We start from the raw sequence: 61,392 nt of genomic DNA on the forward strand, positions 1-61,392 counted from the left end.
CAGCCAAGAATGGACTTTAGGAACAAAAAGTATTAAGTGGTTTTCCTGGGAGATAAATGCAAATGTCCTATGTGTTTATAAAGCACAAAGGCCCATAAGATTTATCTAGACATCTGTCACAGAATATACCCATGTTCATGCTCTACACACTACTATAATAATGTTTGTACAAGGTCTGCCTTCTGAGGTACCCTTTTAACACTCAAATTGCTGATCAATAGTATTACTCTTGGGGGAATTCTGTGCTATTGCATGTGCATAATTAATGAGCCATGCACATTTTTATTTTATTTTTTGTGCAGAAAAAGCTTCTCCTGAAATATTGCTGCAGTTCCACCTTTTGCCCACCAGAGGGTACTGTAGCAATAGAACACAGCAGCAGCTCCTAGCCAGCTAGGGAAGAGAAAGAGCCTGCCTTTTTTGCAGTGCCTGTCAGGCCAACTCAGGTGACAGGGGTTATGGGGAGATAGACATCATGGCATGCTGGAGGGGTCAGATGGTACTCATAAGGGCTAGTGGGGGAGGACAGACTGGGTCAGTGGCTGAATGGGAGTGGAGGCACAGGGCTACATGGTGATGGGGCAGGGAGTGCAGAGCTACATAGGGAGAGGGGAGTGGCTGGGTGAGGGCACAGAGACACATGGGGATGGAAGGAGTAGATGTTTGAGTGGGGATAGAGGGACACGTGGACAGGGGGTGCAAGGGCACATGGGGATTGGGGCAGATGTGCCTGATTGAACGGGAGAGACTATGGGTCAGCCAGGGGGGAAGCTCCCTAACAATCCCTCCCTGCCTCCCCAAAAAACCTGTTCTATACTTTTCCCACCCATACCCAACCCCCCTCCCAGTTCACACGCTGGCTTTTCCCCAGCAATTTACTTCTCTCTATCTCAGCTCCTCCATTACCCCTGACTCCCCCCAGCCTTTGCACTCCTTCTGAAGGGTGCAGGAAATATGGTTCTGTATTGTAGTTTAAATGAATTTTTACTCAGAGTTCTGTATTAATATGCCTAGGAAGGAATCTATTTGTCAAAAAACATTTCCTGAATCTTTTTGGTTGGCTGTATTATTACAGACATACTTGCTGACAGGTATTTTGAAATAAATGACCAAAAATAATTGAAACTGGTTATTATATGGTGTTATTTTGATAAATAAAATATGCATAATTTTGCATTATTTGAAAATATTGTGTGCAGAATTTAATTTTTTGGTGCAGAATTCCCCAAGTAATAATATCATGGCAAAATGCATGTGGCAGCATTATACATGAAGTTATAAAACATAAGCTGACATGACTAAAAGTATATTTTCCAGACAAGTCTGGGGAGTGGGCAGACCACTTCCTCAGCCACAAAGGGCAAGCTGATGCCTCAGTCAGGTGTAAACAAGGCTGATGGACCATTACCTGCTAAGTGGCCATTCTCTGGCAAGAAAACAGGCAGGGTCTTAAAATCTACATTTTAGCAAAGAAACACCATGGAGTTTCCTTCCACATAGGCTCCTTGTCTCTCCGATGGAAGTGCTTTTCAAGAGGGGAACTGAAGTTACAAAAAAGTGACAGACCAACCCCCAGGAACCCTGTCTCCCTCCCTGCCCATTACCTTCTCTGGAAGCAGCTATTCAAATCTGGGGTAGAGGTCCTGACCTGAAAGAGTTTGGTCAGTAATCTTGCTGGAAGTATATGGTGAGAAGTTTTGCTTCAATATATTAGAGTTTGTTAGGCACTAGTAAGAGATTTCTTTATTTTTCTTGTAACCATTTCTGAATTCTCATTACTTGTACTCACTTAAAATCTCTTTGTAGTTAATCAACTTGTTTTACTGTTTTATCTAATCCAGTGTGTTTACGATTAAATGTCTAGGTAACCCCCTTTGGGGTAACAAGTTGTGAGCATATGATTCCTTGAAAGGAATAACAGACTTGATATATTTATACTGTCCAAGAGAGGGCAGGCTGTATAAGACAAATTTCTAGAGGAAAATTTTGGGACTGGGAGTGTGTTGGGAGTCACCCTGTAGTAATCTTTAAGGCTACTAGTCGCAAGGTGTGGCTTGCTGACTGCACCACACACAGTTATAGCTGGGCATGATTTTCATGCTGATAGCTATAGTAGCAAGACATTGTAAAGGAAACCCCAGGTTGCAGGGCAGGGGTGAGACAGCTACACATTGATCTGAATTGTGCCCTGGTATGTCACAACATTTAAGGCACATTTTGAAGATATTAAAGATTGATTTAATGACCAACTGTTGCTAATTATGCCATGGGTGATCAGGCCTAGTGGTGAAGGCAAGAATTTAGCCTACCAGTTAGAGTTGCATCCAGGGTGGGCAGAGTCCAGAAAACAAACTGAGGGTCAGTACTGGAAGGGCAGAAGCCAGAGCCAAAGAGGGTAAATCAGTGTTGTAAGCCAAAGACAGACAGGGATCAGTATGAGGACAGACCAGCCAAATACCAGAACTGGAGGGTCAAGTGGAGTCTTAATCCAGAGGTAGAGCAAGGGGCTGAAGCTAGAAGTCTGAAGCAAGAGGAGAGGAGACTGGAACAAGGGCTGTACCAAGATCAAGTACAGCTGTAGGCATGGTACACCTTGAGTAGCCACTGAATTGCTCTGGGGGCCAGGCTTGTGAGCAGTGCTGCTAACCCAGCAGTGGGTCAGGGGCTGTGGCCACTCAGAGTTCTAAGGCAGTGCAACTGGGTCAGTCAGGGAACAGGCCAGCTGCTGTGCTTTTCCTAACTGGGCTGGTCCTTGACACCAACCTGTGAGGTCTTTAAACAAAAAAATAATTTATTAATTTTTCCAAATACAATAAATATGCCAAAATACAAGATTCACCACAACACAAAGTAAATAAAGAGGATTAGGATAGAGAGGGGAGGGGAAGCAACATATTTATCTTATCTTAATCATAGACCTCTAAAAAGTCAGCACAAATTGCTTTGAATTTGTCAGGCATTCCCATTCTGTGGAGGGACAGTCACTTGTTAGCTGTAAGATTAGCCATATCACCAAGCCAGGCATCAATATTTGGTGGGGATCAACTTTTCCATTTTTGCAGGATTAATTTTTTTAAGCTACCACAGCTGTATGTTGGAGCCATGCTGCCTTGTTACCACATAATCTTCACCTATCAAGGACATATCTAATAATTAAATTTAAGGGGGAAGGCTCCAGCTTAGTAACCAATATCAAATTGGTCCTCTGACCCACCTCATACCTGAAATTCTTGATATGGGGGCACTCCCAAAAACATATGAGCTAATGTAGGAATAGACCAAGGGAATTCCATTCCCAGGAGCAATCAGCATTTATAAGGCCCATTACTATTAGCATCTGTAGGAACCAGTATATATTAAAATATGTTTTGGTGAATAAGCTGTAGTATCAGGTCTATAGTAGTTTTTTTTACCTTAGATACAATTGTATTCCATTGGGTCAGAGGTAGTTGCTGAAATATGCTTACACAACTGGGAAGCAATTTGAGTGGGAATTGCCTATATTCTCAGATGAATATGGCGTTTCCATACAAAGGGAGATGCAAACGAAGAAAGCCCCCCACCCTCTCCTACACTGCAGCATCACCAGAAAATCCTGTCCCATGCCTGCCTAACAGTGAAATGGAGAAGGAAAGACATCACAACTTTATTTTGTCAGGTTTCAGATGAGCACCGCAGAGCCCATACCTTTTGACAGCAAAAGGACACCTCACTGTGTTTCTTCAAATGCATCCTTCTCCCACTCACATTTCCCCTAGCTTGGGCAGCTTGGCTCAGTGTGGGGAGAGGCCAGATACCAGGAACACAGACAGTAAAAATTTCCATAATCTTCCAAGGAAGAAAGGACTGCTGTGACTAACTTTTCCTCAGCCAATGAATTCCCTCCTGCTTTCAGGATGTAACCCCAGGGCCGCCCAGAGGATTCAGAGGGCCCCTGCTGCTGAATTGCTGCCGAAGACCCGGCACTTCGGCAGTGAGTCCTGGGGCGGAAGGACCCCCCGCCGCGGGTCTTCAGGGCACTTCAGCAGCAGGTCCCGGAGCGGAAGGACCCCCCACCGCCGAACTGCTGCCGAAGACCTGGAGCAGAAGAAGCTCCAGGGGCCCAGGCCCTGCAAGAGCTTTCCGGGGGCCCCGGAGCAAGTAAAGGACCCCACTCCAGGGGCCCCAAAAAACTCTCATGGGGGCCCCTGCAGGGCTGGGGGCCTGGGGCAAATTGAGGTGTAACCCCCATCCACCTCAACCCCACCCCCTTTCTATTCAGCTCCAATTTGTATTGGGACAGTAACATGCTGCTGGGAACACCCAGAGCTCTAAGCCACTGTTACCTCTGTCTCAGTATGACTTAGCTTTGTTGGAGATTAGACTGTGTAGCTTCCTGCTACATGAGACTGTATTCCTTAGCAGCAAACTCCTCAAGGCTCTCCTGGCTCAAACCTGGCCTATCAGCTAACAATTAGTGAACATCAGCCATTTCTCTGCAATGCATAGCCTCTATCACTGGGCAGTCACAGAAGATATTCATTTTGCTAGCTGCTCTTTTAAATAATCAGTATATTATAGCTTATTAGTCAGGTAAACACATCCTTCCCTTCAAACACAGCACTGAGTTGGTTTATAATAAAAATAAAACCTGTTTAATAACAAGAGGACATAGGTTAATTGATACAAAATAGAAGGAATAAAGATAGAAATAGTTACAAATTAAAAATATTGTTTCTAATGCTAAGACCTAACTTTAAAAGCTACAGATTTTATTTGAAGTTGTTTCCTCACCAATCTACCTTTCCCAGCAATAGCTGGCTTACATAGCCAGGCTCCACAGAGTCCAAGGTGCTGGTTTTCCTTGTCTCCTTAGATGAAGGATAATCCAAAGTCTTTCTGTGTGTCATATCTCAAAATCTGCCTGTGTTTCAAGGGTCATGTAATGCACTGAGACTCACCACTGCAGCACCTCCTGTCAGTCATCTTGGGAATTAGCTCTTTTGATCCAGAGGCCCTCTGCAAGCCAGTGTCCCACTTGTTGCTGGCCCCCATGTCTCTCCTGAACCCAGTGCCCCTTGTCCTCAGGTGCTGCCCCCTGGCGGTACACCCACTCTCAGGGCCTCCCCACCCAGGGGAACCCCCACCTTGCCTCAGTCTTGGGGTACTGCCAATCACCATCTAGACCCCACTCACTGGGGCAGACTGCAGTGTAAAAGCCACTCACCATAGGCAAAGGGGGGTTTGGACCAGTTGCCTCTGCCTACCCTGGTCTGCACCCTTGCACCTTTCTGGCATTTGACAAGGTCACAGGCTGGGGCTTTTCCAGACAGGAGCTTCCTTGCCCTATTCCCCAGCCCTACTCCCCTCAGGTATTTTGTTCAGCTTCCCAACAGCCTCACCCTTCTCCCTCAAGAGAGAGACTGAGTGTTTCTGGCCCACTGTCCTCTTATGAGGGCCAGCTGATTCCTGATTGGGGCATGGCCACAGCTGAGCCTGCTTCCCCAATCAGCCTGGGAACTACTTGCTTCCCGCCACAGCCCTCTCCTGGGCTGTTTTAGGCCCTTTAAGACCGGAGCAGGTGACCACCCTGCTGGACCCCAATATGTACAGTCACATTAAGCCTTTGGGGTTCAGTCTCTGTCTTCTCGGGGGGCAGCAACTCCATCTTGAATAAGGTGTCCCCTGCTGTGTTCCAATGTGATGCTTCCTGCTCCAATTTACAATGTAAATGTTATCTTTGTGCAACTTCAGCTACAAATTAATAGCCCATTGAATTGGGCCACACCTCGTTTGGCCTCTTTGCTTTGTCTTTAGAAAACCTCAAAAAGAACAGGAGTACTTGTGGCACCTTAAAGACTAACAAATTTATTAGAGCATAAGCTTTCGTGGGCTACAGCCCACTTCTTCGGATGCATAGAATGGAACATATATTGAGGAGATATATATACACATACAGAGCGCATGAACAGGTGGGAGTTGTCTTACCAACTCTGAGAGGCCAATTAAGTAAGAGAAAAAAACTGTTATTAACTCCCTGCTGTGTCTAGTTTAAACACCTTTCAGTCACAGCCTGTAAAGCATAATATCACTGAGTATCCATGATTCCACACACAGCATTCTTCCATACATTTCACAATGATATTATTGATGAGTGAGTTATTAGTTTTCAGATGATACCTCACAAGGCACATTGTGTACAAATATCATTGCAGTAGTATTTAGGTCTGAACACAGGGTGCCTAGGGTTACAGATGATAAAATTGGGATGGAGTGGGGTGGTAGAAGCACTGAGGCTATGTGTACACTACACAGCTTTTAGCGACACTGCCATACAAGCCATGACAAAACATGGTTTTAAACTCTTAGGTCTTCCATATCAGCATTTAAATGTCCTGAAAAATAAACCTGTTGGAAGTTTCTAAGGTGCACCATAGGGCAGGGGAGAGCAAACTATGGCCCGTGGGCCAAATCCAGACCATCAGGACTTTCAGTCCAGCCCGCGGGATTGCCAGCCCCATGGCTCAGCAGAGTAAGGCAGGCTCCCTGCCTGCCCTGGCCCCGCGTCACTCCTGGAAGTGGCCGGCACCACTCCCTACTGCCCCTGGGTGTGGGAAAGGTTTCCGTGCACTGCCCTCGCCTGCAGGCACCGCTCCCTGCAGCTCCCATTGGCCGGGAACAGGGAACCGCGGCCAATGGACGCTTCGGGGGTGGTACTCGCAGGCAAGGGCAGCGTGCAGTGTTTTACAACAGGCTACATAAAAAGCACTAGAAAAGTCAATACAAACTAAAATTTCATACAGACAATGATTAGTTTATATTGCTCTGTATATTTACACTGAAATGTAAGTTCAATATTAATATTCCAATTGATTTGTTTTATAATTATATGGTAAAAATGAGAAAGTAAGTTTTTCAGTAATAATGTGTTATGATACTTTTGTATTTTTATGTCTGATTTTGTAAGCAAGTAGTTTTTAAGTGAGGTGAAACTTGGGGGTATGCAAGACAAATCAGATTCCTGAGTTGGGTACAGTAGTCTGGAAAGATTGAGAGCCACTGATTTAGAGGTTTAAGGGGAATTGCAATCTTGATTTCCTGTTGTCTCAGGTAGAGTATGACTATAACCATTGCAAATATGCTCAGAGCTCATTTTTGTATTTCTTCTGGATCCTCTTCCTGTTTCGCCAACCCACAATATTTTGTTCTCTAACTCCAGCCACTTTTCTCTTATGTGTATTTTTACAATTATTTTTTATGTTATTAATTATTGTACATTCTTTGCCAGGTCACCATAAGTCCCCACACTTACCCCTCTGTCTTGCCTCTCTGGTTACCAGCCCCTCACTGTGCTGATCTGATACTGCTCCTCACACTGACAAAAAAGAGGCATTCCTTCCACAGATGCTAGTTTAGCACACTGAAAACTAGTAGCCCAGAAAATGCAGTAATTAATATCCAATTTCCTAGAACTGGAAGGGACCTTGAAAGGTCATCAAGTCCAGCCCCCTGCCTTTACTAGCAGGACCAAGTACTGATTTTGCCCCAAATCCCTAAGTGGCCCCTTCAAGAATTGAACTCTTAACCCTGAGTTTAGTAGGCCAATGCTCAAACCAGTGAGCTATCCCTCCCTTAGTAAGGGAACTCTGTGAGTGTAAACAGCTATAATCGCATACCCCATGGCACAGCTAGTTTTCAGCTGAAATATTTGGACTTCTTATTATGATGCTTCATAAGCACATTTAGATGCTCCATAACTGAGGAGCATGGTAGGGAGTGTTGCTTGTAAACATGGCTTGATCTCTTGAACTGTAACAACTATATTGGGGCCATGCTCTGCAGTCTTTATTTGGACTGAGTAGTTACTCACACAAGATAGATGACTTCAACAAGACTACTTAAGGATTAGATTGAGTAAGTATAGTAGGATGAATAAAGAATTTAAATTTATAGAACTATGCTTAACAATGTAAAGATCGTTCTAAATCATCAAATGTATTCAGTAGCTAAAATGCAATATAAATAAAGTTCTAAGTATAACTTTGCCTCTCTTTGAACCTTAATGAGATAATTTATTTATTTCAACTCTATATTTTTCTAGAGTACTTTGTGGACTGTTGCTTGATTCTAGTTACTCTGCCAGAACATAAAGCAGTTTGTGCCACTTGTGAATGTGGAATGATTCATGATTCATTGGGATGAAGCCAAAATATGCCCTCAGGGAAAAATTCTAGTGACACTGTGCCTTTTAAATGGATTTTGCTCCATTTCCAATTAAAAAAAAAATATTAGTAAACTCTTTTTAAGAGTAAAATTTTGCTTTTGTAAGATCCATGCCTTTTTAGCCTCTTAATGAGACCAGCAGTATCTTACATTGTTCATAGACTCATAGACTTTAAGGTCAGAAGGGACCATTATGATCATCTGGTCTGACCCCCTGCATGCTGCAGGCCACATGACCCTTCCCTGGACTCTGCCATTGAAGTCCCCAATCCTGTATTTTAGTGACCTCAATCAGCAGAGACCCTCCTGCTAGTGATCCCTGCCCCATGCTGCGGAGGAAGGCGAAAAACCTCCAGAGGCTCAGCCAATCTACCCTGGAGGAAAATTCCTTCCCGACCCCAAATATGGCGATCAGTACTACCCCGAGCATGTAGGCAAGAGTCTCTAGCCTGGCCCTTGTTGGCCATTATGCTATTTACGTACCATTGCTTGGTTTTCCTTGGCTACTATGTTTTACCATTAAACCATTCCCTCCATAAACTTATCTAACCTAATCTTAAAACCAGACAGGTCCGTCGCCCCCGCCGTTTCCCTCGGAAGGCCGTTCCAATATTTCACCCCTCTGACGGTCAGAAACCTTCGTCTAATTTTAAGCCTGAACTTCCCCACGGCCAGTTTATATCCATTCGTTCTCGTGTCCACATTAGTACTAAGCTGGAATAATTCCTCTCCCTCCCTTGTATTTATCCCTCTGATATATTTAAAGATAGCAATCATATCCCCCCACCTTCATTTTGTCAGACTAAACAACCCAAGCTCCTCTAATCTCTTTTCATACGACAGGTTTTCCATTATGGTGCTTTTCATCCAAAAGCAAATGCTTGTCTTCCGTCAAAAGCCCAATTCAAGTAGCTTTTTGCAAGAAATCTCCATATAAGTCAAACCTTAGCACATACCCCCTCCCGTAGGCTAAGACATCTGTATAATTTGTATGGAACATATTGTCCAGCAGTTGCATATACTCATAACCCCGCTCATGTTTCTGTTCTTCCTCTATCCCAAATGATCCTGTGTGCTGGTGCAGCAACAACTGCTGTGAAGTGTGTGTCCACTTTGTGTGGAGTGGAGTCCCACTGCACAACTGCAGCTTGATCTGCCCGTCTGCACGGTAGCCCTGCAGCATTTAGTACCTTGAATGCTCATGAAGCACATTTCTCTCAAATATTCCTCATCTCAGTACCAAAGTTCCACACAGATGTGGTGCCTCATCACTTTTGCATTGAAATAATGTACATCATTAGTAAAGAATAGTTACACTGAGGTTCTGTAATGAGTCATGTAAATAACAAGGAAAGTCATGTAGCCTTTGGAGTTTCCTTTAGCTGGGATCTTTGTACAGGAGTCTTGGGGGGGGGGGGAGCAGGTGGATAGGGAAGAGGCATAGATTCATAGATTCATAGATTCTAGGACTGGAAGGGACCTCGAGAGGTCATTGAGTCCAGTCCCCTGCCCGCATGGCAGGACCAAATACTGCCTAGACCATCCCTAATAGACATTTATCTAACCTAGCATCATAAAGGTGTAATAAATTCAGCACAGCCAGGGAGAATCCTGCGGGGTCCCCGTGAGAGAGAAATGGGCCGGATTCGCTTCGCTTGGCACCACTAGCCAGCCTCTGCCCGAAAACAAGATGGCGGTAGTGTCGGCCTTTGAGCCATATGCCCCGAAGCAAGATGGCGGCGACGTGCCTCATCCAGAGCAAGTGCCGACGCCCTCTTACCGCGACCTCCACGGCAGGAGCCCGCCCGGAGGTCGCCTCTTGGCGCGTGCGCAGTAGCGACGTCTTCCTTGCTATGGCGCTGGAGACGCTTGCGGAGCACGTGCGGGGGGGACGGGGACGCACGTTTTAATTTAACGTCAGCAGTAGGCGCCGTGGCTCTTTTCCGCTCCGTCCTGGGAGGCATGCGCAGTGGGGAGCCGCGGCAGCGTATGTGTGTGGGCTAGATGGGTTTGAAATGGCTCCAGTGAGGCCCAGCCTGGCCTGGCTCAGGTACGGGGGGTGCTCGCGGGGTTCGGAGGAGAGACTCCGAAGGGAACGATGGGGTGGGGGGCCCCGCCCCTGGAGCAGGCCGGTCTAGGCAAGACGGGATTCCTTGGGGGTAGGCCCGGCTCCCGCGTTCAGGCCCCGCATTGTTGGCGGGGAGGAGCTGCACGAAGCCACTTGCTTCGCCTGGGCCGTTACTGAGCAGATTCCACCACTCAGAGGCCTTTGGCCTCGCTCGGTGTAGCGGGAGGTTCCTCACGGCCACCTGCCCTCAGTTTCCCGCACCGAGACTCCATCACTCGGACCTGCCCCCGCCGCCTCACAAGGGCGCGCAGAGCAGCCCCTGCCGTGCTCGCGGCCGTGTCAGTTCAGGTTGCAGGCCCCGGCTTCGGTATTTAGGGGTTCGAGCATTGTGGTTACTGTGAGTTGCGGGTAGTGCCCCTTTCTTCCTTAGTTATTAGCGGGACTCTGGGGGGTGGCTCTCGGGGCAGCGACTGTCTTGCCTGTGTTTGTACAGGGCCCACCGCAGTAGGGTTCTGCTCTATGCCTGGGGTCCCATGGTGCTACTGTAATGCAAATCGCAATGAATAGTAATGTTTGGTAGACCAATTTACGTCCCAACCCTGTACATATGTCTGTGAGTCATTCCTGAGAGATCAGTGGGACTGTCTGTACGTAATTAAATACATAGTTAAATGAAAGTATTAAAGCTGTAGTCATTTTGCAAATGACTGTTCAAGTTAACAAATAGTCTGAATTGAAAAAGTCCAGGTAGTACAGGTGGGGAGCTACAGATAACTCCTGTAATGACTCTAGCTGATGGGGGGAGGGCTTTTAAGCTTTCTGTCTAAGCCACAAGAACTGTTTGTATGTTGACTGGATTTACCACTTTTTCCTTACTTTGGGTGTCTACGCTGCAAAAAAAAAAAGTGTGTTCTTAACTCTGGTTAAAATAGCAGTGAAGGCAACTCAAGTTAGCAGCATGAGTTCAACCTGGCTTTAACTTAAACTCCTAACTCTAGTTAAAAGCAGAATTGCTGTGTCTTCACTGCTATCTTAACCTTCCTATTTAAAGGTGTAAATATCTGAGTGTAATGTTCCAATTGTACTGCAAAGCAAAAGTGAGTCATGCCCAAAATTTATATATTGCATGTTCCTACTAACCATGTTTGGGGAGTGAGTGACTCTGAGCACAAAAAAGATTTGTTGCTTATTTAAAATGTTTTATTCTTCTGTGAAATCCCCCCCAGACCTCATTAGAAACCTTAGTTTAATTCAGTTTTCAGCCTTTCCTGTACATCTAAATAGTTTTAGTTTTGTTGTCAAGATGGGGGGAGGGATAGCTCAGTGGTTTGAGTATTAGCCTGCTAAACCCCAGGTTGTGAGCTCAATCCTTCAGGGGGCCATTTAGGGGTCTGGGACAAAAATCTGTCTGGGGATTGGTCCTGCCCTGCCCTGAGCAGGGGTTGGACTAGATGACCTCCTGAGGTCCCTTCCAACCCTGATATTCTATGATTCTATGAAGGGCTCTTCAGTGTCTCAATAAGACTAAGATCTCATTCCATCATTTGTTAGATTGCACATTAATTTGACAGAGCTCAAAAGCCTTGCATGTTGAACACCAGACTCATGTATAAAAAGAAATCTTTGACCTAGGAATGGAATAGTTAAAAGTTTGTGGAACATGTTTTAAAATACTGTTAATATTAGCGGAAATATTTATAACAGTAGCTGCTTATTCATTTTAATAGATCACAGTTATAGGAGATAAAACACTGAGGATTTTTCCTTCCATCATGGCTCAGTTTGGAGGACAAAAGAATCCCCCGTGGGCTACTCAGTTTACAGCCACTGCAGTATCTCAACCAGGTCAGTTTGTACATCATTTAATGTTTGAACCCTGACATCTAATTGAATTGCAGATTCTACTGTTACGCAGAGTTAAGAATGATATAGTGCTAACAGAATATTTACCAAACAAGTCAGTTAACATTTAAAGGTTGACTGTCTTAGATTTGAATGAAATAATAATGGTAATCAATTAGGTATCTTAGTGAACAACGTATCAAGTCACTTATATCCAAAGTTGTGTAAAATGCATTTTGACAATGGTAATTTGTCACTCAAGATAAAATGTAAAAGGATTAGTAAAGGCTGATGGAATAACTGCTTGGAAATCCTAAGAGTTTTACCTTAAGGAAACTTCAACCAGTATCACATATCTATACAATGGGTGTTTGCTTTTTGCTTATTACTGAATGTACTTGTATATTGTAAGTACTTCTTCTTTGAGAATCGGTTGTATAGATTCCTATTTGTGGGATGTGCGTGCACTCTCTGTGCAAACTGGAACCCTCTATCAAAGTTCCCTGCACCACAAGTCCTGTCTTGATGTTCAAAAGAGTATTTTTCAGTCCTCATGGCCAGTTATCTTAATGTGATGTACAATTCACAATCAAATTGCAGGCTAACCTGTTTGAAGCTATGTCAACTGGTTGTATTTTAGGTGGAATCTCTTCTAGACATAAAGGAGTATAAAGGTTCCCAAGCAGCAACGTGAATCTGAAGATTGGTATATAGTAGTCAAAGAAATCAAGTGTTTTGGTACTTCTGTTACTGTGGGCTTGCTAGGACCCAAGAGAAGAGAAAGGCACTCCAGAACTAAACATTGTGGGTTATTTCAGTATTAAGGTTGCAAAGTGAAGCCCTTGGAAGTTAAAAAAAATGCCGGAATTAAGGTTACTTGTGCAACCTTAATTTGGTCCCCTTGTGCATATGTATTATGATACAGGCTTTAATTACACAATCACATACTGTAAGAAGCAACAGAGGGTCCTGTGGCACCTTTAAGACTAACAGAAGTATTGGGAGCATAAGCTTTCGTGGGTAAGAACCTCACTTCTTCAGATGCAAGTGAAGAAGTGAGGTTCTTACCCACGAAAGCTTATGCTTTTTTCAGATTCAGAGTAACATGGCTACCCCCTCTGATACAATCACATACTATTTCATTCCACAGAGCCCCTGCCTCATTTAATGTGCAGGATGGATGATGCTCAGTTAATGAGCAAATAAGCAATATTTTGTTTTCCCATTATTCAGTGTGTGGCTTTAGTTTAGGCCTTTTTTACAGCACACTATTCAACCTCTGCTCTAAAGACAGAATTATTAATTTTCCCATGGGCTTTTCTGTGAAACTCATCAGTATAATATCCGAGTGTTTCATAAACACAAATTAATTTGTCTCCCAAATGCTCTGTGAAATGAGAGTATTTTCATCCCCATTTTACAGATGGGAAACTGAGGCATCGAGTAAGATCAAAAGTATGCACTAATTTTATGTTTTCAATTTGAGATGCTTAGGACTTGATTTTATAAGGTACTTAGCATTATAGGTGACTGTATATTCAAGCACAGCTCCCATTGACTTCAGCTGCAGCTGAGAGTGCTCAGCACTTTTATAAAAATGAGATTCCAGGGTCTCACGCTGGGCATCCAGAAACGATAAGAAACAGTTAGTGACCATCTCTGAAAAGTTGGGTTTAAGAGACTTGCTTAGCATCACACGGAACTTGGTGGCAGAGGCAGGGATAGAATTCAGTTCTCCAAGGCAGCATTTAACTATCTTGATCATGAAACCTTTCTCTTTCGGCCATCACCTGTCATATGTTACTCATCTTCCAACTTCTGTAACAAATGAGGCAGGAATTCTGCAGACAAGTCTCCTTCACTAAACAGTCCTAATTCATCCTCTGAGCAGGTCCATCCTGTGCACTGGATGAGGCAGGGGTTCTGTGAAAAAATATAGTATGTGATCATGTAAGTGAAGACTCATTCCTAATGCATATTCACTAGGGGGCCAAATTAAGGTTACACAAACAATCTTAATTGGAGCATTTCCTAACTTTTGAGTGCTTGACTTTGCAACCTTAATAATGTTCTTAGTATCTTTTTTGTATGTAATTTCCTGGCTTATTAAAAAAGCAAACTGAAAACACAGATTCCATCACATGGCAGTATATTGACACCCACGTGGATCATCACATTTGGAACCTTTAATTCCATCATGCAGACCAATGCCATTTGAGCTAATGGAGTAACTGATAGAAGATAACATAATATTTCTATATGGAGCAACAGTAGAGGGGGATGGTATAACTGTGAAACCCATTGGCAAAGTATTTGCTGACAGCAGGAGGAATGTTGAGAATCAGGAATCTTTGGTTCCATCCCAAGCTCTATAGGGGAATGTGTTCTGGGGAGCACAGACTTTTCTGCTTGTTCCCCACTCTTGAAGTTTAACCCCCTTTGCCCTGTCCCCTCCAACTTGTCCTGGTACTTTCTCTTCCCCATACCAGGTTCCTTGTTCCAATCCCATTCTCTTTGCCTACCACATCCCAATCACCAGTCTTTAGGCTTTTCATCCCCATCATTGCCTAGCCAGTTGCAGTTCCACATCCCATCTCTTTGTCCAAGCTCTCTCCCGCTCCATTCAGACTCTCCCAGCTCTGCTCCCTGTCTCCTTGTCTTTGTCTCATGCCAAACCAGTGGCAGTTCCTATTTATTCCTTTCCCTTTTGCTGTCTCTTGTCCCCCTTCCATTTGAATCAGATGGATTCTGACTGCCAGCAGCGGGAGCCATTGGGAGCACAGGAGAGAGACTTTCTGCCTTGTTATAGTGCTTGGCCCTGCCCTGGTTCAGAGCCTCCATTGCAGGGAAGTGGCCTGGCACATGTTCAGTTGCTCTATGGGGTAGGTGCATGCACAGAGCTGAAGGAGCTGTGAGGTGAGGGACCATGCTCAGTCACTCTGGAGTTGGTGCATGAACAAACTGGTCAACACAAGGAGAGGTGAGAGACTTGAACATGCTCAGTGAGAATGGACTCTCCAGGGTTTAGCTGTTAAATTCTAGTAAGCCTTTACTGAAAATTTTTTCAAAGGCTTATAACCTGGCCAAATATGGGTGGATTTTCATGGGGAGGGCAAAAGGCACATTCTAAACTCAAAAGCCTCCACCTCTCAAATTTCAAGCGCCTGCTCCAAAGCATGGAAGTGCTAGTATTTTGAAGAGAAGGTCCCAAGGACTTTGTAATGTGGTCAAAATAAGGTGTTTCCCCCATCTTCATTCTCTGAAAGAGGAGACACCTGTCACAGAAATTTTCAACTGAAACTATTAAAGTTTGGCAAAGTTATAAGCAACTTTTCTCCAGCAGCCTTCTCTCTCAAGATTGCAGCTTGCAACACAGTAAAGATCCTTGGTTTCATGGCTTCCTGCATCTGTTGTTTGCAAGACTTGGACTAAAGCCTTTCTGCGTTGGTTAAGGGTAGATATTATGGTGATGAGCACTACAGAAAATCTTGAATGAGTCTCATAGATGCAAGCATATTTGCAGATCCTGGTAATAGTGCTGGACATTTCCCGTAAATGCCTGCAAGGGTTTCCTCCTGTTCATCTGCAGTGATTGTGACACCCTTTAGGTTTTGGCTGCAGCCCTTAGTAGGGACCATCTTCAGAATCAAGATTTGTAGATAACCAGTGAAGCCAGATTTTTTTTATAAACTTCTTTGAACCTGGAACAATCTGATTTTGACTTGAAAGTTTTTCTTTTTCTAATTAATCTTAACACTATGGCTTTGTGCTAGATCATTGGTTTTCAAACTTTTTGTATTGGTGACCCCTTTCACACAGCAAGCCTCTGAGCGTGGACACCCCCCCTTATAAATTAAAAATGAGGGGTAATTTAAAGGGGGCAGCCCCTGTGTATCCACCTTGTGAACCTCTCTGCTATATTAATTGACAATGGGAAAATGAATCTTGGGGTGCTTGGACAACCCAGCTTTGCCAGTGATGCACTCTACCTCATCTTGAACCTTGGGCTTTTATACCAACTGGGAATAGTTTTTTGCAAGCACTTTGGAGGACAGGATTAGAATGCAAAATGACAGTGACTAATTAGAGAATTGGTCTGAAATCAACAAGATGAAATTCAATGAAGACAAATGCAAAGTACTTCACTTAGTAAGGAAAAATCAAATGCACAACTACAAAATGATGAATAACTGCTGAAAAGGATCTGGGGTTGATAGTGGATCACACACTGAACGACCCTTTTCTGCAACTACATCACATTGTTGACTAATATTCTGGGGTATATTAATAGGAGTGTTGCATGTAAGACACAGGAGATAATTGTCCCACTCCACTGGGCACTGGTGAGGCCTCATTTGGAGTATTGTATCCATTTCTGGGCTCCACACTTTAGGAAAGATGGAGACAAAGTGGAGAGCATCCAGAGAAGAACAAGAAAAGTAAAAGGTTTAAAAAACCTGACCGATGAGGAAAGATTAAAAAAATTGGACATGTTTAGTCTCGAGAAAAGAAGATAGGGGAGTGGGGGAAGACACCTGATAAGTCTTCACATATGCCAAGAACTGTTATAAAGAGGACACCAATCAGTTCTCTGTGCCCTCTGGAGGTAGGGACAAGAAGTAATGGGCTTAATCTGTGGCAAGAGAGATTTGTTAGCTGTAAGGAAAAACTTGATAACTATACCGGTAGTTCTGTTCTGGAATAGGCTTCCAAGAGAGGTTCTATTAGAGGTTTTTGAAAAGAAGGTTGGGCAAACGTTTGTCAGGACTGGTCTAGGTTTACTAGTTCCTGCCTCAGTGCAGCGGAATGGACTTGAATGACTTCTCAAATCCCTTGCAGCCCTACATTGTTATGATTTTATGATCTTCTGGGGAGGAGAACTAGCACGGTGGACAGCCTCATTCCAAATTATACGCTGCTCAGCATAATTGATCTCTCAGGTCTTCAGTGTTAGCCTGCATATTTCAAAAGTGGTGAACATTTCCATTAGATCGCTTTCCCTCTAAAGAGAATTCATATTCCTTTCTGTTTTGATCAAGAGGACATAGAGGTTTAGATTCTTTGAAAGATGCTTTTGCATGTATTCTAGAGTCAGGAGCACCTGTATGACTCTCCTGCAGTTCCTTTCATTCTAAGTTAAATCCAGAAATCTTAAAAGAACAGAACTTGAGTAACTTTTGTAATTTGCCAATTCCATTGCTGATTTGGTTAAGATTGGCTTCCTCGCTTGGGGAAGAATATGTGTAGGGGGGGGTAAATGGCAAGTCTTCTCTGCTTAAGTTTCAATCAGTGTCGCTCCCTGGAGGGTTTTGGGAGTAGTTCATCCATCAACTTGTGCTCAAGACCCATGTCCTTTGTGGCTGTTGACCGCCTATGGATGAGAACTGAGTACATTGTTGGTAGTGATTGTCGGCACATCTGAGGGTGCTCTTGATGATGGACTGTCACTCTTCCTCTCGAGTAGCACTCTCCTTCTCTGGTGGTGCTCTTGTGTGGTTCTATGGGGTCCCATCTTGTCATCTCCTTTTGCTTAACGTGCATGTGATGTTGGGAGGAGACATGAGTTGCAATGTCTGCAATATGGTGATGAGACACAGATTTATGACTCCATCCCCACTGAGAATGTGGTTGATTGCATAACTCAGTATCTGGGTGAAATTGGAACATGTAATGAGCATCTAGGACCCCCTACTAATAGAAATTGCTAAGACTTTATTTGAAGAAGGCAGTCTTATCACTTTCATTAAAGCATTCAGTAGTCTAAATACTTGAGAAGCTATTGTTTTGCAGTACAGATTACTTTACTGGGAAAAATCATAAGATGACTGAGTCAGATACCAGCTATATGTGGATATTTCTCTTATAGCTAATACAAACACCATCATTCACTTATCTCAAGGCCTGCATGGCCAAGATCAATACCTGGATAAAGAGTAGTTGGATGAAGTTAAACCTTGGCATGACTCAGATCACTTTGGAATGGACAGGCAAAATCTTGGAAGAATATGCTGCCACACTAACACGAATCTCTGGAGGACATCTGCCCCCAGATCGTCAAATTCAAGTGCAGTGTTCTACACCTGGTTGATGCCTTATACAATCCGTAATCTCATATAGTGACAGCTATAAAAAAGCTACTTTTGCTGTGCCCTATCCTATCTGATGCAGTCCAGGCCTTAACCTTCCATGTATTTGTGACTTTGAGGTTTGATTTATTGTAATGCAAGGTAACTTGGTAAGAAAGCGCCAACATTTCGGGGGGAGACTTCTGGTGCAGAAATCAGTGACCCATCTCCTTACTAAGAGGTTAATGAGAGTACATTATTGCTGTACTTTGTTCACTTCTCTAGCTACCTTTTTGAATATAAAATAAAAATTATGGTGGTGATCCAATAAACCTTATTTGAAGACTTGTGCCCTGAAGTGGGAAACTTTTTTCATTGTGGACTCCGCTGGGGTAGTACTTAGTTAATGTCCACAATTCAACTTATTTTATGTTTTTCTTCAATCAGCATACTCAGACAGTCAGAAAGGTTAACCTAGAAGCCCTATCTCTGATTCAGTATCTTTCATGTTTTCACATGCTATTGAAAAGATTTGTTTTAAGGGTCTCCTTATTGTCATTAGGATGTTTTTATAAAGTTAAACTTTCTGATACTTTTATTTATTACAGTATTAACTGTAATAAATAAAAACTGTTGGAAGTTGGGGTCTCTCCCATATTTTGTGGTTTTGTACACACATTTTCTTTAAACTTTTTTTCTCTCTCCTGGTGTCCTGTGAGAAAGAACCACATAAACAAGAATAACTTGGACTTCTCAGGGGAAACTGTAAAAAGCAACAGAGTCCTGTATCACCTTATAGACTAACATATTGGAGCAGAAGCTTTCATGGGTGAATACCCACGTCGTTGCGTCTGACGAAGTGGGTGTTCACCCATGAAAGCTTCTGCTCCAATACGTCTGTTAGTCTATAAAGTGCCACAGGACTCTTTGTTGCTTTTTACAGATCCAGACTAACACGGCTACCCCTCTGATACTCAGGGGAAACTGAAACTGACTGTACAAAAAAAGTACTGTCAAATGCACAGTCAAATGAAATAGAGATTCTTCTTTAGCTTTAGTTACCTTAGAAGTTTCTTGCAACAATACTAAGGCGTCTACCTTCCTGATCTTTAGATGTGATGGTCACAGTCTTTATGGGATCACTATTTAAGCCATTTGAAGTTTCTCTTGATATAGCTAGAAGGAATGATTTGTTATTGACAGGGAGAATGGGTGAAATCCAAGGTCTTTATATGGTGGTCCATATAAACAAGAACGTCTTGTGTCACCATCCTGAATTTCTGACTTAAAAAAATCTGGTCTTTTTTTGTTTTGTTTTTAAACCTAAATCAAACCTTGTTTTCCCCCTCAAATCCTCAAGAATTACCTGTGGTGGTAGATGGTTATGCAGCCTACATTTTAAATATATTCTTAGTTACCTTTAGGTAGACCTCACACACTATTTGTAGCATATGGAGAGAATTCCACAGAATACAGTCTTTATTTACTCGGATGTTGTCTAACTGAAGAACACTTTACATACAGACCTACTATAAGGGTACAGATGTCTCAGTATCTAAACTGAAACTCCAGTAAATCTAAGGCAGTAGCCTTTATGCATGAGAAATTTCTTTGTCTTTGAGATTTATAAATCTCAACAGAAACCCTTGAAAGAGAGTAGTAGTATTTTCACTTCAGAGGGGTAGGGTGTGGGGGATGTTTAGACACAAATTAAATTACTTGGCCAAGTCACAAAGGAAGTTTTTGACAGAGTTAGAAATTGAATCTGGGTCTCTTGACTACCAATCCAGTGCCTTAACCACAAGACCATCGTTATTCCATGGGCTTTTATGGTTACGTAATGTCCAATAAGTGGGACTCTGTATGTGAGATTTTTGAAGGAGAAAGAGAAGCTACTTAATAGTAAATGTAGTTAGTTGACATGATTTCTTATCTAGATGTGCACTTTTCCTCTTCTTTTCGAGTCTTAGGCTCTTCGTGAAAAGGAACTCGGCTGTGCTGGGGCTCCTTAAGTAATCCTAGGATCACATTTTTGGTCCCACGAGGAGGGCATGCGTGCATAGCCCTAACACACTGCTGTTTTTAGAGACTTCTACCTTGACACTCAAGGTCACACAGGCATTCTGCAAATATAGATCTATTTCTCCTTTCTCAGTCAACTTCTGCTGTTTCATCTTGTAGCAAAGACTTAGTCTGGTTTATTAATAAGGAAATGATTGTAATGTTACAAATTTAGAATTATTACTTCACTACTTGCTTAATGAAGTGAAGATGAGGTCTTTTGTTTAAATATACAATTCTGTTAATTTAAGTAAAAATTCTAAGACTGTTACATCTATGAAAAGTTAAATGGATTCTGGCCTGGTCTGCTCATCTCTACAATCTTTAGATAATATTTTGTAGTTTTGAGGATTCCTTTTTATTTTTGCTGTATATTTTTTCCCTCCTATATACATCTTCACTGTCATAACAAGCCTAGAAGACAAGCTCAAAGGAGGATATGGTTCCCTTCAGATCCCATTAATTCCACTCTGCAAACTTAGCCTCCTCTTTCTGTATTTGATTAGTGAGCTGTAATTTGGCATCCGTAATGTAGATTTGAAAAGTAGTTTTGGAACCCGTGAATTATTTTTCCGAGTAGAAACAGTGTTCTCTACAGAGGTAGTTCTTTCAGTTTCATTTCTTCTGTTCTGCTTTTACCAGCATGTGTGGTGTTGTGGCAAAATGATTAACAAAATTTAACTAAAATCAACAAAGATGCAATTCTTTTAAAAAATTACAATGGTACAATTTCAGGTTTTGCCCTTCAAATTTACATAATAGAAATTACTAAAATATCCTGTGAGTTTCACAAACTTGCTAGTTAGATTTTCTTAGGATTGGTTTACACTAGAAAGTATTGGCATTTATAGCATTAGTTCATGCTCATGGAACTTTGTGTCAACACGTGAAAGTGCTTGCAAACATTCTAAGTACCATTATAAGCGCACTAGCTACAGCAGAGGTGGGCAAACTACGGCCTGCAGGCCCCTCCTGCCAGGTCCCTGAGCTCCTGTCCTGGGAGGCTAGCCCCTAGCCTCTCCTCTGAGGTTCCCCCGCAGCCTCAGCTCAGTCCGCTGCCGGCACAATGCTCTGGGCAGAGGACTGCGAGCTCCTGGGGTGGGACAGCGCAGCTGCAGAGCCTGGCCTGACCTGGTACTCTGTGCTGCAGGGTGGCGTGGCTGGTTCCAGCTGGGCGGCGCGGCTGCCTGTCCTGGCGCTCTGGGCAGCACGGCTGTAGCATCACCAGCCATCGATGCTCCAGGCAGCGTGGTAAGGGGGCAGGAAACAGGGGATTGGATAGAGGGCAGGGGAGTTCGGGGTGGTGGGCAGGGTGTGGATAGGGGTTGGGGCGGTAAGAGGACAGGGAACGGGGGTTGAATGAGGAAGGGGTCGGGGGGGGGGGTTGGATGGGCCGGCGGGGGGCAGTCAGGGGTAGGGGTTCCAGGGGCGGTCAGGGGGCAAGAAGCAGGAGGGGTCGGATAGGGGGTGGGGGCAGGCCACACTTGGCTGTTTGGGGAGGCAAATCCTCCCCTAACCTGCCCTCCATACAATTTTGGAAACTTGATGTGGCCCTCAGGCCAAAAAGTTTGCCCGCCCCTGAGCTACAGCAAGGTTTACAACTGCTTCAACCCTGACCAGTTCAGTTTGACCATTTCAGTACTAGTGTAGAATGAAAGCTTAGGTAATGTAGCTGTCAGTATCAATTCATTTGGCTATCCAAGGAGAATTCCACCATGCTCTTGTGCTCTCGCCAGTAACAATTCTGGCGACTGATTCTGTCATCAGTAACACTGAGAGTAGCCCAGGAAAGTGATTGGTTGATGTATCGATACTCTTCTGGGAGTTATCAAAGCAATCCAGGAGCTGCATGAGGCATACAGACCACAATGCTAAGACCTTAGAGGAAACAGAAAAGGGGGGACTCTAGTGAAAATAGACAAAGAATAGCTATCTCTCACCTCTTTATCCCTAAGTAAATCTTAGCTCTCTACCCATTATCTCCAGGTTACTCCTCCCGTCTCTCACTAAAGGACATATATATTTGTTGGGGGTCTTACTGCATTAAGATTGGGGGAAGGGAAGGTGGTTAGGAAATCTCATTGAGCTGTATGGAGGGGCCCATTAGGATGTCTTCCCTCTGGTTCTGGACTTCTCCTGTCTCTGGTTCATGTAGCAAAACCCAGAACAGAATGAAATATTAATCCAGCTATTAAAAAATGGCAAAAATCCACGGAAAGAAGGAAGTTAAGCTATTAATGTGACAAAATTAAAATTACATAAGTTATTTAAAAAAACTAGCAAATCAAACTCCTTACCTCCTTCTAACTTTAGAAGAGACGTTAGCAGGATAGCCAATATGATGCTAGTATGTCACCCTGTTACGGAGTATTTTAAACTGCTCCTTTTTCTTGGGATTGTATTTATGAATAGTGGGTGGCAAGCAAATAGGAATAATCCAAAGGGCTCATTTGGTATGGAGGGGGTTGAAATGCCCTAATTTATAAGTAAATATTTTAAGATTCATTGTGCTGGTAATGACATCTCGGTTTGTGCTCTCATTACTAAAACATGACGTCTTTCATCATCATCTCTTTGTCACAGGCAATTTTGTCCTAAATCAGAGCTAAATCATGACAGTATGTGTGCATGCTATATGTGGTACTGTGTTCTTGATTCCATCAAGAAAAATGTATCTGAAACAGCACTGTTTGTCAGTCTGGCAGAATTGTGGTGGCTGTCAATGCTCTGTAACTACCATCAAAAAATAACATTTTTCACTTTGTGGTACCAGGGCAGAGCTTGCAAGGCTGAAGCTGTCCACCTTTTTGCCAATCATGAGCAGCAAAATTCTACAACTAACGTCTTATTAGCCACAGTGGTGCATCAAGGACTGCCATGTAGCAGAATTGCAGTTGCTAGTTCAGCCAACCTCCTTACTGCAGAAGAGCTTGTTACAGAGGCATGAGTTCCAGCAACTTCTTTTGTTGCTAGAATAGAAACCTGGTGACTGTAATATTACGGGTGTGGGTTCTATTTATTATGGATTCTGATTTAATATGAGGCAAAGTGTGATTTTTAAAGGCTTGCTTTTAAAATATTTATTGTTATCTAAGGTAGAGAAGGAAGGAAATGGCACCTGGGAGTCAAGATTCAGGAGTGCCCCAACCCCTTGAGAGAGTTCGGAGTATGCCAGGGGAAGAGAGCACTAGCATTGAGACTAAGGATCCTTTTCTTGCCATGATGAGTCTTAATGCATAACTGTTTGTTCTGTTTTCAGCTGCTCTTGGTGTTCAGCAGCCATCATTGCTTGGAGCCTCTCCTACAATATATACCCAGCAAACAGCATTGGCGGCAGCAGGCCTCACTACACAAACTCCAACCAACTATCAGCTAACTCAGACAGCTGCTTTGCAGCAACAAGCTGCAGCTGCAGCTGCTGCATTACAGCAGGTAAAGAACATTGTGTTTTAGGGGTGGTTCTGCTGACTACACAAACTTCGTAATATAGAAAACATTGGCTCTTCAAGCCTAAACTAGCCTAACTTGAGGACCAGGTAGAATAAAATGTGTTTGCCTTCCCTGTACAAACAAGATCGATTTTTAGTGAACTGAGTTTTACTGTCAGTAAGCTCCACATTGAAAGTTCCAAATACTTCACTAAGCCACAATGCATAGTTTAGCAATATTTGACATAATTTCATGTTTTGTGACCTAGATATTTAATTATTTTGAGTGGCAGGATTAATGGATGATGTTTGATATTGTGGAATTCTAATTCTTTCACTCTATGCATCCGAAGAAGTGAGGTTTTTACTCACGAAAGCTTATGCCCAAATAAATCTGTCTTTAAGGTGCCACCAGACTCCTTGTTGTTTTTGTAGATACAGACTAACACGGCTACCCCCTGATACTGGAATTCTAAGGTGATCCAGGATGAATTTTTAATTCTGAAGGTCTTTGTTATAAGAGTAATTGGTGGACTGTATTGGTCAAGTTTTGTATTAGAAATTACCGAATTTGACAGTGTGTCCTCTAAAACAGATTTAAGGCAATTTATAAATGTTAGATTTTGTATTTGTTTGTTTCCTAAGGGATTTAGTAGCTGGCTTGTAATTTCTGTTCATCAGCTGTCTTGCTCTTGTATGTTTTTCAGCAATATTCACAACCTCAGCAGACGCTCTATAGTGTACAACAACAGGTTTGTCTAATTCTTATTGTGTACATCACAAATAACTTATACTGTAGTGTGCATGTCTTTGCAGGATTAGTCTCCGGAAACTTCTCCTTACTGAATATTTTCTTTAAACAAACAATGTAAATAGTTTGTTTTTATTTATGAAAGAGAATTTGAGTCTAACTTCACATCCATAGAGAAAAATCTCTAGAATAGGAGTCTACCTTTTGTGCTCCATGGGGAATTTGAAATACTGTACCATGTATGTACAGTATAACCTCAGAGTTATGAACACCAGAGTTACAAACTGACCAGTCAGCCACACACTTCATTTGAAACTGGAAGTATGCAATCAGGCGGCAGCAGCAGAGACGGGGGAAAAAAGCGAATACAGTATAGCACTGTGTTAAACATAACTACTAAAAAATTAAAGGGAAAGCAGAATTTTTTCCTACATAAAGGTTCAAAGCTGTATTAAGTTAATATTCAGTTGTAAACTTTTGAAAGAACAACCTTAACGTTTTGTTCAGAGTTATGAAGAACGACTTCCATTCCTGAGGTGTTCAGAACTCTGAGGTTCTACTGTATATGGTCCATGATAAATACCATGCTCTAAATATACCATGTAGATCAACTGCTGGAATGCTTTTGTCTAAAGAGGTTCCCTGTTGCATACATTGTTGTCATACCTGAAATTACAGTATTGTGAGAGAGAATACATGGATTGATAAATTACAGTCCTAACCCTTCCCAGCTGCTCAAACTGTCTCTTTTGAGACACTCCATCACATGTCGTAAATATTAGTGATTTATGGTGGTGAAACAATCAAGAAAACTGAAGTGTCTATTACTGAGTAAGTCTGGAAATTGTGGTCCTAATGAAATGTATAAATGGACACACTTTCATAGATATGCAGAATATGACTATAGAAATGACCGAATTCCAATGCATTAATTGTTTCCACTCAGATAACTAAGTCAATGAAGCAAAAACTATTTTTTCTTAGTTATAAAGAGAAGGTAAAACTGTACAGTTTCTTTAAGTGTATAAAATTAATTTATAATTTTTTTATTTAAGTTGCAGCAACCTCAGCAGACCCTTTTAACCCAGGTTAGTTTGGCTGTATTGTTTGGTCTTCATCTCCAGACATAGGTAATAGGGCAATGTAAAATCTGTGATCTTGGCAATTGTTTTTATTTTAAGGGTATTTTACAGATAATGGTGGATTGCCTGTATACTGTCTTGTTACAATGTGTGGTATCTGAGCTGTACCAGTATGATAGAAGTTTTACTGGTACAGCTTTATTGTATTGTATCCAGCTGTAAAAATTTGCATAGTTTTAGTTTTATTAATAAAGGTAAAGGAAAGATTTTTATCATTCAACCATAGAAGGAATAACTTCTTTTGCATATTGTCTCATACAATAATTTAACTTGGACTTCAAGATTTTAATTATTTTACAGTATATGACAGTTTAGGGAAACTTTACTTAAGAGAAAATAATTTAATGCTCTTTATTTTTAGAAACAGTATTTCATATATACTGTTTTAAAGGGATCTTACTGATATTGACAGGCCCAAAATGCCACAATTCTTTAAAGTATTTGTAGTTGATTTTTCAATGTTAGACCTTCAAAACAATGTGTTAAAAATCCACCATCAGTAAAAACAGAATACTGACTTTGTCACATTCACTTGTGTGCACATCATTCTGCTGACTGTATTTATGAATAGACAAGGAATTGAATTGACTAGTTAGAAAAGAATCTTGTTAGTTCCACACTCTGCTAATTTGCAGAATCAAACCCGTAGGCTGAGTGGAGGAACTTTAAGAATGCAGTCCCAGGTAACCCAGTAGCTTGAGTTAATGGTGGGTGGCCCTGCTGAAGAGCTATGGATTTTTGAAAACGATGCAGTGTACCTTTTTTTAGGTTGATTGGAGTTCTTTAGTGTCAGGGAATCATCTAAATTTATTTTAAAGTTAATTATTTCCTTTAGGAGTAATGTGTGGCTTTGTATGTGCTTTTCGCTTTGAAAAGTAGCCCCTTGTTTATAAAGTATTTGTTTTTAGAAAGATGCTTTTCCTTACTCAAGTAGCTATTCTTTATAATTGTGTCAGTGGGATCTGAATGCTTATAGAGTTTGATGTTTTATTTTGGTTACAGCCAACTGTTGCACTGCCTACTAGCCTGAGCCTATCTACTCCTCAGCCAGCAGCACAGATAACTGTTTCCTATCCAACACCGCGGTCAAGCCAGCAGCAAACCCAACCACAGAAGCAGCGTGTCTTCACAGGGGTAGTTACAAAACTGCATGACACATTTGGCTTTGTGGATGAAGATGTCTTTTTTCAGCTCAGGCAAGTGCACTTGGCTGCAGCTATGTTCTGTGATGTCATCACTAAGCAATGTTTCAGAATTTAGCTTACAAATTCTCTGCTACTGGGGACCATTTCTGCAGCTAGTTGACATCTAGCAGCAGTGCAAGTCAGATGCCTGGGTAGGATAGTGGCTGTTAATGCTAGGTTCATAATATGGACTTTTCTTACTCAAAACCCCATGGTGGGAAGCTCCTAGGAACCTAAATGGACTGAGAACCATGGAGCTGCAGAACTTGGGAGTAGTGGAGCCAACATAGCATGCAGTTCCTCTGTCTTAACACATGCATTTGAGGCTTTGCTGGTGTGGGACCAGGAAGGGAATTTAACGGCTCTAAGTATACACCTCATCTGAAGCAGGCATTATTTCCACTGGATTTTCAGACAGAAGTTAATGGAATTTGAAGGCGCGCTCGCCCCCCTCCCCCCCCACTTCTTTTCCTCTTGCCCCTGAGTGAAGTATTTAAAGGGAACTCTAGAGATCTACCCCTGGGTCCTCTCTCCCTTCAACCCTAGGATCTAACTGTAGTAAGGTACAATGTGACCCTAGATACTTAAAGTATAAAACAGCTTCCATCTCTTCCTGGTCAGTTTCTGAAGTGTTGTACATGAAGTTGCTGAACCCAGAAGCATGGCTCTGTCTTACTAGTAACTCTTACATTTTCCCCTCATAATTAACTCTTCAAGTATAAAGCTAATTTTTGTAGCTAAACAACATTTTCTTATAATACAACTTTTTTATTTTAAAATTTTGCAGTGCTGTTAAAGGGAAGACTCCTCAAGTAGGAGATAGAGTATTGGTAGAAGCTACTTATAACCCCAATATGCCTTTCAAGTGGAATGCACAGAGGATTCAAACACTTCCAAATCAGGTATATGTGGTTACCCAATCTATCTCTTGTTGAATTCTTTTGATTAAGTTAATTGACAATGCATTCCCTCTTTTTCCATTAGAACCAGACTCAAACCCAACCTTTGCTTAAGACACCTCCAACTGTACTTCAGCCTATTGCACAGCAAACTGCATTCAGCGTTCAGGCACAGCCACAGCCACAATCTCTGTTGCAGGCACAAATATCAGCAGCTTCTATTACACCTTTGCTTCAGACACAGCCTCAGCCTTTATTACAACAGCCACAACAGAAAGGTATTCCTCCAAAACATGAAATTGTTTTTTCTCCCTGTTGTGTTGATGTAGGTAATGTTTAAACCTGTTCCATCACAGGAATGAAGTAACAAAACCAACGAAAACTAAAATGAACATAGTTGATTGTAGAAGAGCAAGACTGTATCATTTTCCAGGTTGAAACATGGAGTTATGTGAAGAAAGCCATACAGTTTGTGGAACTCAGCTGTAGTACCTCAATAAAACCTGCTAAGGGAAGTTCCTCTGGACTGCTGCAATTCCTATGATTTAGAGATTGGTTTTATAATCTAAAAACAAATCCTCCGTAAAATGTAAAAATAGTATTTATTCTCACTGACAATATCATGCAATTCAAAGTACAAATTGGAATGTAATTCTAAAAGATCCACTGAAACGTCCTGGAAAACTTAGTTTTTCAAGTTAGGAGAATTCTTATGTTTTACAACTTTTTTAACGTATTTGCTACATTCTGCTTATTCTGCATCTGGGCAAATAATCCTTTAATGTTGTATTTATCAAGAAGATTGTTGTGATGTCGCCAGTATAATTACGATGATATATGAATAATAAGTAGCAGAAGCAGTACTCCAATGAAACAAAGGGATTGATTTCATAAACATGTTGCCAGTGATAAAGATTAGGAAAGAAAAACCTATAACACCATTTTAGCAGAAATGATTCCTGAATAAAATATCGACCTGTATTCTGGCAGGTACCATTAGGGCACGATATTTAGGAATATTTTCCCAAGTTATGATATTTCAGTTAAGTGTACTATTTTTGGACATATTTTTATCAAAACTATTTGGAGATGGGGTTAAATAAATGCAACTACAAATCCAACTGTCCACTTGCTTTTTTGAGAAGAACTCTAATGAAAGGTCAATAGAAATTTGTTTTTTCCCAGTATATGCTTCAAAACCTGAATATATTCTGTTGAGTTGAAGATATTTCCTAAATAATCCATTGCATTTTGTCAGGAAGTTTTTTAGGTGATTACTGTAATAGCATCTATTAAGCCATTCAAATTTACTGCACAAATTTAAAAATTGGCTTTAAGGTATCTTCTATTTCACACAGTGAAGAAAGGCATCAGAATGGTGTTTTTGGAAATACTAAGCTATTAAATATGCTGTTTTACAATTGGTTTATTGGTGGACAAAACACTATTAAGTGAATTTTAGAATGATTTAAAAATATTCAATATTTATAACAGTTTATAATAGGCAATAGTTCTTAATTGTGCTTAAATCCTAAAAATTGTTTTTTATTTTTTAGCTGGTTTGTTACAGCCCCCTGTCCGTATAGTTTCACAGCCTCAACCAGCACGAAGACTAGACCCTCCATCCAGATTTTCAGGGAGGAATGACAGAGGGGACCCTATGCCTAACAGAAAAGATGACAGAAGGTGTGTTGTTGATGACACATCTGCTTATGGAGTTCATCAAATGTTATGTTTAATTTTCTGAGTATAGTTAACAGCTTAGTCCTGATAGAGATTTGATTCTTTCTTTACTCATAGACTGTACCATCAATTTGTTTTGGAGATGAAAAGTTCTATATAAATGCTTCTTGTTGTTTGAATGCATTGTATCTTTGTAGAACTATTGACCTGTGAGAGGCCTATTTTCATAAAATTTGCTGTTGCATCTAAAATGAGCAATGTTCATATCTTATATAAATTTTTTTAAGTCGTGAAAGAGAACGAGAGAGACGTAGGTCACGGGAGAGGTCACCCCAGAGAAAACGCTCCAGAGAGAGATCACCTCGGCGAGAGAGGGAAAGGTCACCTCGAAGACCACGGCGTGTTGTCCCGCGTTACACAGTTCAGTTTTCCAAGTTTTCGTTAGACTGGTATGTTCATTGGCCATCAGTTTTTTGTTGAAGTTCATTTTTATATAGAAATGAATACAGATTATTGTAAAATGCACGTCTCTAGGCTAGCTCAAAAAAACACCCCCAACAACTACCTTGGACTTTTCCTGAATTTAAACATTATAAGCAGCTTGCTTCTAGACTACATAGAGAAAGCATTAACAGATGTTGGAAAGCTGTTTGCCACGTGTGACTCAAGCCCAACGTTATTTGGATGTTTTTGATTTTTGAAGACGTTTAGCTTACTTTTTCCACTTACTGAAATTACTCTGTTAAAGGCACACCAGATTGTTCCCTTGGGTAACCTGTAGAGTGATGTGCAATGAGACCATCCTCCAGTGGCTTTAGTCATTGTAGGCAGGGCATACTTCCTGTAGAGCTGATCCTTTATGGGTTTCTGTCAAGTAGGTTTCTCCATCCTTCATAAGCAAATGTGTGGGTAGATTCTTAAGAATTTTTTCAGTGAATATAAGTTTGTTCCACTTACAACTTCTTGGTTCTTGTAACTTCTTGTAAGTGGAAACCATCAGAAAGTACTGACACTGAGATCGTTTTTTATGCACAAAATCTGTATTCGCATGGGGCATTGCCAGATCCCTTAGTGCAGGTGGATATTTCTCAAAAGCTTTATGTAGTGTTGCAGACATGTCAGTCCCAGATTAGTAGAGAGACAAGGTGGGTGAGGGTAATATCTTTTATTGGACCAACATCTGTTGGTGAAAGAGACAAGCTTTCGAGCTACACAGAGATGTTGTCTTCGGGTCTGGGAAAGATACACAGCTAAATACAAGATTGAACTGATTGTTTAGCATAAGTAGTTAGTACATATTCTAAGGGACCCATTCAAGGTGAAGTGACCCTTTAAACATCTTAGTGCTTAATTATTTTCAGATTAAGATCCCTTGTTATTGTACCTTTTAAAATACATTTTTCTTGTTCTTTCAGCCCTAATTGTGATATGATGGAACTGAGACGACGTTATCAAAACTTGTACATCCCTAGTGACTTTTTTGATGCTCAGTTTACATGGGTGGATGCTTTCCCTATGTCAAGACCATTTCAGTTGGGGAACTACTGCAATTTCTATGTAATGCACAGAGAAGTAGATCCTTTAGATAAAAACACTGCTGTCCTTGATCCACCAGATGCTGATCACCTGTACAGCGCAAAGGTTTGTACGACACCTTATAGTTTAACTTTTCATTAGAAATTTTTGAAAACAAAAGGGGTAAGATGGCAGAGAGAAGCTTGTGAATACACTTGCAGAGTAACTTTTTCTAATTGTTTTTGTCATCTCTTTACATTTACTTTCCTTAGCAAATAGTTTTTCACTCTGCTCAAGTGTTTTTAGTTGAGTCTTGTCTATAATACAGTAAAAGCTCTTTTATCCGGCACTTCACCAGCTGGCAAGCTCTATAAACCAGCATTTCTGATCTGCACTGAAAGTCTGGTTTATAGTGCAGCTGGTGCAGGGTTGGCCTGGGAGGGGCTGCGGGGCGTGCTCTGGGAGGGAGTTTGGGTCTGGGAGAGGGCTTAGGGCAGGCTGTTGGGGACCGGGAGGGGCTCAGGGTGCTGGATGTGGGGGGGAACTCATCTTCGGCAGCTCCCCGCAAGCTGTTCCCTGTCCCTGCTGTTGCTGGCGAAGCTGCGGCCAGCCGGCTCTGCAGGCACGCTGCCTCCGTTCCCCCTCCTCAAGCGCTGACTCTGCAGCTCCTAGCCCATTGCTTGCAGAGCTGCCTGGTCATGCCTCCGCCAGGAGCAACAGGGATGGGGAGCTGCTTGCGGGGGGCCACCAGAGGTGAGTGCCCCCCATCCAGCACCCCGAGCCACCTCCCATGCCCCTGCCTCAAGGCGTCCCCCTGCGTACTCCAACCCCCTCCCTCAGAGTTAACTGGCATTTTTAATTTATTGGCACCCCCCTGTTCCTCCAGCATGCCAGTTTAAAAAGTTTTTACTATATTAATATTTTGTTTATTAAACTGACTGAGGTTTGAGTGGATGTTAGTTTTCAGTTTTCTGGATCTTCTAACTTAAAGGTAACCTGCAGATACTTAAAGCTTAAAATAATCAGTAACTGTAGGATAATGGTTGATGATGGTTTACTAGTTCTATCTTTTGGCCCCTGGGTTCTGTCTTCAGCTCTGCCACTGTATGACCTTGGTTACGTCACTTAACCCCTTTCTAGGCCACAGTTTCTCATCTGTAAAATGGGTGTTATGATGCCTGCCAACCTGAGGGGGTGTGTTGAAATTAATGTTTGTAAAGCATTTTGAAATCTTTGAATTAAAGAGATTTGCAATTTATCTGTTACCAGACAAAATACTTACATTTAGGTATTTACAGCCTTAATGCCATCTATTTGTTACTTAACATCCATTTTTTTTCAAGAGCTTTGCATTTAGCTTGAAACAAATAGGTTAGACACCTGGAGAATTTGCAGTATGATTAGTCTAGGCAAGAGTAAGGTGGTATTGAGTCACTGATGCAATTAAGATACCCTCCGTTTGAGGATAGGATGGTTTCCTGCATATCAGTTGTTCTTTAAATAGTGATACAGGAGTAGAATTTAGGCTATTGAATGGCCTTAGTTGTGCTTTTCCATAGTTGTGTACTTGTTTGGTGTGTTTAAATGTAAACTTAACTTTGAATTTCCAAGTGTTTGAAAATCTGGGGGATTTCAGAGAAGTACAGCATTCTCAAAGGATTTTCCCATAAATAGCTGGTTATAAACTTGTAACATATAATACACCTCTACCCAGATATAACGTGACCCGATGTAACACAAATTCTAATATAACGTGGTAAAACAGTGCTCCGGGGGGGGCTGCACACTCCGGTGGATCAAAGCAAGTTCGATATAATGCGGTTTCACCTATAACGTGGTAAGATTTTTTTTGGCTCCCGATGACAGTGTTATATCGGGGTAGAGGTGTATAATGAACTTATAATAACTTAATCATATTTTTTGCCTCAGAATTTCTTTAGGTTTGTAAGATTGCCATCACTAAGACGTTTTTAGGCAGTCAGTCTGATGCTTATCTTGAGATCTCTCTCCTTCTGGTCCCCAGAATAGACTGCACCTCTCATCTCCCGCCACCACACACACACCAAATGTCGATCCCTGCATCCCATTCTTCCTGTTGTAGGGGAAAAAACTAGCTGTTGAGAGAGTGGGGCACTCAGTGCATTTATTAAGGAGTGCTCTCTAGACAGCTAAATGGGACTTCATTTTCTCTCTAGACTGGTCCCTCCCATATGGCTTCCTTCCTATCTTTCCCCATGTAATGGTGATTTCTTTCCCACTGCTCTTAGACTACCTCCCTTCTCAGTTGAGTTCTCGGCCAGCTATTCTACATGTTGGGACCATTGTGAGTCCATAAACTCTGCATCAGGACCATAATAAACATTTAAAACCTCTTAATAACTAAGTTTTGTAAACAGTCTTCCCTAAAACTAGTCAGATGCCCCAGTCCCTTCTAAGGCTAGCAGATAACAGCAAATCTGGAATTTCTAGACCAATCTGTTCTAGAGTTGCTATAAGTGGTAACATTTTTGTAAGAAGAATAGTTTCTCTTTTAATCCATGTGTTTCCAAAAAGCCTTGTCTAATTTACCTTAAACTTCCAGAAAAGTTCTACCTCTGTGTAAAATCTGTCTAAAATTTCACTTGGTTCTAGTGAAGTTAGGGCTGAGAGTCAAAATCAGGAATATAGTGGAAACCTTGCTTCAAGCTTAATGAACTTGTGTGTTTCCATAATTAATGTTGGTGTAGGAAATAAGTTTTTGTTAAAACCACACTAAATAGTGGTTGAAAGAAGAGAGGTGCTATTAGTATCTTAGGTCAGGTTGTAACAAAATGTGACAACAGATCATGTTATGGCAGTATTCAGAAACCGAGATCCTGATTGAAACCAGAAGTGTGCTCAGTGCCCATCGCTGGGTAGGGCATTGAGTGCATAATACTAGAGATTGTGAATGTGTTCAGTAAACAGTAGGTTTTCAAGTTACCTTTTCAAATATAGTGTCTTAATTACATATCATAGTAACTCAGTGCTTTTGTATATACAGTAAATATGCTGACACTAATATAGACAACTGACTACCAGACTTGGTGTTTCTTATCTGTTTTGGGTGTCTTAAAAGTCATTAGAATAAATTAGAAGTAGTAGGGTCACTCTGACTTGCTACTTTAGGGCCCAGTCCTGGAAATACAATGCACATTCTTACTGTTGCACACAAGTAGTCCCGTTGACTTCAATGGGAATACTCAAGGGGGTTAAGTGTTGGCAAGATTTGGGTATTTTACAACTGTTCTAGGATATCTTAACAAGGCTGGATTAACTGATTCTGTAACAGGTGATGCTGATGGCTAGTCCTAGTATGGAAGATCTTTATCATAAATCATGTGCCCTTGCTGAAGATCCACAAGAACTTCGTGATGGATTTCAACATCCTGCTAGACTTGTCAAGGTAAAAAATGTATTTCAGCAGGAGGTACCATGGGAGTTCAGATTGGTGGGACAAAAGTCTAAAACTCGAGTATTCAAACTGAAATATCTAGAGAGGCCTAATTAGCAATATACTTTTTCACAAGCATTATGATGTCTTTCAAGTCTCAGGGGTGAAAAATACCCAATTGGGTCAACAGTTAAGTAGAAATGTTTTTTCTATCCAAGTTGAAATTTAAAAAAGATCCTTGGAATTAACACTGTTGCTGCAGAACGTACTATGAAATTTCTGGTTACTATAAATACTTGTTATTTTATTCAGTAATTGATGGAGGTGCTTGAGCCTGTGGACTTTAAAACACTCCCATGGCCCTTTTTGCCATAAATAAGCATGTTGGACTCTGAGTCCAATCTGTATTGCAGTTGGGTAACTTTGATTGCTCCCTGTGGGACTGGATGGCTGGGGTGGGATCACTTGCTAATTGCCCTGTTCTGTTCATTCCCTCTGAAGCATCTGGCATTGGCCAATGTTGAAAGACAGGATACTGGGATAGATGGACCATTGGTCTGACCCAGTATGGCTTTTCTTATGGTCTTATTTGAAGAAGGTACAATACTTACTTTCCATCATGAGCTGTCATGTAGTGTTACAGCTGGATGGTATTTAAAGGCATCTGCTTGTACTTCAAATGTGGTTACATTTCAGGAGACAAATGAGCCCCATAGTTTATCATTTGTACATCAATCAGTAATGCACTTTGGGATTTTTGGATGAAGTCTGCTGTATAAATATCAGTCATTAGTTGTTTTACTAGCTCATTTTTATAAGGCAGTATCTGTTTATCTCTGTTACAATTGAGACATTATTTTGACCTTTTATCGTAAAGGTTTGTCTGCATGTAGCCATATTACAAAACTAATGTTCCTCAGCATAATCCTGTGCCCATAAAGTAATTTTTGAATGGAAAGTCTTGCAAATCAAGAATGAGTAATGATGTTTTAAACCTATTCCATTTCTGAAATGCTGTGGAAAAAAATTAGCTGAACTCTTTCTTGATTGAGACTTTTAATTTTGGATTTCAGAATAATTTGTAGTCTACTCATGGATTTCAAAGTTAGATGTATATTTCATGCTCTGTGTACCCTATAGTCTTATTCTTACAGTTTGGGGAACTGCTTTTCCCTATCGGGGAAACATTCAGGAGACTTTTTTTATCCAGTTTTTAGTGGGTATGAAAGGCAAAGATGAAGCTATGGCTATTGGAGGACACTGGTCCCCATCACTGGATGGACCTGATCCAGAAAAGGACCCCTCTGTGCTGATTAAGACTGCTATCCGTTGTTGCAAGGCTCTAACAGGCATTGACTTAAGTGTGTGCACACAATGGTAAGTACCATTCTCCAAAACAGAATATATTATAGAAATAAATGTTTTCTGATTTATTCTTAGACAGAACTGTTGTTAAACACCTAAACCATTTTTTCTTTATTGGCAGCCGGTGGTGGTGCAGGTAAACTGCTTTTGAAGGGATGTTCTCTTTTGTAACAAGAGGTTGATTGGTGCCAAATGTGTTCAGTAATGCCTCAAGAACTAATTAAAAATTCTGAATTTTGTACATGTTATGCTGTAATTTTGTAATGGTTGTTTGTTGAAAATATTTTCCATTTCATGCATAGCTGGAGAAGATCGTCAAGAGAACTTCATTTCATTATTCTTTTGTAAATAATTAGCTGTTGGTTATATAGCCATATTTTTTCTTGATGAGTTTATTTGTCCTGTGTTGTCTAACACTTACCACTGTTTTACCAATTTATGAATGAAGTTTCTATTTAACACTAAATTTAAGTGTTTCAACTTTTACTTTTAATTGAGGATTATATTTCCTAACACAAACTGGCAAGTACATCGGTTTACCTATATCAGTCAGCATATTGTTCACTCGTCTCCATTTTACCTTGCAATACATTGTACAAATGTGCCAAAAGAGAAAATATGGCTTCCATAACTTTTTCTTTAGATAAACCTCAGATTCTTGCAGCAAAGTTTCTTTACTTGATGTGCTACAAGTGAACTAGGCTCTTTAAAATGTATTGTAGAATTTTTTTTCCAACATGCTTCTTCCCTTGCAACAGGTACCGTTTTGCAGAGATTCGCTACCATCGCCCTGAGGAGACCCACAAGGGGCGTACAGTTCCAGCTCATGTGGAGACAGTGGTTTTATTTTTCCCGGATGTTTGGCATTGCCTTCCCACCCGCTCAGAGTGGGAAACCCTCTCCCGAGGATACAAGCAGCAGCTGGTCGAGAAGCTTCAGGGTGAACGCAAGGAGGCTGATGGAGAACAGGCACTGAACGCTAATCCCTTTTTCTATTTCTGCTTCTCACAGGCACAGGAACACAGGCACAAAATGCACACCACATACTACACAACAAACATACATAAGAGGAACATAACTGGTAACAATGACTGGTAAACCAGCTTTCAGCAGTATAGTGAATGTTTTTTATTTCAGCTAGTATACTAACTTTTAATATGTGTGCTGATACCACAAATGGAAGTAAATTGTGCTTTTGATGCGCAGAACATTGTTTTTATCTTCAACTAGTTGCTGGAATCTGGAACCAGTTGTTGAGTGAGATTCAGTACTAATAGTAGTCTTAAATATTTTGCCATTTTCTAAAATTTCTAAATTTTCTCTGGTGGCCAGTTCTAATTATGGTATTTGAAATCGGACAAGAATTAGTCTGAAACACTTGAATTTCAGGCCACGTGGCTGATCAGCATCTTGGGATATTGAAAGGTCTGCCTAAATCAAGAGTGACTATGGATGTTTGAAAATTGGGGCAAGATCACACACTGTATGGTTAGCGGAGACCACCAGTGTCTGTGTATCCCTGACATTATTTGTGGTGTTATTTATCACCCTTTTGCGTTTCACAGATCTGGCTTTATTGGCTGATGAGTGGCACTGTGATCAGTTATGAAGTGGTAGAATGTGTGTATGTGGACTTGTCTAAACAATAACTTTAGGAGAAGACTGTCTGAAACATTTGTGACCTTGCCACAGATCAGCAACAGAATTTTAAAAAATAAATTAATTACTCTTAAACTTTCTGAATGATGATTTCTTAATTTTATTTGCCAGGATGAAGAGGAAAAGGATGATGGGGAAGCTAAAGAGATCTCTACTCCTACCCACTGGTCTAAACTGGATCCAAAAACAATGAAGGTAACTGTTGAATATTTTAGGTTTCTTCAATTATACAGTATATTTTTATTTTTAAGAACATTATTGATATCAAGAGCCAAAGTTGTGATACATTTCTTTGCTCAAACTTTTAAAACTAGTGCAGTTTTTTTGAAGTTAAACAATGCTTCTGTTTTATCTTCTTTCCTAATTTTATAGGTAAACAACTCTTTTAATGATATCCGAATATATGTTGTGTGTTAGTGTCTGTTATGATTACAATAAAGGAGCCATAACTATTTCATTGAAAGTCTTCAAACTGTGTACAATTTAAAGAAATCAGTTAGATTTATTTTATTTAACTGAAAGTGAAGAGTCTACAGTAATCTGGCCTATATACTTATACTCAAGTGAGATTTCCTTCTCCAGTGTTTATTTGTCTTCCTAAACTAACCTTCTTCTAAAGTTCTTCATTCATGTTTCCTATGGAAATATTTTATTTATATAACATATTTTGATGTATACAAATGTAAAAAGTAATGCTTACAACTTCCTCTGGACCCTTACATAATTTAACTCTCATATTAAATATGATGCTCAACAATATACAGAACTATAATCCAGTAGACATCATAAGACAAAACTCCCTCCACAGTAGACATAATAGTGAAAAATAAATAAATGAAATCTCCAACTTCTTGCTTACCGCTACCAAAATACCTTCTAGAAAAGGGAGGGGCTTCAGGGGGATGAAACGAGAAACCAAGAAAATGTGTTTTGCTATTAATATATTTGTATGTTTAGTTTGTTCCAATATTGATGAAAAAGGATTTCATTAGCTAATAGACTGTAGGTAATGTTTGCATTTCTGACTTCAGCATTATTGATTATGTATATTGCTATGGCACCCATCAGTACCACTTACACAACTTCTATTTACTAGGTAAATGACCTTCGCAAGGAATTAGAAAGTCGTACTCTTAGCTCTAAAGGACTAAAATCCCAACTGATAGCCCGACTGACAAAGCAACTGAAAGTAGAAGAACAAAAAGAAGAACAGAAGGAGTTAGAGAAATCTGAAAAAGAGGATGAGGAGGAGGAGGATAGGAAATCTGAAGATGACAAAGAGGTTGGTATTGAGATGTACTTGGTTTAATTTTAAAATGTTATGCAATGCAGTACAGGGAAATAGTTAAATCAAGATTTTATAGTTCTCCACTAGCCAGATTGAGAGTCTGAACCGGGAAAGGCTTTTTTGCTCTAACTTGAACTGCTGATTTGTAACGAAACCTTTGTCTAAGCTAAGTCGTTTGAACTTTTCACCTCAGTGAACCCAACTCAGAAATATAAACTCACTGAAAATAGATATGCCTGAGTTAAATTATTCAGACCATTTAAAAAAAAATGAGGGGAACAGGAAGAATAAATTACTTTGTAAGATTTTAACTTTTTTTTAACATTAAGAGGCTCAGGGAGTTCAAGTATATTGGCTTTGCACATTTTTCCTCTTATGAGCTATGCACTTCTGGTGCTACAAGTTTCAGTGAACCATTTTGAAAAACGTTCAGAATTAATCCTATGAAAAGCTACAGGACCACAACTACCTCTGTTCCTTTCCATCGTTAGTTGCAGACTTATGGCTTGAAAACTAAATTTTAAGTTTTGGCTAAATCATAGTAGTTTTTAATTTTCATCATATAATATAGTGGTAGTTTCCATATTCACAATGTAGTTTTGTTCAGGTTTTTTTCTGTTCCCCGTGGTGCTGCACAGAGTGTCTCTAGTTGATCTGAATAAAAAAATCTGGCTTCCAGGAGTGAGCATTCCTGCTCCTCTGGGATGGCCATTCCAACAACAAAACTCGATGGTTGATGGCTGGCAGAAGGCAGTTCCCTGGTGCATTATTCCTTGTGCCCTGCTTCTATGCCATGGTGCCAAAGGTAATTCAGGGATGGGTGCCAAATAATAAAAAACATGTAAGAAAGACATTGGTTTCAGCTCTTCCTACTGAAGTAGATCTTAAGTGCTGAATGCTCAAGTCTGTCCTTTTCATAAGCATTTGAAATCATGCTTTAAGCAAAGGACCAAGTGGAATGTCGTTGTCACCAGACACTTTAAAGATCCCAAAGTGCAACTGTTAGCACCAGAAAACTAGTTGCCTGTTTCTTTGATGCCAAAGACTTGCCTCAGTGCCCAAAACTGAAACTCTCACTGCCACAGGCATCATTGTTACTGAAAAGCCTGCTCTGAGAAGGGAATTGGTAAGTGGTATGTCTTCCATAGGCCCATCTCTGATGGTTCATTTGAGTCCTCCTTAGGTAGAGGCCTCAGTTCCTCTTACTACAGCTCTGGAAAAGATGGCGTAGCATTGAAGAATCGTCTCTACCCCCAAGACCCAATGCTGACTCCCAAAAAACAATGAGGCACCATAATTCCAGGGAGTACTTTGGTGTTGGAAACCTTTGTGCTGTGAGCGACTTGTCCCTCAGTTTGGAAGGTGACTCCTTTTTCCTTAGTGCCAGCCCTGAAAACCTTGCTGGTTCCTTCTGCTTCGAGGAATATTTGTTACATGTCTCTGGCCACTGATGCTGCGCTGAGTGACAGTTTCCCCAGAGATGAGTTTGGTATTTTTCCTTCCTTTAGGTTGAATCAGAAAACAGTATATTAACAACCAGGTTAATCAAACTTGAATATGAGTAACTTCATATAGCAATCACATAGTTTCTTGGAACATTGAATAATGTGCTGTTTTAAAAAGCAAGCAGAGACTGTGCTTGAGTATTTTTAAACAGCAAAACTTTTATGTTCTTGGCCTAGCAGTTAAAAAGCTAAAATCTGTGCTTTTTGCTGCAAGATGAAATTTTTATTTATCTTTGTTTAGTCTGTAGCAGTTGTATCTAGAGAGAGTGCATATAACATGATACCCTGCTTAAAAAAAACAAAACCAAATGAAAATCAACCACTTAACATCTAAAGGTAAATCTGTGCTGCTTATATGCACTGGGGGAAGGTGGTGTAGGGAGCTTTTACTCTTCTCATATAAGAAATTTAAGGGCTCAAAAGAGCCCCGGGAATGTCTGCTAACTTGCCAGCTTGCATATCATACCTCTAAGGGACATAATTTGGTCCCGTTCCAGCTATCAAGCAAGTACACTGCAGTTAGCACCGTGTGCTAGTAAGGGTTTGTATGTTGCTCCTTACAAAGGATCTGGTACTCCCACATACCCTATAGAATGTTGCCTTGGCTAACAGGATTTCTGCAGCAGAGGATGACGCCGGATAGCATCCCTATTTTCTCTAGGAGCCACTGGCCCACAATCTCTGTTAATTTCCCAGCACTGAAACCTTCTATCCATTCTGTGAAAAGCAGTGAGCATATAAAGCTAATATATAGAAATTTCATCTCTAAAATGTTTTTATTTTTTAGGAAGAAGAAAGGAAACGTCAGGAAGAAATGGAGCGTCAACGACGAGAGAGACGATACATCTTGCCTGATGAACCAGCAATCATTGTACATCCTAACTGGGCAGCAAAAAGTGGAAAATTTGATTGTAGTATTATGTCTCTTAGTGTTCTTCTGGATTACAGGTTGGAGGATAACAAAGAGCATTCTTTTGAGGTAATTTGTTTCCTTTGTATCTAGTACAGCATAATGAAATGCAATTTTAGTGAGTTCAGTGTATGGATGTTGTACTGAGAAATATCAACTTTTCACACCAAATATTTGAATAAGTACTTTTAAATGCAGTAGTTCTTAGACTCTGTATTTCTGTTGCAGTGGAAAGGATTACATAATATAGCAGAATTTGAATAATATAACTTACTACTACAACTGAATCCTTATTTTCATGTTAGCATCTATACCCTGAAATTCTAAATATTAAGGTACTAGTGTAAAAACACAGACTAATTTCAAGTGAAGTTTAATCCTTGGTCCATACTTCAAAAAACTGTGTAGGTATTGATACCACATTTATCACTGCAGTAGGACTGCTCTATAAATTCTAAAAGAAAAACTCAGGCGCGCGCGCGCGCTCTCTCTCTCTCTCACTCAAAGGGAACTTTTCCTGAGGCTGTAAGGCCAATTGGGTGTTTTTTCTGTACTCATGAATATCTTGCGTATTGATATGACGAGACGTGTTAACACATTACATGTTCAGAATATTATGTCTTGCATATTAATACATAAGCAGTTCATGGAACTTACATGATTGTCTATGCTAGTCACTCTCATAGGTACTGTAGCTATTCCTCTTGGTGTATAGAAATACCTTGGTATTTCAAGTATCAGGGGGTAGCCGTGTTAGTCTGTATCTACAAAAACAACAAAGAGTCTGGTGGCACCTTAAAGACTAACAGATTTATTTGGGCATAAGCTTTCGTGAGTAAAAACCTCATCCGAAGAAGTGAGGTTTTTACTCACGAAAGCTTATGCCCAAATAAATCTGTTAGTCTTTAAGGTGCCACCAGACTCTTTGTTGTCTTGGTATTTCAGATACCACATTTTGATAACTTGTTAAATATTGTATTGGTTTTATTTAAATGACAAGCATCATGTTCAGACATCTGTAATTACACTTTGTTTACATATGTGTAGTATTTTAATCAACATACTCTTGGCTCAGAATTCGTACTTAATTGCTTTAGTAGGATATCTAACTAATATTTTATGACCTCTTTAGATCACCATAGTGTTTGCCACATGCACTATCCATTTGCAAACCTCTTTAGACTATTTTGTTTTTCCTTCTCCGGGATTCCTCTATCATACCTCAAACTCCCTGGTTTATAATTACCAGGTCTCTGCTTTCCCCTTTGAGCATTTTCCAAGGTCAAGTCTACTGATATTTTCCTTATGTTCTTGATATATCTTGTGGCACCTTTGAGACTAACAGAAGTATTGGGAGCATAAGCTTTCGTGGGTAAGAACCTCACTTTGCATCTGAAGAAGTGAGGTTCTTACCCACGAAAGCTTATGCTCCCAATGCTTCTGTTAGTCTCAAAGGTGCCACAGGACCCTCTGTTGCTTTTTACAGATTCAGACTAACACCGCTACCCCTCTGATACTTGATATATCTTGATTCTCTCTCTTTCCCCTCCCTCTTCGCCCCCCCCCCCCCCCCCCCCGGCTTCTATTTTTAACTGGCTAACTGGTGCTATTTTCCTTGCACAGGTTTTCATACAGCCCCTTTTTGTAATACTCGGTCACATCTTACTATGTGGTCTAATTCACAAGTCTGCTTTTTAGACAAAATAAACTAATAGCTGTAGCCAATCTTACAGTACTTAAATTATGTACACAGGCTTTCTGTGAAGCAGATATGTGACTTGACTGTTTGCTCATGGCTTTTGATTTGTATTAATTTTTGTTATGCTTTGCAAATCTGCATTTTAAAAATACAGTTTTATTCCCATGTTCTAAATGCCAGTACTGTTTTCTTCTGATACAACAAGGCAGTATTGTCTTTCATTTTTGTGTGGAAATAGTTTGCTTTCTGCAATTAACTTGTTTTTAATTATGCACAGTTTCTTGATTCCCTCTCCACGTTCTCTCCTCTCCACACTCCTCCTCCCCCCCCTCCTCCCCCCCAAGTTCTTATGCTCTGCATCATTCTTAACTTTAGGAACTGGTATAGCCTAAACTAAGTATTTGTTACAATAACAAGTCCATAATATCTGCCTCCTAGTACTATACAAGTATTTGTTTGAATTTGTATAGCAAAATAAAAATTAATCTGGGACCTGAGAGCTACAATATATTTTTTTAAAAAGTTTTTTAATTTTAACTTTCCTTTTTCAGATGGCCATATTCAAACAAACTGGGTTTTTTAGATAAACAGTATGTTGCTCTGATACAGTGCCATGTTTTCGATGAATGTGATATGAATTTTGATAAGGAAGCAGTGATGCGGTTACTTAAATGCAAATACAGTATAACTATATTTTTTAAAAGAATATCATACCTCTCTTCACCAGCTCTTTCTCATGTTTTTTGATTCAGGTTTCATTGTTTGCAGAACTATTCAATGAAATGCTTCAAAGGGATTTTGGTGTCAGAATCTACAAAGCACTAATATCCCTTCCAGAGAGAGAGGACAAAAAAGATAAAAAGAGCAAAAAAGAGGAGAGAAAAGATAAAAAAGAAGAAAAAGATGATGAAAGTGATGATCCAAAACCTAAGAGGAGAAAATCTGGAGATGATAAAGATAAGAAGGAAGATAAAGAAGAGAGGAAGGTCTGCAATTAGTTTATGTAAAAATACACTATGTTGCTTGGATAAGCAATAATCAGTTTACTGTATTTTACTTTGCAATTTCCAGGACTTCATGTTTTGTGTTAATTAATTTGTCTGGATCAAGATTGCTCAGATACAGTAGCTCTTAACCTTTAAGAAATTTACAATTATGCATTTTCTCTTAAGTGTCTACTGTTGTAGCTGAGTGTCTCAGCTGTGTTGTAAAAATGTTTTAAATTCATTAGACATACTAATTTGGATGAACATATGTAGTGTATTGAGGTTTTTAATTAATGCTGGTGAGTTTTTTTTTTTTTCATTTTGCTATTGCCCAGCTTTGGATTGCTTAATTTTTAGGCATTTTCATTACAGAGGGAAGATAAAAGGAAAGATGATACTAAAGATGAAGAAGAAACTGAAGATGACAATAATCAGGAGGAGTATGATCCAATGGAAGCAGAAGATGCTGAAGATGAGGATGATGGTATATTATGTGAAAGTTTTTTGACTTCTTCAGAACTTTTGTATTGTGTCTGGATATGTTTTTTGAACTTGAGAGCTTTAGAATTAGAAAATATAAAATTAAAGTATTAGTATAATTAGACCCTCTAATATTACTGTTTGTGTTGTAATTCTGAGTGGTCAAAATCAGGATTGAAGCCCTATTAAGTGCCTAACTTTATGCACCCAAGTTTGAAAATGTTCGCTTGTGTTTTTATGCTTTTTCCTGGGCCAAATTATCACAATCCAGGGGTTCTGGCACACCATAAAATAGAGGGTCCCCTAGGCTCTGCATCCCTTCATCCCCCACTTGGACTTGTGGCTTCTGGTTCCATCTCCTCCCAAAGAAGCAGCAACAGTGGAATGAAACCTCTTCTGTTTTCCAGGAGCAGCAGCAGTGGCCCTCTGTCCCCCCTGCCCATCAATGCAGGAGAGGATAAATGGGAAGGACGTTCTGTACTCTTTTGCCACATACACGCTCCTTTGTTGGAGAGATGTAGGCAGAGCCCCTCAGATCGTGTCTTGGAGTGAACACCCAATTGAGTTGAGGGGCAGTTCACGCTTCACAGAGCTAGTGTCAGGCCGTCAGCAGATTTGAGCAAACACCATTGCAGCAGTTTACAGCTGGGTCAGATTCCACAATGAAAGTGAAAAACTTTCTTTTCTTTTCTTTTTTTTTTTTTTTTAATTAAAACTTGGATTGGGAGGTGATCCTATGGCTCCCAAGAACTGGGGCCCAAGGTACAGATCTACAGTGCTGTATACCTTAAACCAGCCCTGCTTTTCCCAAACTTTTCTCCCTTCTATTTTAGATTTTTTTGTTAGTACTATATTGCCTACCTTACAAAAAGCAGTTTGTTAAAAAGCTTTTAATAACTCGTTTTTTGAGAACCTAAATGTCATAACCAAATGAACTTACAGTAAAACATCTATCTTTTCTTCTTATCCTTTTTCTCTCATTTGGGTTAATTATTAGGATATAATTTTTGAATCTTGGAGACTTTTTAGACACATGATTTTGATTATGTGGGTGGGATGTTTTTCATTATGTAAAATATTCAAGAGAGTAAGCAATACCATTTTCCTAATAGGAGAAACAAAATCTATAAAAATAAGGATACTGCCTTATACAGAGACACTTGAGCCTTAATAGAGGAAGTTGTATGACTTTCTGTGGCTCTTACTCACTTACATGGTGGCGCTTGAACTATATTAAAGTTAGCTTGTCTAATGTTCCGTCTAGCTTTCCATGTGAAAAGCAAGCCTATGTATGAAAACTTGAAAAATATATTAAGATAAAATTGACAGATTTGAATGCATTGTGTCAAAGTACGCCAAAAGAAAAAAACCAAAATTGTATTTTAATTATAATCTTGCTAAATGACATTTTACCTTTCAATTTCATATTTAGGAAGAGAATGTTTTAATCTGATCACTTTTTTGTGCAAACTGTATTTCCTTTAAAAATCATACACAAGCATTTGAATAGTGGCTCTAGACGCTAGTTCACTCTGAATTTGCTGAATGCCACTTTTGTTTTTTAGACCGGGATGATGAGGAAATGAACAAGCGAGATGATAGAAGAGAGGGAAACAGACATTGCAAAGAGAGATCTTCTAAAGATAAAGTACTTACTGCATATTTTATACTATACATAGCCTTAATATTAAAGTAGTACCAGTTAAAGTTGCTCCTTCGTTTTCATTATAAAATCTGTTCACTGGTTTGTTTCCCTCAAAAACTTTCCTTTTAGCCTGAAACTTTGCATCTAAATAAGTTAGAGGGGAGTGCTTCTGATTACTAACTTTAAATATGTTTTCTTCTAAATTCTCATAAGTTACTTTAAAATTTTATCTCATAATAAACTTTCTCAGGTGGGATACTAATTAGCTTGAAAGGTTTGTGGGTAAGTCCTGCCCATCCATAAGAGACAACTGGTCTGACTTTAAGCACTAATTTGAGGCAGGCAGAAATCCAGTGAAATTGCCTCCCTCTATTAAGGAGGGTAGAAAGAAGTGTGGCCTAGCCCAGCCTATGCATTCATGCCATTTAAGTTTCTTTTGGCCCTTTGAGGTTTCTGTGATTTAATCCCAACTTGGTTCCTTTTCTTGAAGCTGTTTCCATGTTCATGTCTCAGTAAATCAGATGTTCTTTTAATGCAACAAACTATTAGGATATAAATGTCAGGAATCCTTTTGGAAGTCTCCTCGTACACAAAAAGAGCCTCTTCCTCAGAAATAACCATGGCTTTTCTCCACATTCCAAGTTCAGAACAATGAAAACTAACCATAACATAGTGAATCTAGGATTTATTTACCAAAAATCAGAAAGTAAAACAGATTTTTAATCATACCCCTTTTCTCCTTTTAAGCTAAGGAGGTATAAAAACAATATTAATCTTGCATGCAGAACTGCAGATCAATCCCAGGATCTTGTGTGATTCTAATGTTCGTTAATCATAATTATGGATATTCTAACTTGAAAATAATTGTCAATTCAAAGATTTGAGATTGTTTTTGAGGGGGCATTGTCTATGAGCACACTTGTATACCATTGGTGCAGGGATGTTTGTCATTTGATAAGAGCCATGGTAGCCTGAGCAAAAGGAAAAAAGAATATTTTCCTGTTTACATGTACAAAAAACTGTCTTTTGTGCTTTAATTCTGTTAAGAACTTTTGGATATAGCTTGTATGAGAGATGTCATACTAAATAAAGCTATGTTATACGTATGAGCCTAATGTGTAAAATACTGGCAATAGTAGTAACCTTGACTCGTAAAGTAAATGGTAAAAATGGTAGAGGGAATCTACCTTGTTAACCCAAGCACTCTAGTCATTGTTTATAAAGAATAGTAAACACTGATATTGTAACTTACTAATGAATATGCAATGTTTTCTCTCTAGGAGAAAGATAAGACGCAGATGATTACAGTTAACAGGGATCTTCTGATGGCTTTCGTTTATTTTGATCAAAGTCATTGTGGATACCTTCTTGAAAAGGACATGGAGGAGATACTATATACGCTTGGACTACATCTTTCACGTGCTCAGGTTCTGTTTTATAATTCTATAGAAATGTGTTTTGCGATGAGGCAGGAATGCTGCAGAAAGAGTGTATAATATATTTAAAGGTTGTTTCATATTCATTGTGGGTAAGCTAGTGGTGTTATAAATATTATTTTTTCCCTGACTTGTTTAAAGTTGCAGTCAGTAGGCTTTTTTGTATTTTAATGCAATCTCTTAATTTAATATTTTAAATCAAATATTTTTTTAAAAGTACTATTCTAAATATATGAAACTATTATCATAGCATTATTCAACAAACTAACATAATATTGATCTCCTTTGCTATATTTTAGGTTAAGAAACTACTTAATAAGGTAGTACTTCGAGAATCTTGCTTTTACAGAAGATTAACTGATACCTCAAAAGATGAAGAAAATCAGGAAGAGTCTGAAGCCCTGCAGGAAGATATGTTAGGTCAGTGATCCCCAAACTGTGGGACGTGCCCCCGAGGGGGGGGGGGGTACAGAGAAATGTTTCAGAGGAGTGTGGTGGGACCCGGGCCAGCCCATAGGGGTGGGGAGGGAGTGTCACTGAGCTCCACTCTACCCCAGGTCTGCTTCTAGCCCCACCCCTGGCTCCCAGCTGTGGCTGGTGGGGCAGGAGGCATAGACAGGGGTACGGTGGAGGCACGAAAAAGTTTGGGGACCTCTGTGTTAGGTAGTTAGTACTAATTTGCCTGGTTGCAAAACTTCACCTAAAATCACTGCTGTATTATGGAGATAAGAATAGATAAAATATGTATTCCCTTGAAAAAGTTACAAGTTCAGCCCTTCAAACCAGCAGATCTTGTGAGGTCTACATAGATCTTGCACAGTTTGCAGAACCCAGGGCTTCTGGCTCCCCATGCTCCCTGGTGTGTTTATTGTGCAAACCCTGTATATTGGAATGGGAAAGTAGATGAGCTTGCTGATTATCAGGATTACTTACCTGTGGGGAACATGGTTGCAGTATCATTTCCCACAAAGGGCAGCCACTCTACCCCTCTCCCTTAGCATGGAGTCCAATTCATGCAGCCATCCTTCAATAAGAGGAGGATGGGAAGAATGTTATGCAAGCGGCATTTGCTCTTTTCAGGCCTCCCACCTGACTCTACCAGCTTTTTATCTCCTCCCCCACATATGCAAAGAGCACCTTGGTTCTCAAATATTTAAGATTTTGGTCTTTTTAGAAGGTTTTGAACACATGGCAGAAGGTTCGAGTTTGGTCATTCTTAGTATTCTGGTCAGTTGAAAACTAACACAATTTTAATGGTTTTACATATTTTGTAGCATTACTTAATTTATTTTAGGAAACAGATTGCTGCTACCATCCCCTACTATAAAACAGGAATCTAAGGGCACAGAAGAAAATGTTGGCCTAATTGTGTACAATGGAGCTATGGTGGATGTAGGGAGCCTGTTGCAGAAACTAGAGAAGAGTGAAAGAGTGCGGGCTGAAATAGAACAAAAACTTCAGTTGCTGGAAGAGAAAACAGGTTTGAGAATGTACTTTGAAGATATACCATGATTGTTCTGAAATGTTTATTATAAAATACTACATATACAGTAGATAACACTCAAACATTCTAGAGTTTTGTTTCTGATCCGGAGTTATAAAACAGTTATGCATTATTCAATTCTATTTTCCCCTATTTCTCTCACACACTTTGAACTTGCACAGCTAACACTTTTGATTGGCCAATCAAATAGGTTGGAGTACCATTGTTAGCCATGTTAGTCCTTTGTGGTGTTTGCCTTTTCTGGTCAAATTAAGTGCAAATCCATATCATACAAAGAACAAGCAAGCTCAGAGTTCAATATTGAATTGCATAAAAAAATCAGGTTATTTTACCTGAGGACTTTTTCTGGGGAGTTAATTATTTAATGCCCCATGTGGAGCAGCATAACAGATTATTTTACTTCTCAAACTGCAAGGAGTTTAAATATTAATTATCACATTTTATTAGTGCTAATGCTTAATACTATCTTTTAAAATTTTGTACTAATGTTTTTTTTCTAGGATGCAGAAAGAAATGGTAAGAGGCATAGTATAAGGTATTTGAGATAACTGGAGCTTGGATTTTTTTTTTTCTTTTTTTTTTTTTTTCCCCAGATGAAGATGAAAAAACCATATTACATTTGGAGAATTCTAACAAAAGCCTGTCTGGAGAGCTTAAAGAAGTAAAAAAGGACCTAAACCAACTACAAGAGAATTTGAAGACATCAGAAGATACGAATTTGCAATTTGAGGGGCAGCTGAATAAGACAATCAAAAATTTAGCCACTGTTATGGATGAAATACACAGCGTTCTTAAAAAGGTTAGAATCTTGAAACTCTTGAGTTATTATATGTAATCACTTTATAAACTAAGCTATTTTAAAATGAGTTTTCAGAATATTCCCAGACAATGTACATATTAATCTGTAGTTAAGGCTGTAAATACATATTGGTCATTTAAGTAAAAAATATTAATAGAGTGGTGTAGTTTTTAAAAACAAATCTGAAAACCAGGAAACTATTTTAAGGTGTAACCTTATCTATGAAAAGTAACAGTTCAGGTATCTAAAACCACAGTAATTCTGCCTTCATATCACCCACTGGTTGAAATCTGTCCCATACACCACCTTTAATCCTATGTTGAGTAAAAGGATCATATGGGAATCCTTGTGATGTAGGTAGGTAGAGTATTTCCAGAGACTTGCATGGGAGGCATTGTGGTGTGGTGAATAAGGCCTAGAACTTTGGGTGTCAGGAGGCTTGGAGTCTAATCCTGTTTGTGACAGTAACTTCCTTTGTGGCCTTGGACAAGTAGCTTACATATATAAACATCAGTTTCACTTTATTTATAATTGGAATGATATTATTTATCTACTTGACTGGGATGTTATAATGCTTGAATAAATGTAGGCTATTGCTGACACTTAGTGGCAGTGGTGATGTTAGAACTCAAAAGTTCCTTGGTTTCAGCTATACGTTGATTCAGTGACACCATATGGCATCTTGGAAGGGTCCATTAACAAATAAAGATTGGAAACATGCCAGATTTGTTTGATTTACCAGAAAAATTCTAATCTACCATAAAATCGTATAAGTGACATTTCAGGAGAATTGTAGTTTTGAAGATGAGGGCAATAGACAAAGTCAGACTTATAAAGGAAAGCTAGCTTCAACTTTATCCATGAAGAGATGGTAGTTTCTCCACAATTTTTCACCAAAGCAATGTCTCTGTGGAAGAGCTCACAGAAGCTGCTACTTAGATATGGTGTTGACCTCTGAATCTCCTACTTTACTCCTGTGGGAATCCTGCACAACTACATATGATTTATGTCCCCTGCAGATTTCTTTGCTTCCCTGCAGAAAAATGACTTTTTGATGGGGAAGCAAAGGGAAGCCACAAGAGTGGTCATGCGACCCTCCCCAGCAGTTTTAGGTGCCCAGGGCAGCCAGCAGAGAGGTAAATCACTGAGGCTGGGGGTGGGACTGGGGAAGACCTGGCTCCCTACCCTGCGCCAGGCTCAGCTGCTAGTCCTGGCTGGAGAGGATGGGACTTCCTCTTCCTCTGCACGGCATCTGGGGCTGGGTCAGACCCACCCCCAGATTTCTCCCCCAACTGTAGGAAGCTCTGCAAACTCCCCCCACCCCTGCTTCCTGCACCCATCGCTCCTCAGCTGCAAGGGGAGGGATTCCTGTACAGGGAGCTACTCCCCCACCCACCCAACCCCTGTTCATCCAGACCCCCTCATATCCAGACCCTCCCACTGATCCTCTCCCCCCTGCACTCAGAACACCCCCCCACCCCGATGAGCCCCACTCCCCCTGCACCGCCCCGATGAGCCACCCACACCCAGATCCCTACCCCACTGAGGCCAATCAGCTGCACCTGGATCCCCACCCCACTGAGCCCTCCACACCCAGACACCTCTGCTGAACTCTCCCCCCCACATCCAGACCCCCCCATGCTGAGCCCCAACCACCTTCACCTGGACCCCCCTGTAGAGTCCCATTACCATTGCACCCAGAACCCCCCAACAAGCCCCTGTGCATCCAGAGCCCTCCTGCACCCGGATCCCCCACTGAGCCGCCTGCACCCAGATTGCCCCACACAGAACCCTCTCAATCCCCACATGGATCCCCCCATGCTAAGCCCCTCCACACTTGGATCCTGCCTTGCTGAGCCTGCCAGCCCACACCTGGTGTATATGGCATTGGGGTGGGGGAGGAGGGGGGGTGGTGTTTCTGGGGCAGCCCAGTCCTTGTGCTGTCAGGGTTGGGTGCAGCCTCACTGCTGAGTCAGTGTCTGGGGTGGGGGAGCTGCACACCTTGTGCAGTCAGTGGCATGTGCTCCCTAATGCCATGCTGGAGCTACACATTTATTTGACAAATAAAATGTGCAGAATTTTAAAATACTGTGCACACACATTTTAATTTTTTGGTACAGAATTTTTAATTTTTGGGCGCAGAATGCCCTCAGGAGTACTACTTGCACATGAGGAAGATGATCAGTAACTGAATGGACCCAGTCATTTAAAGAAAGTTATTTTTTTAAATGTAATTAACGTGTTAAAAACAGCATATTAGATCATTAAAACTGAATTTTAAGAATCCAATTTGCTTTCTACTGTTCATGTTTGTTTAGTTTTTACATTTTACTTATTTTGAACAATGAAAATAAACAAGCCAATTTAGTCAGTTTCACTTTCAGATTCTCATATACTGGCATGTGGTAACACTGTTTGGGTTGCAAAACATTGCACTCTAGATTAGGGGTCGGCAATGTTTGGCACGTGGCTCGGCAGGGTAAGCACCCTGGCAGGCCGGGCCAGTTTATTTACCTGCTGATGCGGCAGGTTCGGCCGATCACAGCCCCCACTGGCCGCGGTTCACTGTCCTGGGCCAATGGGGGCAGCGGGAAGCCGCAGCCAGCACATCTCTTGCCCGTGCCGCATCCCGCCACCCCCATTGGCCCAGGACAGTGAACCGCGGCCAGTGGGGGCCGCGATTGGCCGAACCTGCCACGTCAGCAGGTAAATAAACTGGCCCGGCCCGCCAGGGTGTTTACCCTGGTGAGCCGCGTGCCAACCCCTGCTCTAGATGTTTTTGGTTTCTTTAAAAAAAAAAATCCATGGGAATATAAAACAAGTAATTTAAATAGACCTAATTTTGTGCCTAGCTTAATCTGTGGGCCCTTAATTTTTCAGAAAGGAATTGTGTTGCAACTTAGAAATAATAGTTTTCATAAAACACACCTGATATTTTAACAAGTTAAAACAGTATACCTTGTTTTCATTTTAAGTTTATAGGCCCTTTAAATTGGTTTCCAGCTTAGTTTAGGGATACTGCTAACAGAACTTACGCTACTGCCTTTTCTCCCCTTTTTATAGGATATTGTAAAGAATGAAGATAAAGATCAAAAATCCAAAGAAAATGGAGCAAATGTATGATAAAACTGCTGCTGTTTAGAAGAAAGGTGTTACATAATGTAATATAAATCATGATATCAGAATGTATGGAAGTGATGCATGTTTGATTTTTTTTTTTTAGTAGTATAAATTTCTTAGTTCTAAAAAGATGTATAAAGTTTTATGAATGTGAGTCAGCTTCTGAAGATTGCTTGTAATTCATAGCATTCAATTTATTTAGACACTCCTTGAGAGAAAATAATTTTGCATTGCAAAATGTTTTAGGATGAACTTTGTTATAGTTTTAACCCTAATAAAGTTCATCAACCTAATGGACAGTAGGAAGTATTTAATTACCAAATGGTTTTTCATTAAAGTCTAGTGAAATCAAAATGTTCATTATTTATAGAATTGCCATTTTTAGGGTTTTATTTTTATTTGTCTAATTAGTCTTTTTAAATTTAAATATAAATCATACAATAGCATGCGGCTTAATTTTGCAAGTAAAGATTTTTTTTTAAAAATGCTTGAATTTTTTTTACTTGTCATAACTTTGTTTTCCCTTCCAATTGTAATTTCCCCCCCAAGGCTGCTCCTATTAAAAGCCTCACAATATATAGTAGTTCAGATGAATTAAGAAAGCAATAGAAACCCTCTACAGTGTTGGTAGGGCTGTGGGATTTATATGAAAATATACAGGCCTGTTTTAATGTACGTCATTTGTGTTCCTTTAACTGTTCTTATTTCTGGATTGATATATATGCTACTTTTTAAATAACAAATGCGGTGTATTAAAATGTATGGTTGGATACCAGGCCAGTGGATGTCATATAATTGCTTTACCTGGAGAAAATGCTACCATTTTAAATTGTCTCCTTTACTCGAATTTGACTTCTTTCATAGCTTGTGTAATTCCTTCTAAGATTGAAACAGCCCTCCAGAAGAATATTAAATTATAAGGGGCAGGACAGTTTTTGTTTTGATGGTAGTGGTTGAGGTGTGTGTGTGTGTGTGTGTGTTAGTGTTAATAAATTACCAGGGATCTAAATTTAAAAGTTGACTTGGCATCTTTGTCAGTGGCAACAAAACAAATATGAAGTATCCGAAATCATAGTTTGGTGCATCTTTTCAGAAAACTTTCAGAGGGGGGAAAAAAAAAGGTTGGGGGTAGACAAATAGTTTTTTCTTGCTAGAATGGAGAATTTTAGCCAACAATTTTGTACCTACCTATCCTGGGTAACTAAATAACCTGTTAAAAGAATCAAAGTGCCATAATATGTATAAATAACCTACATAAAACTCATGTGGCTCCTTAAAAAATGCATTACAATGCCTGAAATTGTTTTGTTTAAAAAAAAAAAAAAAAAAAAGTCAGTGCTTTTATCACTTGTTTGTGTTTTGGTTATTTGAAGCCAAACTAGTGCAATGTTCTTAACCATTAAAATAGCATGCAAAAACTCCCCCCTCTTGTTTTATTTCAATTAAGATTAAATAGTATATGCAACATCTTAAATAGCTTTTTAGTATTTTGTTTTAAAAAGCAAAGTCCTATAATCAAGACAGGCAGTAATTAACTTGCATTAAACATGCACACAAAGTGAGTAAAAAGATGAAAAGTCTATTTCTTGCCTTTTTCAGTCAGGTTTTATTTAACAAGGACAATAATGAAATCATTCTTATAAACAACCTAATGAAATTTTAATAGACTTTGATAAAAGCTTCACTGGCTAAAATTCTTCAGTGGCTAAAAATACATGTTCATACTTTTACCTTTGTACAGTTTGGCCAATACATTGTGTCGCCACTGAATTTTAAAACTAAAGATTTTGCACACTATGCTTTCATAATGGACTAAGGAGAGGAAAAAGTCAGTTTGTTTTAATTTTTTCAAAAGAAGTGTTTAACAACTGCTATATAGTATCCTAAAAGTTATTAAATCCATGATTGGGGAAGAAAATGGAACCTTCACAAACACCTCAGAAAAGCTAGTTCACTTTAAATCAATCAAGAAAAGACCAAGGTGGTGATGTGGGTAGGGGTGAAACATCTGTGAGAATAATTTACCTTAGGCTTTTAGGGTGCTTATCATGTGAAGATCTTAAAGCATTCACAAACATAACATAATCAAGCTTTATCTCAGTCCTGTGAGGAAGGCAACATAAGATGGTTGACTTATAAAGAGAAGAATTGTGTCACGGGCCAGAATGGTTATAGTCCGCCTTATGCTTTGATGTGACCACATCTATAATACTATGAACGGTTCTGGGTACTTCTTTACCAGAAAGGAAACTGAAAGGCAAGAAGAATGAGACAAATTGTTTGAAGAAAATATATTGCTGTGTATACAGAGGCTAGCCAAACACTGGAGCCCTGGGGGTGGAAAACTGAGGATGAACAGCAGAATTTTCTTCCCTAATCTTTTACCAGAATGATCTTTGTAAGGAAAGTAGTGAAAACTCCACTATGAATTGAGTTTGCTCAATTAGACTGGAAAGAATGCAAATGTATTGCAGGGAGCACTCCTCAATTATTGGGGAAATGGGTAAGATCCCAACAGTGGGGATTTGGACACATCATCTTCCATTCATTGTAAAGGATCCCATATTTCTAAAACTAAATTGGCTCTTTATTAAGAGAACTATTTACAGAGATGCTGCAACTGCAGCTACCATTCTAGCAATGAGCATACAGACTGACTTAATAGTGCCCCTTCTGAAGTCTTCCCTTCTGCCACCTCTGCTCTTCCAGGTTCCCTGCAGGTTGCTACACCTGCATTCCATAGTCTGCTTTAAGTATCTCGTCCATTGTTCTCTGTAGCTCTCATTTCTGTGATCTTCATCAAGGAGGGTATATCTGTTGTCAGCAGGCACAATTCTCAAGCTGCCTGAAATCGTTTATCAACAGGTTCCACTTACTGAAAATCCAATTCATTTGAAGTTCTGGGCAGTTTCTAGAAGAAATGTTCACATTCCAAAGCTCTGTTGTAGAAAGCAGTGAATCTAAAGCTGCTCTTGCTCTGGGAAGCAGGATAAATCTTGGTCAGTATTCGAGTGACCAGATGTCCCGATTTTACAGAGACGGTCCTGATTTTTGGGTCTCTTATATAGGCTCCTATTACCCCACCTTCTCCTGTCCTGATTTTTCACACTTGCTGTCTGATCACCCTAGTCAGTATGGTGATGCAGCAGTCCAGCAGAGGGAGTGAGCCCCACATAAGGGGATATGTCTGAGTAGCGTCCATTATGAATTTAAATGAGTAAATCTAATTCTTGAGTAACGTCCAAGCTAATGGATGTCTGTGAATGATAAAAGAATTATGAATGCTCAGTATTTTAATACTGAGATATAAGCAAAGTACACTAGAATAAAACTAAACTTGCATATACTGTACACTTATTGCAATAAAGAAATTGTAAAAGTATATAATTTTTAGCTGTAAGGCCACAGTTGTACATACACAAAAATAACATGTGAACAGTTGCCTTTAGCCGACACATTTTGGAGGTTCAGAGATACTCAGAAGAAAAATGGAGGAGAGAAACGCTGAGCTGCAGTAGGAGGGGACAAAGACAAGTGAAGACAGCACATGGATGGGGACTTGCATGTTGGAAACCATGATGGTGACATTAAACCACATTGTTGTCCTTGATTCTACTGATATACTTTGTCTCAATGCTTGTGCAGCACCACAACAGACTATTGTGTGTGGGTGACTGTTGCCTCTTTCCCTACACTCTTCAGCTCATCCTTTGGGACTGTAGAGATGCTATTTATGGGTAGGGTCCTGTGTATTTTGTGATTTCATGCTGCAAAGTTCACTCTTTGATGTGGAATTGTTCTCCAGATATAAGCTTGTTTGAGAAGATAATCTAAAAAATGATTTGACTAAACAAATACAGAGCTGAGTCTGCAGATGGATTGTAACTACTGCTCTGAGTAGTGAACTTCCCGTTCACACTTTAAGGTGAACTAATTCTGACCCTTGAGAAATGACTTTAAAAAATATGAATAACTTTCACTGCTGATTGGTTTATCAGAAACATTCAGCTAATATATAAAATATATAAATATTGTGCATATTTTTATTATTGCCTTCCCCCCGCTCCTCCACACTTTGGCTTTGGGAGCAAAAAAAAAATGGAACTAACGTGACGTGCCTGTTTGTTTCTGTTCTATTCTATTCTATTCCTCCTCTTTCTCTTTTTTTTTTTTTTTTTTTTTTCTTTTAAGAGTGTAAGTTTTCCATGATAGGGACAGTTGTTCAGCACTTAGGGGAAAAAAGGGCCTTGACTGAGGCCTCTGAATGGTCTGCGCTGTATTGTGGATCCATGCTTGTGGATTCAGTATTTTAAAGCCCATGATTGAATGCCCACGCTGCATGGTAAACTGGGTTTATAATTTCTGGACACAGGTCTCTCAACCATGCTAATGCATCCATGCTGTACTATGTGGACCTTCTGATTCACGTCTGGGGCTTGAGTTGCACCCACCTGTAAAATAACAGGGCTTGGACCAGAGTCTCAGCAGCACTCAGACCTCAACTCACCCCCACAGGTGCGTCCTAGGACTTGAGTGCTTGCTAAGCCTGAGTCAGGTGGTTTTGTGTGTGGATGGTAGGGAGGTTTGGGCTCAAACCTGAGTCTGAGCCTAGGTTTACAGTGATATGTAGACATATTCAAAGTACTACCATAATAAAAATAGTATAAATAATAAATGCTCCCTTACCAGTTGCCAAAATCTCCAGCTTTCCCCAAACAAACTTCTACAATACAGTTTATATAGTTATCTATATAAAAATCTGTTTCATTGAAAACATTACAGTAAAATAGTTCTGATATCAAAACGTATCTTCCATAAAGTACGTGTAACACTGTCTATGGTCATCCTGATGTTTTGCAGAAGTTTGACTATTTTGCTTTTGTGTTTTGGAGTCAGGATCTGGAATGTAGAAAACCAGTTTTTCTTACTAGACTTTGTTAAATCTTTGCTATCTTTAACAGATGTTACATCGGAATAACCCATATTGTATATACCGTAGTTAAGGATGTGAAGAAAATGTATGGGGCTTATGAGAAGTGAAGGCAATTCCCTTTTTCCCCCCAAATAGCTGTATGTATATTTCAGCAATCCTCTGCACCACTAACTTGCCAATTAATAATAGTTCAGTTCTCTTCATCCTGCTTCCCCAAAACAGTACAGAAAAATACTGACCTTGATCTGATTTGCTTGCTTAGTATTTGCTGCCATTTAGTTTTTGCCCCTCCATGGCAGGTTACTAGCTTGAACAAAGAACTCTTTGATACTACAACAAACAACTATCTCATACGGTTTGTGAAGCACACACCAAGCAGCAATGACTGGAAATAGAATTCAGATTACTATCACTTCTATTTGAGTACTTGCATCACCCCCATCATTGTTGTATTTGAGCACTTTCCTTATACTTAATATTGGAAATAATGATCACTCTTCCTTGGCAGCCTGTATGAGAAATAACGTGATTAGTTTATAGGTTGGTGTGGGAGAGTGGGTGTGGCGTGTGATGAATTTATTGTGGCAAAGCTAAACTGAATGAATTAATTTTGCATTTATCTCCACAAGCTTGATTGTTCTTTTACAACTGAGTGCCATGATGGAGGTCCAGTTTCTGTGAAAGTTTTGTCTCCTGCACTTGTGAATCTCCCACATTGGTCAACGAATTGTTCCAGTAGAATCTAACTATTTGTGGGAGGTGATGGTAGGAAAGAGTCTCTCTCTGCTGGGTAGGGCCAGTCCTGTGAAGGCTTTCAATATCCAGAAAAAGAACTTGAACTGGAGCCTGTATTCAATGGGAAGGAAGTGAAGAGAGTAGAGCAACAAAGTGATATGTTCATGGTCACAGTTGTTAATGGACTGCTGCATTTTATATCACTGGAGATTTTTCAGTGTGAGGCTTCATTCCTAGATACGAGTTGCAGTAATCAAGCAGAAGAACATAAAGGCATGGATTACACTGGCCATGTCTGCCTGATAAATGAGTGCAATCTTCTGGCCAGTCATGGATGAAAGTGAGGTTGGTTTGGTATTTTGGAGGAGCGGGGGTTTGCTTTTTTGCTACCATGGTTGTTTGAGGATGCAACAGCACTGAGGATTCTAAAAACTCCGAGGCTGCTCTTTGATTTAGCAATGTGGGGGCAGATGCATTTGATAGTAAGAGAAATTAATATCTAGCTCTTTTCGTCATTAGATCTCAAAGGGTTTTACAAAGGAGGTAAGTAAAATGGGGATAATTAAATAGATGGGGAAACTGGCACAGTAGAGGTGAATTGACTTGCCTAATGTCAACCAGCAGGCCAGTGCCAGAGCTAGAAACTAGGTCATCTTTATCCTAGTCCAGTGCGCTATCTGCTAGGCTACATTGCACTGTTAGAGTTCCTCAGATTATTTCCCTTTTCTTACCAACATCATCTTTGTCTTGGTTTGGTTTGGTTTTAGTCAGCTGATTTTCATCCAGATGCAGATCTCAGCTACCCATTGACAAAAATGGGGGATGGTGTTGCTTGCATTTATACATTCAGATAAACAGAGCATGCAATACCAGCTGCAGTAGTGCCATCTAGTGACCCTAATATTATTTACAAGGGGAACTGATGCCCTGTTTAGATACAGTACCTAACTCCTAGAATAAAGTCAAAATGAGGAAGTAATGTAGTCAGCCATAATTTTGATAATTCTGATGAACTTTTTAAATATTGGTAACATTTAGCTTGAAGTGTTTTTCAGATTTCACTCTTGGCGTCAGTATCTAATGTCTTAAGAACAGAAGGGTTCTTAATTCAATATCTGCAACCACCACATGTCCTAGGACTAACTTCAAAGCATGCAATAAAAGTTTTAATTTTCCTCTTTATTGGGCTACTGCAGTTTCATTATTATTAACAGATGGGGTTTTTATTAACGAGTTTCCTTTCCAATTCAGTGCTTTTTGAGTGCTGAAATTGTTTGGATTTATTTAGGTTTTATTACAATTGAAAGTTCTCATATTGGTTATTTTAAGTGAATATTTTCAATCAGTAAGACTATGCCAGAACACACTAAAAGATGGTGTTCTGTTGCATAAAAAAGTCTGTAGAAACTAAATTCTCATTATCTTGAAGAATTAATATATTACATCATTAGAAAAATTAATTTTACAAGTATCCTTTCTTTTATTGATGTCTTACAGCACAGTCACCATGTCTGGGGCTGTACAGAACATGAGTCAGTCCCTGTTCTGAGAAGCTTTCGTTCTAAAGTAGGTAGTGTTCATCCAGGCCAGTTAAGGGGTTCGGTCACCATCTGCCGCATATCTTGTGTCTGTGTAGCTGTGGTCCAGAGCTCTGACTCTAGCAGCCTATCTGCAGCCCACAAGCCTCATCTAGTCTTTGCCCAACATGGTTAGTTCTTGCAGGCTGACCTTAGTACCCTTCCAGCCCTGAATTCACCCCAAAATTGTTCTGCAAGAACCAGCAGTCCCTCTGACTGGACCCTCAGAGAGAGGGTGTTAGGTTCTCTGCCTTTACAGAGACAGTAAAACACTCCAGTCTGTTAACTTTCTAGAAGCAGACACTTTACTTAACTTACACAGCACTGATGCTTTATAATGAAAGCAAAACAAGTTTATGAACAAAAGAGTATGGGTTAAATTATACCAATTAAAAGATAAAGGAAAGCGCATAAGTTACTGCAGCCTCAGGATATGTTTGTGACCTTAGGGATACTTAACCTAGTATTTGATAAGCCCTTTACAGGGAACTGCTCTTTCAGAGCTCAATTTCACACAAAGATAATTTACATTTTTTTTTTTTGGCTGATCAAGTGTTACATGATTTAGCAATTTGTGATGATATTAAACTAGTGAAAGGGGTTTTTTTTATGTTTAGAAATTGAATATTTGGTTTAAGATTACCAAAAAAATTCTGCAGATTAATCACTGACTGACCATTACTCTAGTCCAGTGGTTCCCAAACTGGGGTTCACAAAATGTTACAGGGGGTTCTCAAGAAAAAATTCCCTAATGGCGGACAGAGCTGTCCCTAGAGACCCTGGGCAGCACAGGGCCAGCAGCCCGAAGCCCCTGGACTTCCAAGAGCTAAGCAGATCAAAGCAAGCACATCTATCACACTGGAGATTTAAACTTCAAGACTCCTTATAAGAAATGGAAAGGGAGATGGATATTTTTTGCTGTTTTTCAAATTAAATAGGCAGCTAGTATTGTATTTAAAATTATTATGAAGAACAAGTTTAAGCTTTATTGTAACGTGCGCTGTTTGCCTGGACTGCTCAAGACCTGAATGCTTGTGTAGGAGGAACTCTCTGAGTTGGCTTCTTAAATACCTTCATGCTGTTTCACAGCTAATACTTGTTGATGAAACCTAGGAGCCTTGTCTTATAACAGGCTTATTCAAAGTGATACAAGCTACGAAAGTGAGATCTTGGAAGAGTGTTGCTGTTTTCATAACATAATAAAAATACTGTAATGATAAATAATAATTAAAAATAAACAGTGTGTAATAAGCATGTCATAAAACAAATTTTATATTTCCAAGATCACTGCTTTCATAATTTTTACTCAGGTAAAAGGAGAAAATCCCTGGAAATAGTCATTTTTAGGAGGGGGTTCACGAGACTTGACATTTTATTGAAAGGGGTTCACAGGTTGTTAAAGTTTGGGAACCACTGCTCTAGTCCTAAAGTTACAGAGCAAAATGTTGCAATAAATTAGTTTTTACAGTTTTAGAGCTGGGGAGGCAGTGGATAATCCC

The 61,392-nt window shown here is 40.1% G+C and overlaps 1 protein-coding gene and 1 non-coding gene across 3 annotated transcripts; both read left to right on the forward strand.

Annotated features, from left to right (window-relative positions):
• The first annotated feature begins 10,136 nt into the window (after nt 1-10,136).
• Nucleotides 10,137-53,425, forward strand: CCAR1 (cell division cycle and apoptosis regulator 1). 2 transcript variants are annotated; one of them, XM_054033373.1, is made up of 25 exons: nt 10,137-10,252; nt 11,998-12,115; nt 23,498-23,670; nt 24,374-24,418; nt 25,479-25,505; nt 26,562-26,755; nt 27,531-27,645; nt 27,728-27,920; nt 29,199-29,328; nt 29,613-29,774; nt 30,741-30,966; nt 34,151-34,264; nt 35,463-35,629; nt 36,376-36,586; nt 37,388-37,471; nt 38,373-38,558; nt 40,857-41,048; nt 43,431-43,664; nt 44,037-44,148; nt 45,710-45,792; nt 47,070-47,216; nt 47,525-47,645; nt 48,520-48,705; nt 49,323-49,528; nt 52,592-53,425. In XM_054033373.1, exons 2-25 carry the CDS (start codon nt 12,043-12,045, stop codon nt 52,649-52,651), a joined length of 3,441 nt encoding a protein of 1,146 aa, XP_053889348.1. In that variant the 5' UTR covers nt 10,137-10,252; nt 11,998-12,042; the 3' UTR covers nt 52,652-53,425. The 2 variants fall into 2 exon arrangements, with proteins under 2 accessions (XP_053889348.1, XP_053889347.1); XM_054033372.1 differs by having other exon boundaries at nt 10,138-10,252; nt 25,473-25,505.
• Nucleotides 35,229-35,291, forward strand: LOC128841385 (small nucleolar RNA SNORD98). Its single transcript, XR_008445826.1, has one exon. It is a non-coding gene; the product is annotated as a small nucleolar RNA SNORD98 (small nucleolar RNA).
• Nucleotides 53,426-61,392: the final 7,967 nt, after the last annotated feature.

The sequence above is a fragment of the Malaclemys terrapin genome, chromosome 7, assembly GCF_027887155.1.
Source record: "Malaclemys terrapin pileata isolate rMalTer1 chromosome 7, rMalTer1.hap1, whole genome shotgun sequence".
NCBI classification, from domain to species: domain Eukaryota; kingdom Metazoa; phylum Chordata; order Testudines; family Emydidae; genus Malaclemys; species Malaclemys terrapin.

What these genes read in the sequence shown, in the direction of transcription:
- CCAR1 (XM_054033372.1), top strand. Translation starts at nt 12,043, where the DNA reads ATGGCTCAGTTTGGAGGACAAAAGAATCCCCCGTGGGCTACTCAGTTT. An exon ending in ATCACCTGTACAGCGCAAAG is followed by an intron (nt 30,967 to 34,150) that starts GTTTGTACGACA and finishes ATTCTGTAACAG; the next exon opens with GTGATGCTGATGGCTAGTCC. An exon ending in TACACAGCGTTCTTAAAAAG is followed by an intron (nt 49,529 to 52,591) that starts GTTAGAATCTTG and finishes CCCTTTTTATAG; the next exon opens with GATATTGTAAAGAATGAAGA.